General features: G+C 38.5%; 1 protein-coding gene across 1 annotated transcript; it reads right to left on the bottom strand.

Annotated features, from left to right (window-relative positions):
* Positions 1 to 40131: 40131 nt before the first annotated feature.
* On the bottom strand, positions 40132 to 43747 carry GPR12 (G protein-coupled receptor 12). The gene is made up of 2 exons (XM_079136136.1): positions 43439 to 43747; positions 40132 to 42715 (listed from the first exon to the last, which is right to left on the bottom strand). The coding sequence occupies exon 2, from the start codon at positions 42698 to 42700 to the stop codon at positions 41696 to 41698; it is 1005 nt and encodes a 334-aa protein (XP_078992262.1). The 5' UTR covers positions 42701 to 42715; positions 43439 to 43747; the 3' UTR covers positions 40132 to 41695.
* Positions 43748 to 72089: the final 28342 nt, after the last annotated feature.

The raw sequence follows: 72089 nt of genomic DNA, 5'->3' as shown, positions 1-72089 counted from the left end.
CAATTGTTAAGAGACATAGCATAGGCTCAACATTTCAATATATTTCACAGGAATTAGTTTTCTTAATAATATTCCTAAAGCTCAAAAAATAAAACCAGGAATCAGTAAGCAGTGTGGCATTAAATTAAAAAGCTTTTGCACAGCAAAATAAGTAAGATCATGAAGAGATAGCCTATAGGATGGGAGAAAATCTTTGCCAGCCTCTCTTTCAAAGGGGGATTAACATTTGGAAAATATAAAGAACTCAAAAAAAAAAAAAAAAAAGAAAAAGAAAAACATACAACTCAATCAATAAATGGGCAATTGATCTTAACAGACATTTCTCAAAAGAAAAAAATTTAAGTAACTAACAAATATATAAAAACCTCTTCAACATTTTTAACAATCGGAAAATTGCATATCAAAACTACAGTGAGATTGTATCTCATTCCAGTAGGAATGCCAATCCTCAGGCATGCAAATAACAGTCATTGCCAATGAAGATATGAGGAAAAAAAGAATCTCTGTACATTGCTAGTGGGACTGCAAATTAGTATAATTGCTTTGGAAAGCAGTACGTAGATTCTTTGAAAGACTAGAAATGAAAACACCTTGTGACCTAATTATCCCACTTATTGGTATTTTTTCCACAAGAACTAAAATCATCATACTATAGTGATATATGCATACCCAGGTTTATAGCAGCATAATTCATAACAACCAAATTATAGAAACAACCATGATGTCCATCAACAGATAAATGATGAAGAAAAGATATGCACCATGGTATATATACACAATAGAGTTTTATTCAACCATAAAGAATGAAATTTTGACATTTGCTGGAATGGATGAAAATGAAGAATAAGATATTAAGTGGCATAAGCCATACTCAGAAATTCAAAGGCTGAGTGTGTCTGTTCAATGTGGAAGTTAAAGGGGGGAAAAGTAATAAGAAAGGATCATGTGAATACAGAAGGGAGAATATAAAGTAGTGGATGGAGATCAAGAGGGAAGGAGAAAGGGAAAGCACAGGGAAACACTGGGGAACAAAACCTACCAAATTATGCTTTGTCCACATAAAAATATACCACACTGAATGCTGCTTTTATATGTAATTATAATGCATTAATTAAAAAAAATAGAGGGGAGGTCAGTGAAGAAGAACAAGTGAATCAGGGAGAGGAAGAAATGAAGGGAAATGAAAAGTATTGAGGGATGAGATTAATCAAATAATGTTATGTGGATGTATGAATATGGAATATGATGTATAATTAAAATTCATTAGTAGAAAATGATGAACAGCTGCTTTGGCAAAGCATTCCTGTTAAAACTTTTTTTAATTAAAATAGATTATCAAAGTGCTTTTTATATAACATTCATCTTTCTTATATATAAGACAAACCTCATCTTTCTCTAAATTCTGTCCACACTTTAAAATGCTTATCATGATTAGTAGTGCCAAATTTAAAGGAGTAAATTCTGAAGTCAGAACCAACAGGTGAAAATCTAGACTCTGCTCTTACTAATTCTATGACAATGGACGTGTTACAATATCTCTTATGGTCCAGTCTTCCCATTGTAACAGTGGTTGCCTCAAAGATTTCCTCAAAATATAACTGTTATTTTGTACAAAGTGGTTACATGGTTATACACATATGCAATGCTCACAGTTGTCTTTATGTCTGCTGTTACTTCTGATGTTATTAGATATCTGAGGTTAAAAAAAGCAAAATAATATACATCTAAGATAGTTTCATTCTAATGAATAACTGTGATATGCTTTCCGTTTTTAATTTGGAAAATCTTTATGAGCCTTTGCAAAAAGATGCTGACGATAAAAACAACAGATTGCAGGCTGGGGATGTAGCTCAGTTGGTAGAGTGCTTGCCTTGCAAACCCAGGGCCCTGGTTTTAATCCCCAGCACCACACGAAAAACAGAAAATAAAAACAGATTGCCAATGATTCCTACAAATACATTTCATCATGTTTTGCTTCTAATCATACTGCAATTTGATTGTTTATTTTAAAATATAACACACTATAATGATAATATGGGGCCAGCAATAGAACAATCACACATATGAACTATACACTTAAGAGTAGCACGCTATGCTATCCGATTGTTTTACAATTGCTATATTTTTTATGTCCACCAGAGGGTGCTAAAAGAGTGAAAATGATTTAAAACAAGTGCAGCGTTAGGAATGATTCTCTTAACATCCATTAATGTTATGTAAATATTCAAGATTGGATTTTGATTGAAAATCCACATTTTTGTACATTTCTCCTCCTCCAAAATTGGGGATTATTAAAAAGCAATTTCTACTTATATCAAAGATCATATTTTCTGGAAAGCATGTGTCTCTAGCTAAAGGAAGGATTAGCAAGTGAGTGGTATTTTGAATGGATTCATTTCTTCAGATAGAAGAGCTATGCTTCAAAATCATCTTGCTGGCAAATAAATGTTAAATCTGTAAAATTTCTAAAAATAAATGGTACCTAAATTCCAGTAGGTTGGAGCTACAGATAACAATGAGGAATCACTAGTTAGAAATGCCTCTCTGATTATTATTGACCAGATTCATAATGTTTTAAAGAGTGTTTTACTGTTGTTAAGTGACCTCAAACTAAACACTGTGTAGAGATGAATAAATTTAAAATCTTTCTTAATTCAAATGAATGTCTTATAAGGACAATTTTTTTTTTTTTATTTCCTAGGAAATTCTGATGTATTATGTCCAAAATTTAGATATTTTCTCTTCCAGGCTATTACTGTCATTTCCCTTCTTTTCCTCCAAAAATGCAAAAGCTATTCATTAAAATGAGATTGACTTAATGGTTGTTTGGTTATTAAGTACATGCTAGTTTTTTATGAGAATTTTATTAGTATTATATTTTTATATTATTTGTTATTACAATGACATATCCTATTTCGGTATATGGAAATGTGAAAATTACAGCAAATACTGTAAATTACATGAGATATACACATTTTGCAGATTTTCTAAAAGAAAAAAAAAAACCTCAATTGTTCTAAGAGACATGGGAGATTAATAAAGGTGAGATAGGAAATGTAGGAAAAATCATCTATTTTTCCTAAAAGAACCCAAAAGTTATGTCATCTCAGTTAAAATGTATAATATTAGAAACCCAGATATATATAATTATGCTCTCACTCTAAGGAATCTGAAAAACATAAGGACTATAAAGTGTTTGGGGACTCTTTTCCAAGACAACATGAATGATAACCCCAAGTTCAACATTTGAAGATCAAACTCAAAGCATACTACGATCCTATGAATAGTATTTATATACATACATCAAATCATATATTTCATGTAAACTTGAGTAAATATTTTTAAAAGCTCATTCCTTTTCATTTTATTATTTTATTTCATTTTATTTTGGTAATGGGGATTGAACACAGAGGCACTCGGCCACGGAAGTGACAACTCCAGCCTTTTCTATTTTTGATTTTTTTTAATGTAAAGACCATTTTGAAAAGGGTCTCGAAATAAAATAAGTGACACTTTTTACATACTTACATAAATGTTTTAAAATACATATTCAACAGAAACCTTTGAAATTTCTGATTGAGATTTCTGCTAAATTGCCCAGGCTGGCTTCCAACCTGTCATTCTCCCACTGGATTACAGGCATTAACCACCAGCAGCCTTTTCATTTTCTAAAAGTTACTTTTGTATACAAGTGACAATATGGGAATACGAAATGATAAACATCTGAGTTGAATTTAAGGTATGGAATAACTAGCAATTTTTATTTTACTTATTTTTGATTCTTATATTATCTGAATTTATCTTTTAAATCTTATTTATTGGACAGTATTCTTACTCTTTTGAGCAGTAGGCATTTTAATTTCCTCTCTTGTTTGCCTTTTACTTTTTTTTTTTTTTTCTTCTTTTTTTGGCGGTGCTGGGGATTGAACTCAGGGCCTTGTGCTTGTGAGGCAAGCACTCTACCGACTGAGCTATCTCCCCAGCTATTTTTGATTCTTTAAATTTTGAAACAACACACAATTTTTAAAGATCTATAAAATTTAAACATTTAGTGTGAAATGAGCAATGGGAAATATGTCTTTCTTTATTGTTGTGTATGAAATTTATTTTCAATATTTTATTTTGGTGGCATTATCATAAATTTAAGTAATCCCCTGAATGTACAAAATAGACAGAGACACAATAATAGCTATTTCTCAAAAATTTCTGTTAATATGCATTTTTAGACAATTATTTAATTATGTAGAAAGTGTCATCAATTTAAAATTATTTGTTTTTAAATTTTTGCTTCAAAGAATAAAACCTTCAGTGAATATTTAAAATGAACTTATATCATCCCCAAAGGGTTTCCAATATTATCCTATTAGTGTCAGAGCATTTAATATGCCCCAGTCTAGACCACAGACAGTCCAGAGTTCTATCTCTGTAAGCCTTTCAGATTCTGGAATTAAAGTACATCTGGCATGTCTTCACTTTACCTTTTAAATAAGACTCTGAAAAGAGTGCAGAGATGCCCAGGGGTTGAACTGGTCCTATGCGCAATGAATCAATCTCTTTCCATGTTTTGTTTTTTTTTGTTGTTTTCAGTGTTCAGTCTTGGTCTTTTCACTTTATTTGCCCCATATACATACATCATCAGTCTGACAAATTTCGTAAAATATTCTTCCATCTGGGTTTTGTGACCATTGGCTAATAAGATGATTTCTGCCTCATCCATGAGACCAGGAAAGGGAAGGAAGGCAGCCTAGTTGCAAGCATGGACATAAAACGCACCATGCTGATTTCAGGCTACTCCTCTATGTTGCCTGAGATGGGTTTATTTCTTCCGACAGCTTGGTATTCTCAGTGTCAATATAAACCTTCCTGTTTGCTCCTTAGAGGAATATACTCCAAAAAGAGAGATACTGCCAAAGGTCACAGTAAACATAACCTACATGCTGTAATTTAAAACTTTTGATTAGTTTATAACATCTGGGGGGAGATTATAAGTTAGGAGGGAAGATTAACAAAATGTGATTATTTTTAGTGCTCACAGTTTCTTTTTTATTTTGATTTTTAGTAATTCTCTTTATTCTCTTGTTCTTTGTTCTCTTTACTCACCCCTTTGTCTCTATTCCATCTTAAAACACACAATGCTATTAAAACAACCAGGAACTCAAAGAGCAGAGAATACAATATAGAGAAAGTGGCATTATTACAAATGACCATAAACCATTATATTTTAAACAAATATTCTATGCTAAGACTATGAAAACTATACAGATCTGAGTACATACTAACAGGTAATAATTAAATATTTATCCAATTTGGTATCTTATTTTGAGGATTTAAGCAAATTTAAACTCCCTTTTATTAAATAACATTTTCTGAAATGACCTGATTTATATAAATGACCTCTGGAAACTATAGTCAAGAGTGATTCCAAACATAATGTTTAAACAAAATGACAGCATACAGTATATTCATTTTGGATGTGAAATGTTTACTCACTTGGAATGTATGTAAGGAGGAATGATTTCGTACAACTAAGGATTTTGCAAAATCAGGAATCTGATTGTGGAAAGTTTCATTAGGATGATTCGGAAACTTAAGAAAAGAATGAAGTGCTTGAACATTTACTAATAAAAGCCCGGATTAATTGTGCAATCATTTTCCATTGCTATTTTGTTGGTGTAATTTAAATATTTACCTCAAAGTCACCTCATATTCTTCATAGAAAACATAAGCATTAAGATATTGTAATTATAAGAATGATGAAGAGAAAGAGCATTTGTAAAAATAAAAAACAACCATGATCTCTGTGCAAAAAAGTGTTGATGATTAAAACTAAGTTGGCCTAATAGTAAAATAATAGCAGACCTTAATATTAGAAATTGCTATCTTACAACATGTATCCTACATTTTCCCCAAATTATTTTTTTCTGAGAATTTGCAAGATGTTTTCAGACTAAGGTTGAGGTCTAAGAAAAGACCGGGATACAGTTAAATAGTACAGGGATCCAGCACAAATTGGGGTCAGAAATTTCTGTATAACCTTTTTTCTACTTCACCCCTTTTAAGACAAATGAAGCAACCCCCAAAGCTCCCTGTGATCCAGTCACTGATTTTTAATCAGTCAGCTAAATATCCTGCTTGAGTATTATAAAAGGATAGTCAGAGTTTGTCCCCATGAAGAAAGGAACTTAAATTTCCCATCTTCTACACAAATATTCTTGCCATGTTTATATCTGCAGGCAATTAACAAGCAGGTAAGTTTTGCATAAACTATTAAAGCTTTAAATATAATTTTTTTCACTTGAAGAAACAGAAATTATTTAGAGTGGGAGAAGTGATTATCTTGGTATTCTTCAAATGCTCAAGTTCATGGATCATTTTATCCAATCATGAAAAGTTGGGATAACATTATGAGGATGTAAACATAAATTAGAGCAACAATTAATTTACAGTTAATAGAACTTTCTACAATTTCGATTTTCTCTCCTCTCTGGGTTCCTGGAATTTTTTATTAGTGAATTATAACTAACAGAACAATAGGGTTCGTCGTGCCAGATTCATACATGTACATAATACAATTTGCTCAGTTTCACTCCCTAATACTCCCCTTCGTCTCTCCCCCTCCCTCCACCTGATCCCTTCCTCTCTCTACTCTTTTGGACTTCCTTCCATTAAGTTGTGTCTGTTTTTTTTTCCATTGGTGAAATAAAATCATACATTAAAGTGGGAGTCATTGTGATATATTAATACATGCATATAGCATAATTGGTTCCATCTTCTTCCCCAATTTTTCCCTCTTCCACCCTCTACTCCTTCCCCCTTGATCCCTGCCTCTACTGTACTGATCTCCCATTCTATTTTTCTGAGTTTTCCTTTTTTTAATTTCTTTTTTTTTCCCCTCTAGCTTTTGCATATGAGAGAAAACATTTGACCCCCAACCTTCTGAGTCTGGCTTATTTCACTTAGCTTTCTGTACTCCTGTTTCATCCATTAACAGTTAACATTAACAGTTATTCTTCTTTAGAGCTGAGTAGAACTCCATTGTGTATATATACACCACATATTCTTTATCCATTCATCCGCTTATGGACAGCTAGGCTTGTTCCATAACTTGGCTATTGTGAATTACACTATTACATTGGAAGGGATATATTGTTATAGTTTTCTGATTTCAGTTCCTTTGGATAAATAATGAGAAATGAAATAGTTGGATGATTCCATTCCTAACCTTTTGTGGAATTTTCATAAAACTTTCCACAGTCATTGTACTAATTTGCAGTCCTACCAACAATGTGTGTTAATTTCTCCCCACATCCTCACCCACATCTATTCATATTTTATTCTTGATGGTTGCCATTCTAACAGGGGTGAGGTGAAACCTCACTGTAGTTTGATTTGGTATAATGGTTTTTGTTTCTATTTATTGTCACTAATGCTGTTGTGATGGATGTTTTTCATTCATTCATAACAATGCTAAGCATTAATGTGGGATTTTAAACATTTCACAGAAACTTTGTAGCACTCTGAAATTTTGATTTTTCTCTATCTCTTCACAAATATTTCATTTAAGTATTATATCTTAAATGTTGTTTTTCTTTTTCAGTTCTTCAAATACTTCTATTTGTTTATGCTGATTGGCAAAGATAACTTTCATGCAATTTGAAACATCGTATCTAATTTGTGTGAATTAGGTGAGAAAAATCTGATATCATCTAAAGCAACATATTGAATATTATGTACGATTTAACCAATTTCACCACGAACAATAATATTCACAATTAGGAAGTGGCAACAACACAAAAATAACTCATCTGTATACAAGTTATTCATTTGCTACCAGATAGCACTTCTCTATTTTGTAAATTTTTTCCTGTTTCATGGAATTCTCTACATCTCCACATACTCTGATGATTTGATGGTCACTCCATATCTTTCTTGATTGGCACCTCTTCTAAAACACAGTGATTTTGTCTACAAGTAAAAGGAATGCTAACTAACAGTTGCTTGAATATTTCACTAATTTTGGAGCCAGGTAGCTGCTGTCTTGGTGTGTAGTCTGACAAGGTGTCTTATAATTTCCCTCAGGCTTTCTACCTCACTTTCACAAAATGGCTGTGCTTGTGGCAGCCATCTGCCAGTGCTCCACAGAAAAGTGCTTTCCCTAGTAAAGATTTTCCTCCTGATCTGTGAGGAGAAACTGGATGAAATCCACCTGCATGTGACTGGCCAAGCAATGTCATTGCTGCCTCTTTGAATATTTAGATTTTCAAAACAAAAGCCAAGAACAAGTTGGCTGGGAACTGATGTTGACTGACTGTACCGCCAGTCTATGCTGGGCCTTCACACTCTCTATAACTACCCAAGGACATACCTGAAGCATTTTGGCTTCCCAACCCTAAAGTCACCCCAGATCTCATTCTCCCTTTTCTTGATCTCAACTTATAATTATGGGGGAAAAGTTCAGTTAATTATAATTATTTGATGGTTTTATAGTAGATTTATTCTTGCTCACTTCAATTATCTCTGTGGATTCAGATTCATAAATCTGTCCTGTATCCATCTGTTGATGGACACCAAGGGTGGTTCTATAACTCGGCTATTGTGATTTCACCGCTATAAACATTGATATGCATGTATCACTGTAGAATGCTAATTTGAGTTCTTTGGGATAAATACCAATAACCCAATCAGTTAGTGAAAAATGATCTGGTTATTTTCTTAATCTCATCTAATATACATAGCTTCAAAATTATTGAATCATAAGAGTAACAAATGGACCAACTTAAGTACACTATTAATTTACAGTTTGCTCTGCTGTAGATCTTGATGTCACCCAAAGGCCCATGTGTTGAAGCCTTGGTCTTTAGCTTGGCGTGGATGAAAGGTTGTAGAAAACATTATGAAATGGGTCTCAGTAGGAAATTTTAAGTCATGGTTGGCAAAATACAAAGAGTTTCAAGGGATGCCAATCTCTTTGTTCCTCTCTCTCTCTCTTTAGTTTCCTGCTGAGATGAGGTGAAACCTTGCTCTTCCCGACATGATGCTCTGCCTCATCATAGGCCCAAAATCAGAGTAGCCATGCTACATGGACCGAAACTTCTGAAACCATGAGCCAGAATGAGCCTCCCCTCCTTATAATTTGACTTTCTCAGGAATTTCATTACAGTAATAGAAAGCTCAAAAACACAGTTCTGCTTGGCATTTGCCTAGAATATGGTTAAAAAGTTGTATTCCACAGTTACCTAACCTGATCTCTCCTCTTTACTTCTGTGTGGTGTGGTTATGCTATTTATTTAAAATAGGGTAATTTGTTTCTCTCTGTATTTCACTCTCCATTTTCTTTTCACTTTCTTTATTTTGTGATTTTTTTTTTCATATGTGAAATGTCTGTAAAAGATCTGTAGAAAAATATGTATTCAGAATACTATCCCTTATTCCTTTTGTTTTATTTATTACTGAAATATAAATCACATACAATAAATATGTCCTTTTAAAACTTTAAAATTCACTGGTTTTTAGTATATTTTCCATATTCCATTTTCCAACCACTCCATCCAGTCTTTAATTATATATATAAACCTCAGTTATGCATGAGGATACTGAAACTGAGAGAGATTGCAATATTTTTTCAACATCATACATTGTGCTTGTAAATTGTGTTGAGAAGCCAGGTACGTTGAGACTATATCCCTTTTATGGTTTGTATCCTTTTTACAGAGGAAGTCCCAGACTGCTACTATATTACTGTAGTCCTGCTCAGCCTGGTACAACACCTCACCTGAATTTTACCAAAAGTGCCCAACTGGTAACCTGGCTGAAGCTTTTCCTCACCTATGGTCTTTTCATCACAGTGCAACCAAAATGAGCCCCTGAAAACCTAAGATGTAACACGTCCTTCTCTTTTTGAATTCTTACAGTATTTTCCCTTATTAATGGGTGTACAATCCAAAGTACTTAAAATGGCTACAGCTTGTACATGATTTTCTCACCCCCGGTTTTTGGTTTCATCTTCCAACCCTTTACATAGGTTTCTGATGTATTAGCCAAACTGGTGCCCTTGCGGGACCCTAATCAAGGTCTCCACTCTAAAGTTATTATCATCATTATCATTATTTTAATGTCCACTCTTTTCAAACATGATTATGAAATTTATTAATATTAGCATATATGCTAGATAAATATGAAATATCATAAAGCACAGGGTCAAAAACAGACTAGGCACTCAGTAAGTATCTTGTAAAAGAATTTTAAAGTGTCAAATTAAGCAATAATTCCTAATATTTTGCTCTATCTTATGCAGTTATCATTTATGATAGTGGTGAAATTATCTGAAATGAAATCTAATCTGTTTGAATCATAGTGTAAAATTCATAGCATGTAATAATTTGGATAAAGACATAAAAAATAGATATGTGAAAACTAAACTACCTTCCTATGAAATTTCATTGTGTTGATTTAATCTTTAATATAGGAATTTCTAGTTTCAGAAGCTAGAAGTTATGGATATGATATGTTACAATACCTAGTTTATTTACATGGGAAAACATCTGCATGGACAAAATGTAATGATTCTATTATTCAGGAAATTTTTTTAGAAGATTGCTTTATGATGTTTAATATTTCACATCATGTTAACAGTTTTTAAGAAGTCTAATATTAATAATGGTCAACATTTGACATAGAAATAAACACAAGGTTAGATATTCTGATTTTGTGTGTGTGTGTGTGTGTGTGTGTGTGTGTGTGGTGTTGGGAATTGAACCCAGGGCATTGTGCATGCAAGGCAAACACCCTACCAACTGAGCTATACCCCCAGCCCCTTGATTTTTATTTTTGGACATGTCGATACATAGTATGTCAGTTAACAAGTATATACGGCTAATCAAAATAAGTAATGAGATAGGTGTGAAGATGAAGAAAGCTGTATGCAGGTATGTGAATTGAGAAGCCATAGAAAGTGTTCTTTATTAGTGATCAACATGACACAAAGAAATGTTAAAATGACCCAGGGTTTATGTTGTAGTAGAAGATACTACAAAACCAAATTATGCTATGTACATGTATGCATATACCACAGGTGGAAATAATACATGCAGGAAATCAATTATACTTCCTTCTCTATGAGATGTCTCATATCCTTCTAGTCTGAAAAAGCCAAAAATGTACATACACACACACATATTTGTTTCTTTTTTTCTAATGTTTGCCATTTTTAAAAAATATAGTTATTTTTCCTTGCTTTGTCTTTTGAAGGTTAGGGTTTTGATTGGCATACTGTGGTTTTGTTTTGTATGGTTTTCATTTGTCTGTTTGTTTCTCTTTCTCACTTTCCTTCTCCTACTAACAGCCAAATTCCATTGTTCTCTTTCACTCACCCTTTACTATGTTATTTATATTTTTCCCCTCCTTACTTATAAAGATCACATGGTACATCTCTTCTGGATTCTTTCTGTTCACTTTTTGAAATTGTGAAATTTTTCATCTCTCCTATCACATTTTTCTCTTAAAATTTTTTCCTCTTATCCCTGCCATCTTTTAGCACTTACAGGGTTATATAACTCCTGCCCTCTCCATCGATGCCATTGCAGTTATTATTGCTGTGTATGACATCATTGACACGCATTGTTTGTTTTAAAGCCAGATATAGTTTATGATTACTTATTTTTTCTGCTTTTGGCAATTGCTGACCCTACCATTTCTGTTTTGTGGCAATTAAAATTGTAGATGTCACAGTAGGAATTTCGTCTAATGCTATATATTGTTCACATTAGTTGTTGCTATTATTTGTTTCCCCCTACTCTGTGAGCTGCTGGGAACATACAGGAACACTACAAGTTCACAGGGTAGAAACTTTGCTGCTGAACGAAACTCAACCAAAAGACAGTGTACCTTGTTCCACACGCAAATTAATGATACTCAATCTTCAGTTATATTTTAATACAAATAATAGAAGAGACAAAAGCCCAAACTAACAATTAGACCCCAAGGAGAAATATCTAGAGATGGGGCCCCAGGTCTCACCTATGGACACCCATTGCTATAGCAAACCAGGGAAAAATATCACAAAGTCTGTCAAACCACACCTATGATGCAGTCTAAATCTAGGTCACTCCAGGACATTTTGGCAAGTGAAGACTGTGCCCTAAGAAAGCCCATGCATAAGAGTAGAAATCTCTTCCAACATGTGCATTTAACCTAACACAGGAATATAAGAAATATGGAAAAACAAAGTAACAAAACACCCCCTAAAGTTCATAATTCACCAGCAAATGGCCACAAAATTATGAAAGTGGATGAAATACCAGATAAGGAAATTAAAAAATTATTATAAGAAAGATCAATGAATTCCAAGAGAACTCATTTAAAAAACTGAATAAGGAAGTCAGTAAAGAATATGAATGAGAATTTGAATAAGGAGGTAGAAATTTTGAAAAAGAAGAAAACAGAAATCTTAGTAATAAAAGACGCAGTAAATTAAATTTAAAAATTCACTTGAAAGTCTCTAACAGAGTAGACCAGGCTGAAGGTAAAATGTCAGAACTGAAAGACAAAGTGGCCAACTTTGAACATTCAGATAGTTAAGGGAAAAAAAGTAAGTAATCATGGTCAGAATAAACAAGACCTCTCAGACAACATGAAGAGACCAAATTTAAGAACTTTGGAATTGAGAAGGGCTGTGAGTGAGGGATAATGGAATGGATAAATTCTTCAAGGAAATAATAACAAAAAATTTTCCCAACCTTCAGAATGAGATGGACATCTAGATACAAGAGGCATTCAGAACCCCAAATAGATAAGATCAAAAGATAATCTCTCCACAGCACATTATAATTAAAATGCCTAACACAGAGAACAAGGACAGAAATTTAAAAGCCTCAAGAGAAAAAATGTCAGGTCACAGTTAGAGGCAAGACAACCAGAATATTAACTTCTAATTTCAGCACAAACTCTACAAGCCAGGAGGGCTAGGAATGGTGTATTACCTAAAAGAGACTCTAGTCAAATTGAAGTCTCAGATAGACCCCAATACAATAATACTGGGTTATTTTAAAACATCTCTCTCATCATTAAATAAGTCATCCAGACATAGACTCAATAAAGACTCTTTGAACCTGAAAAACATTATAAATCAAATGTATCTAACAGACATCTATAGAATATTTCATCCAACAACAGCTACCCATGGAAACTTCTCCAAAATAGAACATATTTTAGGACACAAAGCAGCCCTTAGCAAATAAAAAAAAAAAAAAGACATAATTCCTTTCATCTTATCAGATCATATTGGAATGTAACTGGAAATCAATACAAAAAAAATCCTACAGAAACTATAGAAACACATGAAAATTGAACAACACTCTTTTGAATGATGAGCAGGTGATAGATGAAATCAAGGGTGAAATTTAAAAATTCTTGGATTCAAAAAAGAATAATGATACAACATAGTAGAACCTCTGGGACACTATGAAGAAGCCAGTTCTAAAAGAAAAGTTTATAGCTACCAGTGCCTACATAAGAAAATCAGAAAGATCTCCAATAAACAACTAATGATGCATCTCAAGGCCCTTTAAAAAGAGAAACAAACCAATTCCAAAACCAGGAGAAGAAAGGAATTAAAATCAAAGCCAAAATCAATGAACTTGAGAGTAAAAGAACAATACAAAGGATCAATGAAACAAAGAGTTGGTTCTTTGAAAAGATAATCAAGATTGATAAGCCCTTAGCCAAACTAACTAAAAGAAAAAGAAAAAGAAAATCCAAATTAATAATATGAAAGAAGAAAAAGGAGAAATCACTATAGACATTTCAGAAATCCAGTCAATCACTGGGGTCTGTTTTGAAAACATGTACTCCAATAGATTGGAAAACCTAGTAAATATAGATACATTTGTAAACAAATATGATCTGCCAAAACTGAATCAAGAGGACAGCAACTTGTAATAAAATATAAACAGTAATAAAAAGCCTTCTAATAAAGAAAAGCCCAGGACAAGATGGAATCACAAGTGAATTCTACCAAACCTTTAAAGATGAACTAATGCCAATACTCAAATTATTCCATGAAATAGAAAGGAATGGAACACTTCCAAATTCATTCTATGAAGATACTATCACAGTCTCACAAACCAGATAAGGATACATTAAGGAATGAAAATTACAGACCAATATCCCTGATGGAAAAATACTTAATAAAATATTACCAAATTGAGTTCAACATCCTATTAAGAAGATTGTACACCATAACCAAGTTGTTTTTATTCCAGAGATGCAAAGGATGGTTTAATATACAAATTAATAAATGCAATTCATCACATAAGCAGAATTAAGGATGAAAATCACTCAGTAATTTCCCAGATGCAGAGAGAGCCTTCAACAAAATTCAGCACCCATTCATGATAAAAACACTGAAGAAACTAGGAATAAAAGAAACATACCTCAACATCATAAATGACATATATGAAAAACCCAAGCCAATCTCATAATGAATGGGGAAGAACTGAAAGCATTTCCTTAAAATGTGGGACAAGACAAAAATGTCCAGTCTTATTACTCCTATTTACAATAGTGCTAAAAATTCTAGCTAGGGCAATTAAGCAAGGGAAGGAAATACAAGGGATAAAAATGGGAAAGGAAGAAGTCAAATCATGACTGTTTACAGATAATATGACCCTATTCCTAAAATATCCAAAAAGCTTCACCAAAAGACTGCAGGGACTAATAAACAAATTTGGCAAAGTAGCAGGTTACAAAAATCAATGTACAAAAATCAATAGCTTTCCTATATATCAACAATGAATCTGCTGAGAAAAAATATCAAGAAAACAATTCCATTCACAATAGCCTCAATAAATAAATAAATGAACCTAGGAATAAATCTAAAGGAGGTGAAAGAACTTGTGACAGTTCATTTGAATTGTCAACTTGACTGAATCAAGAGATGCTGATGATTAAGAGGCTTCTGGGTGTGTCAATGAGGGCTTGTCTAGGAATGATTGGAATGTGGGATAGTGATGGAATAAAAGTTGGAAGAACAAGGGAGCAGATGCAGATGCAAGCTTCTTGAATGGGTTCTTGACTGCTGCTTCGACCATCTGAGGATTTCAGACTCTCACTTCTTCACTCTTCCAAAGTGGACTCTGCCAATGATTCTCCAGGGAGTTTCCAGAAGCCTTGGTCTCTGACTAGGGTAGCACTGTTGATCCTTCTTGTTCTGGGGCTTCTGTCTCTTGGACTGCCCAGCTGCTGGTTCTTCCAGCTCTCCAGCTACAGATGGCCATTGTAGACTATCCAGCTTCTGGTTGTGTAAGCCAATCTAATGAATCCCCTTTTTATAATCATACTTCCTGTTGCTTCTGTTCCTCTAGAGAACCCTGACTAATATAGATCTCTACAATGAAAACTATAGAACATCGAAGAAAGAAATTGAAGGAGACCTCAGAAGACGGAAAGTCCTCCCATATTCATAGACAGGCAGAATTAATATTGTTAAAATGACCATACTACCAGAAGCAATATGCAGATTCGAAGCAATACCAATCAAAATACCAATGACATTCTTCACATGACTATATATATATATATAAAAAAGTCTTAAAATTTATTTTGGAACAGTAAAAAAAAAAAAAACAGAATAAAAAGCAATTCTAAGCCAAAAAAGCACTGCTGGAGACTTCCAATACTTCAAATCTTACTACAGAGCTCTAGTAATAACTACTGCATGGTTCTGGCATAAAAACAAATGCATAGACCAATAGTGAAGAATAGAAGGCAAAGAGAAAGCCCCATACAGACGCAGTCATCTGATCATAGACAAAGGTGCCAAACGTGTACATTTTTAACAAATGATGCATGGAAAACTGGTTATCCATCTGCAGAAAAATGAAACTAGACTCTCTCTCACCATGCACAAAAATCAACTCAAAATGATCTAGGAATTAGGCCAGAAACTGTGCAACTGCTAGAAGAAAACACAGGATCAACACTCCAGTTTTTAGGCACAGGCAACGACTTTCTCAATAGGACCCCTAAACCTCAGGAAATAATGCCAAAGGTTACAAAATAGGATGGCATCATATGAAAAAGCTTCTGCACAGCAATAAAACAATTAGGAACGTGAAGAGGAAACCTGCAGAATGAGAGAAAATCTTTGCTAACTACTGACAGAGGATTAATATCTAGAATATATAAAGAAATCAAAAAACTTCCCACCAAAGCAGTGTGGAGATGCCTTATAAAACTTGGAATGGAAACACCATTTGACCCAGCTATTCCACTCCTAGGCCTATACCCAAAGGACTTAAAATCAGCATACTACAGTGATGCAGCCACACCAATGTTCATAGCTGCTCAATTCACAATAGCCAGATTGTGGAACCAACCAACCCAACCTAGATGCCCTTCAATTGATGAATGGTTAAAGAAACTGTGATATATGTGTGTGTGTGTGTGTGTGTGTGTATATATATATATATATATATATATATGTATATGTATATGTATATATGAACAATGGAATATTACTCAGCCATAAAGAATAATAAAATAATGGCATTTGCAGGCAAATGGATGAAATTGGAGAATAGCATGCTAAGTGAGATAAGCCAATCTCAAAAAAACAAAGGGCAAGTGATCTCGCTGATAAGCTGATGATGATACATAATGGAGGATGGGAGGAAAGCAAGAATGGAGGAAGGAAGAACTGTATAGAAGGAAAAGAGGGGTGGGAGGGGTGGGAGGGGTGGGAGGGGTGGGGGGAAGGAAAAAATTACAAACACCATTACCCTATGTAAATATATGATTACACAAATGCTATGCCTCTACTTCATGTACAACCAGAGAAACAAGTTGTACCCCACTTGTCTGCAATAAAAAAAAAAGAAAAATATACTTCAGAGTTTTATATGATTAAAGAGAATTAACACCAAAAAAATAAACTTCCCACCAAAAAATCAAATAACCCAATTAATAAATGGGCAAATTAATTAAACAAACACTTCTCAAAAGAGGAAATACAAATGGCCAACAAATATATGAAAAAATATTCAACATCATTAGCAACTGGAGAAACAACTCAAAACTATACTGAGATTACATCTCACACAAGTTAGAATGGCAGTCATCAAGAATACAAATAATAAATGATGGAGAGGATGTGGAGAAAAAGGAACACTTTCACTCTGTTAGTAGGACTGTAAAATAGCACAACCACTGTGGGAATCAGTATAGAGTTTCCTCAAAAGACTAACCATGGAACCACCATATGACTCAGCTGTACTACACCTCAGTATTTATCTGAAGAGTTAAAGTCACCAAACCACAAACACAGATATGCATACTCATTTTTATAACAGCACAATTCACAATAGCCAAACTATGGAACCAACCTAGGTGTCGATCAATGGATGAATGGATAAAGAAAATATGGTACATATACACAATGGGAGTTTTATTCAGTCACAAAGAAAAATAAAATTGTGGCATTTTCAGGAATATGGTTGGAACCAGAGACCATCCCGTTAAGCGAAATAAGTCAAACTTCGAAGGTCAGATGTCATACACTTTCTCTCATATGCGGAAGCTAGAGAGGAAGAGAAAGGTGGGGCTGGATCTCATGAAAATCAAAAGGACCAAGGGTTGGGGGGTGGGGAGGAAGGGGGAAGTGCTGGGGAATATTAACCAAATTATATTGCTATATCGCATGCATGTATGAATATGTAACAACAAATTCCATCATTATGTTCAAGCATAATGCACCAATAAAATGTGGAAAAAAACTACTAAACATTGAAAAGAAAAGGTTAATTCATAAATATGAAGAGTCATGTAGTGGTAAAAATAAAACTTAAGTGAGAAGAGACAGAGAGTAGGTAAAGATAAAGATGACACAGAAAGAGAGAATAGAAATTTTTTTTGAGAGAGAGAATAGAAATTAAGAATTTATGTGAAAATTGTGCTCTAAATCATCATGTTCTACTTTTAGTATGTAGAAAATAATTTAAAAGATTTTTTTCCCAAAATCTGTTTAAGAAGTGAATGCATGACCCAAAATTTAAAATAATATCGTAATATCTAAAACATTTGCAAAACTCACCATTATTTTTCTGAAAATGAGCCTTGTCATTCACCTTGAGAAAGTGGAATGTAACTGTGTACAGAGCACAGCCGTGGTCTTCACAGGGTTCGCTATCACGATAGCTGAAGCTTTCTGAACACATATGGACTGGGGTGAAAAGAAGGATGTTCTGACTGGCTTTAGATTCACTTCTGCATCATCTTGTGGCATACCTGTGGGCAAAGTCTATCTTACTGTCTTGGTGTCTAAAATGCGAAGTAGAAACATATAATCTATTTCAGCTATAAACAACTGTGATTATTTTCATTAACTAATATTATCACAAACCTGAGTGATGGTTGAACCGTTGTCTGGCTGGTGTGACGAGTTGGATTAGAAATATAAGAAATAAGGGCAATAAAGACAAACAAGCAGAAATAGATGGAGCAGCGGGACTCAGTGGGTAAATCGGCCCTGATCCATCTCAATGAGTGAGGCTCTGCATGTTTTGTTTATAGGTCTTAAATATCAAAGGGTTTCACTGTGAAAAGGCTTCTTCCTTCCAGGTAAACAGGACCAAGTTTGTGAGCAGAACAGCTTAGCTGGGGCTTATCAGGTTAGGCCCATCTCTTCTACCTCAAGGTAGCTGGGATTTGAATTCAAGGATTTTGAACTAGTAAATTTCATGACAAGCACGGAATTTTCCCTTTCAACAGGAGTCACCTGCAAATGCCATCTCCCAGAAGCTGTGTCTCATTGTCCAGGTTTACATAGTTCAAAGCAATGATTTATTCACTGCTCCCCACAAATGTATTTTCTTCTTCTGTACTTTAAAAAATAACCCATTAGTATTGAAAACACCTAGAAACCATTTCAGACCTGAAAACTCATGCAAGAGATTTTATTAAGCAAACAGGCAGAGTGTCTCCCTGCAGGGAGAGAGAGAGAGAGCATGTGCAGGAAAGAGAGTGAAAGCGAGGAGGAGGAGAAAGAGAAAATGGCGGGGGAGCTATTCTTAAGTAGTTGGCAGGCTAATAACAGACCAATGACTGATGAGAATGTTCACTGGCTGACAATCTGGACCAATGACTACTGAGAATGTTCACAGGCTGAGGAGCGGACCAATAGCAGGCTGGGATGTTCACAGACTGACAATCTGGGTTGTAAAATGATGTGGGGGAGGGAGAATAATAGCAGATATGATGCCAACAAGTATAAGTGAGAGAATGTGACAAAACTACAGTTAAAATGTAGTTATTTCCAACTGTTTTTCCAAGTCATTAATGTACTTATAGTTGTTTTCCTTTGCACAAGTGTAGTATTGATTGGTTTTTCTAGTGTTTAAAACTGCTTTGAAGCTGAGTTCTTTCAATTACAGATACCCATCCTCTTTAGCTTTTTAGGTTTACTTTATTAATATGCCTATTATGACAATCGTCTCTTAAATTTACTTAGATTTTTAAAAAATTTTTTGGTAGTTGTAGATGGACAGAATGCCTTTATTTTATTTGTTTATTTTTATGCAGTGCTAAGGATCAAACCCAGTGCCTCACATGTGCTAGGCAAGCACTCTGTCACTGAGCTACAGTCACAGCCCACCTCTTAAATTTATGAAAGGCAGGTACCACACTCAGAAAACTTTTAAGGAATTATCTTGATGATAGTGAATATCACAACATTGTTTAATGCAGAAATGTTCTCAAAACAAAGATACCATGTTCCTCAATAAAGTTGACTTTTTCCCAGCTAATGAAAACTTCAGGAATGGAATTGTGATTGACTTAAAAATATTTTCTTTAAAGGAAATGAGGACAAAATTTGAACCCCGTATGCTTAAATTAATCTTTTACCATTTTAGTAATTTGTGTACATAAATAGGTTTTTAATTTTTTTTCTTTAGAAATACCCAGTCTGATGAGTCACGTTGTATGTGAATACAGCATCACAATATGTTATAGATTATTTAAAAACTCTCAGCATAATAGGAAAAATTGCCAGGTAAATGCAATATTTTCCTTGCTGATAAAACTAAATCTTTCTTGATTAAACACTTGATTACTAAAAATATTTCATAAAAGTTGACATTAAAGCGGTCACAGTATAATGATAGCAAATGTTCAGTGGAGGAGAGCCTCCCTAGTCCAGGTGCTCAGCCTCTACCTTTAGTTCATTAATAAGACACAAGTGAAGAGCAGCATCCTTTTGCATGCTAACATTTGGTTAGCTCCTTTAAAAAACAGAGATATTTTAACTAAATTTAACTTTAGAACAGTTTCTACTACCCATTAACGAGTATATATTTCTTTGAGTGCTTTAAGTAAGCAAGAATTTCCAGTTAACTGTGAAGCTAATTTTTCCTATTTACTGTGCTTATAATAATACATGGTTGAAAACAAGAGCAAGAGAGTGAGAAGGAAGAAAAACATTTGAAAAAATATGAAGTTACTTTCTTTCCAAGACATATAAGCTTTTAAACAATTGTTCATATGACTAAGTGCATTTATTTAAAAGAAATTGTTCAAAATGAAGTGATTAATTCATTAGGCATTTGAGATTTTATTTTATTGCTTTTTAATAATGAGCTATTAGCACATAAAGATAAATAGACAATGGAACACTTACAGATTAACAGATAAAATAATATGAAGATAAATTTAAATATAATTTGGATTGCTTTGTTCAATGGTGTTTAAATTGTTGATGAGTAAAATCGGTGAAGAAAATCTTGATGTGATTAATCTGCAGTTAATCCCAAGGAAGTGTTGTGTTGGCAAATAAACTTACACAAACTTGTCTTTAATGAGAATAGCCACAGCACTGTAGCTTAAAAATATTTCTAAGGTAAAGTTGATTACATTAATACTGGTTCATATTTATATTCAACATTAATTAACATTGTGGATGAAATATGAGCAGCATTCTGTGTTATTTTGAGTGAGATACAACAAATAAAAACCTTTTTTTCTCTTTCAAGTTCATCTAATAGTTCTATTGATGTATACTTATATTTGATTATTGCAAATAACCTTTTATAATCAAGTTTTACTGTGATCATATGCTTTCATTTCTCTTGAGTAGATATCAAGAAGTGGAATATAGTAAGTGTATTTTTAATATTTGTGAAACTGCTAGAATATTTTCAGAAGTGTCTTTTATCATATTTTATTCCTTTCTGCGGTATAGCAGAGGTTCAATAGCTGCATATCCTTGCCAACACTTGATATAGTCAATCTTTTTAATTATTGTGTTGTGCATATAGTGATTTTTAAATATACCTAGGGTTTTGGTGGGTATCATTTGTTTTGGGGGTTTATTTATTTTCCACTATGCTGAGATCAATAGAACAAGAGGTGATTGCTACAAAAAAAGAAGTTTGTTACTCATACTTTCCTAGATGATGGATTACTACATGCTATTCTGGGCCACACAGAGAATTCCCGATTTGGTCAGGAAATAGGTGTGAGACAAAAACTTTAGTTCTGGTTTTTGTTTTGTTGGAGTGTGTGTGTGTGTGTGTGTGTGTGTGTGTGTGTGTGTGTGTGTGTGTGTATAGAAAAGGATGCATGGGATAGGTACAGGAAGATGAACAGGATTAGGATCGGATGTTTTGAGTAATTTGGGGGAGGTATATTTTCGTTAGCTTTTTTGTCACTGTGGCCAAAATACCTGACCAGGAAAAGTTAGAGGAGGAACATTTATTTCGGGTTCACGGTTTCAAAGGCCTCAGTCCATAGGCTGCTGACTCCATTGCTCTGGGAGCATGGTGAGTCAGCACCTCAGGGAGGAAGGGCCCAGGGAGGGAAAGCTGCTAAGGTCATGGCGTGGTCAGAAAGCAGGGAAAGGGGCAGAGAGGAAGAGCCGCAGGGAAGAGGCACCCTCCCAAGGCATGCTACTGTTACCGCCCAGTCACTTCATCCAAATAAGAACCATTAGGTTACAATCTCACAATCCAATGATTCACCTCTGAATATCCCTGCATTAACAAGAGCATTTGGGGGACACCTTATATTCAAACTATAATATTCTGGTTCTGGCCCCCAAAAACTCATCTTAATCACACAATACACAATGCATTGAGTTCATCTCCAAAAGTCCCATACTCTTCCAAGTCCCATGCTGCCCAAATGTCCAAGTTCAAAGTCTCTTCTGAGACTTAAGACAAACTCTTGGCAGTGAACCCCTATAAAATTCAAAAGCAAGTTACATGTATTCTACATTCAATGGCATAGAGTAAATATTCTCATTCAGGCAAATTCGGGACAAACTGATTTCTTACCTCTCAGTACAGAGCATGGGGATGCCATTGAAACCCAGTCATTCTTTCTCAAATAGTCACCAAGAAGAGGTGAGAAAGAATGACTGGGTTTCAATGGCACCCCCATGCTCTGTACTGAGAGGTAAGAAATCAGTTTGTCCTGAATTTTCCAGGCTAAGTTCTACGTACCTATAATACTGTAGGCACATAATAGTCGCTCAAATGGTATTTGAAGAAAATATCCTAGGATGCAGGTACCTTTATCATTCCTGGTTTACAGAAGTAGGTTGCTGGAGAGATGCCCATCAATTAAATCCTGAGGGGCTCACTCAAGTCAAGTGAGTTTGGGAGGCATCAACTAACTCCTGGTGACCTGCAGCCACAGCCTGCATAACAGGGTGGTGAGTAACTGGGTGGATGGAGCTAGTGGTCAACAAATCAAATGCAGCAGGGAGTTAGGCAATGCATGGACTCAAAAACACCCATTGCATTTAGCAAAAGAAAAATCATCAGAGACCTTGGCAGGAGCTGTCTAGGTTGCACAGTGATCCACCCATTTAGATGCACCAAATCACTTAATCTTAGATGCAAAATTCTTGTTTAAGGTCCCCACCCTGCCCTAAGCTGAGCAGTTCCAAAATTTCCTTTCATCTTTGAAGAACATTCAGGCAGATTAAATTTATGAACCCATATCTAGACTCTGGAAAAAAACCACATTCACATTCTCAGTCGTTTGGGGCCCATTTGTTCTCCCCCGACCCCATCTCTAACTCCTGGTTCCCCAACTACTGTGTCTCGCCATGTCCTTCTTCCCCTACCTCTGTCCTCACCAGTTCTCTACTTCTATTCCCTGGAGTATGCTCCTCAGGCTGGAGTGAGGGGAGGAGGGGGACTTGGGTGAGCAGAAAGAATTGTTTTGGGGAGGACTAGATGTAAGTCAGGGAGTGTCACAAACCTTGTCTCTTGCATGACACAAAGTTTCATTCCTAGTATATTAGTGAACACATTAATTATTCCTCTGTGGGGACAGAGTTTGAGAGAGAGGGGGCATCACCAAGATGAGTCCCACACATTTCCCAAATTCAGCCCAGCTTCTCCTTCTTCCTGGGATCCGATGGCATGAGCGTCCCCTGTTGCTTTTCCTGTGACAGCTTCATCCTGCTCAATGGTCTAGCTTTCACTAATGTGTGAATCCTGCCCTACCTGCTGTTTCAGATAACTTATGTTTCAGTGTGATGTGCCACCTATGTGTCTGAGCAGGTGTCACTGGACATACAAGGCTAAAACCTGAATTATTCAAGCCTGGGTAAGACAGAGCCAAGGTTATCTTCAGGGTGAGTGCCATCCTTTTTTGCCTCTTGAGTGACACTGAAATGAGAGGAATTACAACCTCAGCACAGGTGACTGGGCTCAGGAACAATTCCTTGCTGGGAACATCACCCAGGTGCTGAACTGAGGTTCTATTATTCTTTGACTTTAAGGCACATTCTCATGTGCTATTCTCTACATAGAAAATACTGCTCCATACCAACCATTTCAAGCAACCTTGGTTTTGTCAAAAGAATAAAACATAGTAAAAGTATGAATGTATACATATATATATATATATATATGCACACACACACATATATCAATATATCATTAAATAAGATGATTCAGAGTAAAAATGTTTTCTCAATGAATGCTATTGGCATTCTCTCCAGATGAGACATGGTTTTCAAAGGTGACTATTTCCATAAACTGCTCAGATTTCAGGTTGAGAGGTCAGCCTCCAAGACCTGTCAATCAACCACAACCCACGACAGAAACAGGTTAAAGCACTGAGATGAGCAAAGAAAAGAAATACTATAGCTTGGGTCTGGAATGTCCCCCAAAAGCTTATGTTCTGAAAATTTGGTCCCCAGTACAGCAATGTCCAGAGGTCTGACTTTGGGAAGTTATTGGGTCATGAAGGCTTTAACCTCATCAGTGGATTAATTCATTTGCTGGATTAATAATTTGAATGGACTGGGAGAAGGTAGAAACTGTAGACAGGTGGGACATGGTTGGAGAAAGTAGGTCACTGGGGTTGTGACTTTGGGAACTCTGTCTTGTCCATGGCCCCTCCTTTCTCTCTTTCTTTCTCTGTTTCCCAGCTGCTGTGAGCTGAGCAGCCTTCCTCTGCCATGCCCTCTGCTATGATGTTCTGCCTTATTTCAGGACCAGATCAATGGACCTGGCTGACCATGGACTGAAACCTCTGAAACTATGAACCAAAATAAATCATTCCTTCTTTAAGTTGCTTTTCTCAGATATTTGTTACAGCAATGAAAAGCTGACTAACACGGAAGATTACTTCTGGAAAAGGCATGAGGGTTGACTTTCACCTAGGGAGAAAGGGCACAGAACTTCCCTTTACTGGGACAAGGTGGACAGAGGTGGGGTTCAGAGAAGAGGCATGCCCATGGGGGATTGGGGAGTAAAGGGACACTTGTACCAAGGACTCTTCCCCCGATTGGACAACAGTGCCCCCTAATCCACAAGGCATATGTTTCCAGGACTCTTGGTGGATGCCTGAAACCCCAGATAGTATTGAATGCTATATATACTATATTTTTCCTATACATAAATGTCCATTATAAAGCTTAATTTATAAATTAAGTTCAGCAAGGAATTGATAACTAATAATAAATTAGAGCAATAATGATAATATAGTATAATAAGGTGTTTGAAATTTATGAATTATTTACTTCTAGAATTTTCCACTTAGTATTTCAGATTGCAGTTGATGGTAGGTAACTGAAATGACAGAAAGCGAAACTGCAGATAAGGGGGGACTGCTATATAAATGTTGGGTAGACCACAGTGAGCCTCAACATACTTGAAAGGAAATCTGATGATAGAACCAAGATTAATGACCTATTTGCAAGGGAATAGCTGATGTATGTGTTAACTTGATGCTTTAAAATACCTCAAGCACTGATTATCCATTGAGAACAGGGTACTCCAGCAGTTAGTGAATGGGCTTTGGCATCTAGACCAGGGTCTAGTCCTGGTTCTACGATCTTTAGTTTACATTCAATCAATGTTTACTGAGCACAAACCATTTGCAGACATAGTTGCCAGCGAGGCATTTGTGTGTACAAAAGTGATTAGAATACTAGCAGTGGACACTTCGGCAAGTTAAGTAATTTCTTTAACTGTCCTCTTTGTAAACTGCAGATAATATATCAAAACGCTGCAGTCCATATTAGGTAAGATAATACATCTAAAGCATTATCATTGTATTTGACTGGAAAAGTCCTGATTTTTTAAATTGGTGCATAATAATGGGACTGATTGTGACATATTCACACATGCACAACTCTCACTTTGGTCTGTTTTATGCCCTTGGGGCCCCATTTAGTATGATCTATTCTTCTTAACAATAGTCTATTACTATTGGGGAAAATACCCTCTTTAAAGTTCTTTTTAACTTTAAGATAATAATTGGGTCACTAACTGGCCTCCTTTTCTTTAGGATAAACAAACCTGATTCCTTTCATCTGATTCCTTTAATCATTCTTAATGCTTTAATCACCTTTTTAATTTGGTTAATTCCCATTTGTGACCATTTTCCAATATTGTCTTAGTGTTTTTCCTGTTGCTATAACTGAATACCACAGACTAATTTATAAAGAATAAAGGTTTATTTGGTTCACGGTTATTAAGACTATGAAGTTCAAAATCAAATCACTTCTGGTGAGATCTTCCTTATCAGTGGGGACTTTCTGCGGAATTCGGAGGTGGCACATCACAGGACAATAGAGAACATCTTAACTCAGGCCTTTCTTCCATTTCTTATAAAGTCACAGCTTCATTGGATTAGGATCCCATCTTTACAGTCTCATTTAACCTTAAGTATCACTGTAAGATCCGACTTCCAAATACCGTAGTCTGATGAAGTTTCCACCTTCTTAGTACCTCATTATAGGAATTAAATAACAAGTTTTGGTGGAGACATTCAAATCACAGCATATGAGGTGTCTCTAAATGAATACAAGGGATTAGTAGAAATTTGACCAGTACAGAAGTTCATAGTTCTCAGTCCTCCTTCCAAGTTTGCTTAGAGCCTTCCTATCTCACTAATCTCTCTTCTGCCTATGTCTCTGGGGTGAGACTGAGCCACCAGTAGCTACCAGTGGGTATGACCAGCAACTAAAGACACTTAACAGAGGAATCACAATCAATCTGCCTTCCCTTGTCTATGAAAATCTATCCAGAATGGAATCCAAAGTCCATTGGTTATTTCCATTCAACATAATTATAAGTCATTAAAAATTTTGTAATCAAAGACTGTGCCATGCTTACAGAAATATGTTCATTGTACATTAAGTTTTAAAAATACATGTTTTAAAAATCATGTTTCAAAGCTGAATACTGTTAAAGCCCTTAGCACTTTTTCTGACTGTAATTGTGAGCAGTCACCATTTTTGAAAGCATGATCTCAGGTTTTAGAGGTGCATTTATAAATAATAGAAGGAAAGAGTATTGTACAACTGTAAGTGGTTACCTAGAAGAACCATGGATTTATAGGTTCTTTTTTGTATGCTTTTGTGAATTATCTTAATTATCTGTAACAAACAAGAACTTTTTAGTGTTTCAAAAGAATTTGCTAATCTCTGCTAATATATCACATGTCTATTACTTTGGAATGATCTCAGACAAAGCCCTGAGGCTTTGAAGCAGGAGACACACAACCCCAGTCCATGTTCCTGCACCGTGATTTTAGATATTTCCTTTAGTGTCTCTAGGCTTTGTTTATCCTTTGGGGAACAATTTCTGAGTTTTTGAAGTTTCTGGAAACTTGCTTATGCCGACATTTAGGCAATTTTTCATTCACAGCAATTTAAACAGCTCCATTTTTTGAGTCTCCATGAGTTGCTGCTATATCTTTCTGATCTAAGCTGCAGTATCTCACAGATAAGGAGATTCAGGCTAAGAGAAATGAAATGACTTGCCCAAAGTAACACAAGAAGAAAGTGAGGGCTCAGGTTTAGGCAGGTATATCCACCTTCAGGTACCAACTGACTACCTCAGCCTAGGACAACTGGTTGAAGAGATTTGCAATCAGCTCAAGGATGCTATTTCTTTTAATAATGGAATAAAAAGAAAAGTAATTCCAGGCCTAGGTAGATTGGTTTAAGGTTCATTTCAAGAAGAGGACTTGAGAAGTTGAAGCACCAAGCAAATATGATGACCTTGTCTGACCCAGACTTCAGTGTCCCCATGCACAAAAAAGGATAGCCCTGTGGGGAATTTCCACATTATGGGGAAAGGTCTGCATTATCAATTTGTGATGAAGAGACATCATTGTGTGAAGTAACTTGATTGTGTGGGGTGGGTTGTTGTGAGGATGAGCTGGTTGTCCAGAAATGGCATGGTATATATGTACACACTCTTTCCATGGGCTCCATGAGTTGCCACCAACCCCAGGGGACTTATGTTAGAGGATCCTCCTTACTAAAACTGATCCATGTCCTGCAAACCAATTGTTCTGGGAGGATGTCCAGTTCACTATTCTCTAAATCCAACCAAAACCTGAACAACAACCACCAACAACAACAATGCACGAGGGAATCCATTGCACCAGATGTGGACAGTATACTCTTAGGAACAAGGTCTGTTTTGGAGAACGGCCTTACTTATCTACTTATCTGTTCCTGGGAGACAGAGCGTTAAGGAGTCCCATTCTGTGCTTGGCTGTGGAAGCATTCATTTTATACACACTTATACAACAATGCTAGTTAGTCTAACCAAAGCCTGTTTGAAATGTTTCAAAACAAATGCCAACAGAATCCTTTACTTTTTTTTTTTTTTTTTTTTTTTTGTCCTCTACCCCTTTGGCAGGAGACAGTTCATGCCTTCTCTGAAGTGAGGTGGGCAGGCCCTTAGCAGCTCTTCAACAGATCTAGCAGGTATCCATCCTTTGGAGTCCCCCATTTCTGTGGCTTCACCTTCTGTGAATTCAGCCCCCTCCCCTGGCTCTGGTCCATGTTACAACCCAGGTCTCCTTTGCTTCCTGTGACTCCTGGCCCTGGAGAAGGTGACCATACCACAGCGAGAGCTCAGGTGCAGAATCATCAAGCAAGATCATGGATGGGCAGCAAATTCCTACCTGAGGAAGAGGTGCGCTTCCTGGCTTTGCACTTTCTGCACACCTAACACTGTGCCATGGTCAAATTGAAATCAAATCTGCCTCCTGCAGATTGCTGTGGTGACTTCTGACCAGAGCCCCAGGCTGACTTACAGGAGTCACTGGCTATCCCCAGCCCAGAAGGGAAGAGTGTAATATAAACCTGCTATAGAAATGTTCTTAAAACCAGATAAATTGCCAAAGGAAAAGCACAATTCATTTTGGGGGTAAACAGAAATATTTATTTGCTACTTCATTTAGGGCTTGACCCATATAATTGTACTTCTATACATTCTAGAATTGGTGTCTGCAAATATCAGTCTAATCAGGACTTTGGAATAATGTAACAAAATTAAATTTTGTTACCCTTCCAGGGTATGGCTTTTCTGAAACCTAAACTTCCAGAGTCAAGCTCTGTATTATTTCTAATCAGTGTATTTGGATAATTGAAAGCAATCAACAGCAGTGTTTTTGAGCATTATGAAATTCACAATATTTTTACACAGCAAAATTTGTCACAAATTCCATACATATTAAATGACATGAACCTCACAGAAAAATGCTGTTTTTAACTAAATTATTGCAACATGAACTAGAAAATCTTCTATTCAGCAACAGTCACAGCACAGTACAAATATGATATTTGACAATGAATTACTTATGCCATTTTAAAAATAAACGTTTTTCAACCCAGAGTTGACACCTTAAGGACATTGAGGAAAGAATTAAATTTGTTTTTATATTCAACATTTTAAAAATTAGGTTTCAAAGTGTCACAATGATTTTTAAAGGCCGTCAAAAATTAATTACAGAATCTTCACGTAATCAGTCAGTAGTTAACACTGCCATGAACAAATGGCCTCTTGGAGCTCAGGCACAGTCACGACATGAAATGAATGCTGTTTGCTTTCATTTGAGGTGTCAGGGATCACACCGTGTGTGTGTATCATACTGAAGTCACCTACTGAGAGTAAAGCAAATTAAATACCCTGGGGAAAGCCATTTCTGAAATATTATCCAGAAGGAAGACTACTATCATTTAGCATGCATTTTCCTCCTATTACTCAAAATTCAACAGTATAGATGGTGAATTTAGGACATGCTCCATTTCAAGGAGAAAAGTGTTTTATTAGAGTCAAGAGAAGGTATTCCTCATTGCAGGTGTTCTGGAGAGTGAATGAAGTTGGGTGTGTTTGTGACGGCTGTCACTCTTCCCCCACCTTGAGTGTCCCATGCCCATAGATAGGTAGGAATCTGACTGTTCCCACTTTTATTTAGGTCCTTCCTATCTCATACCAGCTCAGTCACCAGTCCTGGAACACAGATGCTCTATGACTAAAGGCACTGTTTTCCATTTTGTAGCCTCCCAAATATCCTCTTATCCTACCCCACATGTGGTTACCTGTCACCTGATCTGAGTCAGCAGTGGCTGAGGTCACTGCTCTTTCCTGGAAGGAGGAGGAGGAGAAGCAAGGCTGCCGTCCACACCTGGTCCAGGTGACAGAAGTTTTAATCCATAGAAGAATTTGGACAGAGCCCATAATGTGGTCTATTTGTGGTAAACATTGCCAGAAGTCTGCTGAAAATTCGGAAAGGTTGAAAAAAGGCTCAGGTGAACACTGTCCTTGAGAAATTGAATGGTATGGGGAAGACCCTCTGGAGCGTCTGGAGAGCCAGTGTGTGCCCTGTGCCACTCCCCCTTGAGCACTCTGAGGAGTGTCCGCACCACTCACGGGGCGGTTACCAATAGAGGCAGACGTGGCCTCCCATGGACTGATCTGAAAGTAGGCCCAGGTGGGCTCTGGAGCTCAGCACAGGACTGGTTTTGTCCCACAACTCTCTTTGTGACTCCATGAATTATTACATTTCACTTCACCTTCTATTTTAAAAGAAGGTGTGAACAAAGCCTATTATTTTAAGAGGGCTATGGTAAAACTTGAAGTAATGATTCTTGTCCAAAATGATAATCACTCCTCAATTTTTAGTTTCCTTGGGTAGAAATCACTATGCCTTAGATAGTCTTAAAACATGGCACAGTGTCTAATTTCAAGCTGCTAAAATAGTGCAGAGGACTGAGAGGCCAAAACCTCTGAAAATAACATCTGCAGTTATAGTAAAAATCATCATCTCTCTTACAGTTTTCTCCATAAGAATTTTAGTTTACATCTAGCCCTGTGCTGCCCAATATGATAGCTACTAGACACATGTGGGCTTAAGAATCCAAGTTGATTAAAATGAAATTAAATTAAAAATTAATTTTCTCAGTTGCAAGAGTCAGTTCCAATGCTCAATAGCCACACAAGCAAGGAATTGCTGTTCAGAAAAATTCATTTCCAGAAAGTTCCATCAGACAGTCCTTCTCTGGCCTTTTATTCAGGTGATCACAATAAATAGAAATAAAATTGATAGAGTTTTTCAAATACATTATCATTTTTCTCTACTAAATATTTGCTAACTACATAATTATAGATTACATTAATAATTGACTAAATTACATGATCTAAAACATGTACAGTGACATTGACATTAAAAATAACTTGCCAATTATTACATTGCCTACTTTTAAAGATAAAACACATAATATAAATTTAGAAAAACAATGTGTGTTGTATAACTCTATATTTTGGCACTCTATTATTTTATTTACTATCTCTTGCAGGAAAAAAAGCAACCTTGATTTTATATGTCCTCAGTGGTTTTCCATTGCCAAAACCTAAATGAAAGTGCATAAATTATGTCTGCACTAACATTGTATACACACACACACACACACACACACACACACACACACACACACACATTGCTGAATCACACTTTCAACTAGTTGTTGCTTACACTAAGGGTTATTATTCTTGGGTCTCAGGTCTCTGAGTAGCTGAAATGGTGTCCAAATTCATTTTTATCCTCAATAACATGTCTTTTTGTCAAACACAGACCACCTTCTAAAATGTTTGCTATCTTGGCATACGGGAAAATGGCTAATCCATGATTTTTCTCGCTCAAAGAACTAAGAAAGCAACAGCACTGCTTTAAAAGAGAATCCCTTTTTTGTTGATTTATTTCTTTTGAGGTTTCTTCAGATTGCCTGAAATTCTATAATTTCAAATGTCTTCCATGCTTCCTTTGAAAAAAAGTGCTGCTTGAGACTCTTGAAACAATATTGGATCCAGAGGACCAGGGCCCCACCAGCTCAGCAGAAGGACAGAGAGTGCAATGGTGGCAGAGAGCGCAGTGGAACCATCCCCTGTGCAAACACTCAGTGCAGTTCACCCAGGTCGCACACAGGTGCTCAGGCAGAAGCAAGGAACCAGCTCAATGCATGGGGCAAGAAAATCTTCTATTTAGAGGTGTTACAAAGAAACCTTGAGCAACTTACACTGCTACCATGTATCTGAGCCTGATTAATCCTGAGACAGATGGCCAGCAAGAGTGCCCAGGATCACAAGTGGTGGGTTTGGTGTTGGACAGACCTGTCACCTATGAACAGAAGATCTCGGGCACATAACTTAGTCTCTCAATCCTTAATTTCTCACCTATAAAGGTGGAGATAATAAAAATGTCTAATGATCACTGGGTTATTGTAAAGATTGAAAGTGGTCACTTATGTAAAGAACTAGGTATCATGTCTGGAACAGCAGCCACCAAAAGCATTTTAATACTTGCTGTGACTTTTAAGAATAGTAAGTTATCATTTCCACAAGCACGCCACCCTGCCTTGCAAGGCATTTGCCTGTCCCTTCTCAAAAGGGTTGGCAAAACACACTTCTGAAGTCTGGCTCCAGCTTCTCACCTTCTGGCAGATGGAAGTGTGTTCTGGACCTCTGCGTGGTTCTTTTTAAAGCTTACCAGCCTGATGTGATGAAGACTCACAACAGCCAACACGTCCAGTATTGAGCATGCAAACATCATACAACCTGTATTGAATATGCAGTGATTCCTGAAATGCAAAGCCACAGATTGTTGGAGGATTTTTGACCTAGACACTAGGTGTGGCAAGCTCCTGGGTGTGCAGAGACAGGATTAGGAAACAGGGAGATGGGCCATGGAATTGCTGTGTCTGCATGCCTGCATGTCTTCAATACTAGAATTAGTACTTTCAAACGCCACCTTCATGAATGTGAAGCATGAATAAGTCAATACTTGCAAAGCTCTGAGAATGGCTCCCAAGTGCAGAAAATGATAGTCTTGATAGCACTAATGATTATTCAACTGTAACCATCATGTCAAGAGCCAGTAGTCACAAGAAATCATTCAAATCCAGAGGCACACACTAGACAAGTCTTTTCACATTTCCAGCTCTTCTTTGTCAATGAAAATCTGCCCCAAATAAAGTTCTGGATGGCTTACTATTCCAGGTACATGTCTGGGCCTCCTGCTTATGACGTTGGGAGGCCACAGCTTTCCCTGGCCAGTGCTTCCTTGTCAGTGAAGTGAGCCATTTGCAAAGTACTGTCCAACTTGAGAATGTAGACTCTATGACTCAAAGACATCTAATGGATCTATTTAAATGGAAAAATTCTGTACCATGCTTTATGTTTGGAAAACCTGCACGTAAAATAGTGGATTTTTTTTACAATAAAGAAATATTTTTATTCATGCAAATACACAAATGCAAACTGTTGGTCATTGAACTTTTTTTTCCCCCTAAACACACACTTCAAGAAACATGAATAAAGTTTTTTAAATCTTACATTATTAAAGTTTACAAAGCACCCAAATGTGAGGATTTTATGATTACATTGGAATTTATTGAAATGCAGTTGAAAACTAAAATTTTTGTATGTGAGAATTGGTCCAAGTTTAAAAAAACAAAAAAAAAGTTCTATCAATAGTTGGCCCCATTCTGAATAATCTCAAGTCATTTCCATTTCCATGTCACTCCTCTGAATCCCACCATGGTTAGCCCTTCTGGGAAACTCTTTGGCCTTCTTTGACCTCATCTAAGTCCACCCTGCTCCTCCAGACCCATGAACACCCCATTGTCTCCATAGAGTCTGCCTGCCCTCCAGAGCCATTCATCATGTCTGAGTGATTGCAATGTGTCTGGACCATTCCTTTGGTCCTGAGCCTGGCTGTCTTTGGAGAGTCTTGCTACCCTTTTATGAACAGGCCACTCTTGACTGACTTCACTGGGCATTTCCTAGTCAGCACTACTTGTTTCTAATGTTCACAGTAACATATACGAAGGCTGGGTAGTTTTAGGAAAGTGACCAACCTCTCTGTGCATACATTTTCTTATTTATGATGAGGGAGATTATCAATGCATACCTCAGAGCATTGCTGATAGGAGTATACCAGATAATGTATGTGAGACTTTTATCTTAATACCTAACTCACTAAGTAGTAGAAGCAATATTATTCATTGCCAGGTCTTAGGCAAATATAAGCAGCAATAATAGTCATGATAATATTAAGGGAAAGTGACACCAAGTAGGTGAGTGTGAATACAGATGCTCCTTGACTTACGATGGGGTTACATCCTGATCCGCCATAAATGGAAAACACTGTAAAGCTGAAAATGCATCTCAATTGCCTAACCTACAAATGCCCAGCTTAGTTGCACGGTACACCATAGAGTGTCAGTTTTTCCTCCTTGCAATTCCAGGACTGACTAGGAGCTGTGGTTACTGCCACCACCCAGAATCTCAAGAAAAGATCAGACCAAATACCGGTAGCCTGAGAAAAGACCCAAATGCAAAATTGTTAATGTGGTCTCCACCAAATGAGATTCACTTTTGCATCATTGTAAAGTCAAAACATCCTAAATTGGGGTCTGTCTGTACTATTAAACCTTCCCTATGTCTTAACTTACCCAACACTGTGAGATACTTTCCTGGAGCATGCTCACTTTGCCCAATCAGAACATGAAGGATGCGAGAGGTTCAGGGGCTTGCTCCAAGGCCAGTCAGGTAGGAAGCAAGAGACAGGGATGCAAGTCCAGGAAGTCTATGCCCCGGGCTCATCTCTATAACAAGAAGACATCCCAAAGTCTCAGGTGAAAATGCATCACATCTTCACGTTGGGCTTGGAGCACAGCTGCTTCTGTCCCAAAGCCTGTGTGCAATGGGGGTGGGCACTCCACCTCTGCATGGTTGTACCTCTGCTCCTTAAACTGCATCAGGAACTTACAGAGTGTCTTTAATCACAACCATTTTTGAGTACTTGAAATATGCCATCCCAGCTTCAAATGATTCTAAAGGAACAAATCAGCATAGCAATTTGCAATGAAGAGGGGCACTCATGAGAAGGGTGTCCTTCTAGGCTAAGTATCTAAATGTGCAAGTTAGCCAGTTCCTAGAATTAAGAAAAGTTGCTTCAAACCTGTTCATTGCTCCTATTTTCTGATTTCTCTGGACTATAAACCACAGGGCCACAAGGTTAGTGTAAGGATGGGGTAAGATGCCAACTACCCTGAGGACAGGTCTCAGGATAAAATCAAAGAAGTGTTGTTCCAACTGAAGCTTGCCAAGGCTGTGCCAACCAGATGCCACAGCACTACCCTGAAGGTCAGACCTTCGGTCAACACCCTCGCTGTCTGCACATTCTCACTGAAGATCCTTGGTCTGGGATTGGAGAATGAAGATGGATGTATGTAGGATGAGAGAAGTATGTGAGTGTGCCTAGGCGTATGTGCATACCTCTGTGTGTGCAAGCATGTGACCAGAGAAGGTACATGTGCATGGACACATAAAGCATGGCTGGATGGCTAAAGTCTGACTGTGGACTATTCTGGCCAATTCATAGATAGGTCATGAGCAGGACAAGGAAAAGAATAGTCTCAGTGGACCTTTTTCCTTCTCTCTGAATTCTTTCTGACAGAGGCACATGATACATGGATGCTGACAGAGGTACAGTCCCAATTGAAGGGGCAGAGGTTATTTGAGCTTGATGAATTAGAAAACCATCTTGAAAACAAGAACTTCTGCAGAAATCAGTGCAAAGCAGCCCATCTTATAAAATGAAATCACCTGAGGATCTGATGCGAGGACTATCTGGCATAGACATAGCAGAAAAGTTCCTAGGTCCCACTCATGTGGAGGAGTTAATGTCAGTAACACAAGCATCATGTTAGGGTTCAAAGCTATGTGGCATGCTCCTCAAATCCAGTGTACATCAGGATCATCTGAAGGACTTGCTAAAAATCACATCTCTGGGCCCCACAGCCTGAGTTTTGAGCAGGAAGTCTAGGAGAGGCCTGAGAATCTGCATTTTAACATGTTCCTAAGAAATGCTTCTACTGCTGGTTGGGGTCCACACTCAAAGAGCCATGGTAAGCAGAGTGGAGAAAAATCCAGCATTCTTCTTTAGGTCTCACTCCATTTAGTGAATTTACTGAGTTTTTTGTTTGTTTGTTTTTCTTGCAGTGCTGGGAATTGAACCCAGGGCCTTGTGCTTGTGAGGCAAGCACTCTAACAACTGAGCTATATCCTCAGCCCATATTTATTGTTTTTTGATTAGTAGAGTTGAAGAGGTATTTAAAGGCATAGTACAGGACATGAGAAAAAAAATCAAGCAAATGATCAAAAGGGTATTAAATAAAATAGAAAATAAATGATTTAAATAATTGGTATAATTTCATTTGAGGAAAAGGTGAACAATACTGTTTAATGGATATTTTCAATATGTAAGTATGGTAAGTGTTGATTATGACTAAGGGGGTTCTCTGGATTTCCAGGGGTTGGGCCAAGATAAAAATAGAATTAGAGATTAGGAATATTAAAATATTGCTAAACATTGAGGGAAAGTGTAGACCTTCAGTTTCCAAAGATATCTTGGTTTAGATGATTAAGATATGATATAGAAAATTCTGCTTCAAAATTTTTCTTCTAATTCTTAAATTCTGTAGAGCCCAAGAATAAATTTGCTCACAATTCAAAAGGATTCTAGAAAGAGTAAAGGTAAGGTTAGAGTGGAATCAATTTTCCCTTAGGTTACACCCCAGTAAAGGTCACTGTCCCTCCCTCCTTATTTGAACTATATTATATTTTCAGCAACCCAAACAAGAATCCCATGGATTCAAAGTATTTTGTTTGATGATAAATGAAGATCCCAAGTTTTACAGAGAATTCCATAGATGCTGTTTCATTTTTTAGGTGGTGGTGGAGGGGTGGTTCATAAAAATCAAAGGGAGATCAGTAAAGAAAAAGGACCAGGTGGATAGAGGCATGGAGGGAAAGAGGAAATACTGGGGAATATTATTGGTCAAATTCTATTGTTAAGTTGTGTGCATATATGAATACATAATAACAAATTCTAGCATTCTGTACAACTATAATGCACCAATAAAAATATGGAAAAAACTAAAAAGATGATGCAGCTCTACACTTACAGATGTGGAACGATTATCCATGCCATATTATGGAAAGATTATGAAACACCAGGTAACATCATCCCCATTAAATAAATCATTGCTTCTTAGGAAAAAATAAATGCTCGCTCACTTTTTAAAATATTCTACTTTAAATTGTTCATTCAAATAGCCAAATACCAAGGGAATCTGTGCATCACTAAATGTTTTCATTTTTGCTCCACACTTATTTTTAATTGAGTTTTCTACTGATGCTTAAAATTAGTGTCTGAATTTTTATGATTAAAAAATGTCTAGCTGGGTGTGGTGGCGCATACCTGTAATCCCAGTGGCTCAGGAGGCTCAGGCAGGAGGATCACAAGCTCAAAATCAGCCTTGGCAACTCAGTGAGACCCTGTCTCAAAAATATATTTTTTAAAAAATGGCTAGGGATGTGGCTCAATAACTGGTACCAAAAAAAAAAAAAAAAAAAAAAAAAAAAAAAAAAAAAACTAGGTCTCTTCTGTAGAAATTTTATACAATGGAGATATTTAAGTTATATGTTAACATCCACCTCCACTATGTATTTAATGTATTTCAATTGGAAAAAATAAAATGTTCATGCCTCTTTGGATAGGAAGGAAACACAAAGGATAGAATAGATAAGGTAAGTTAAATGTTAACATTAACCAGTATTTTTGTAGCTAAAAAATGAAGATGAGATACTTTTAAATTTCTCTGATTACCTGTCTAGGAGAAAAGTTACTTTGGGATGAGTGTAGTTGAATTTTAAAACCAAGAACAAAGGTTTCTACCTCACCCTTCTCAAGATGAATTCATGCAGGCACACACAGTTCCCCAGACAAATCTGTAGAGTAATAAAGAAAACTGTCCTTGAAAAATGGAGGTGAAAACCTGGGTTGCTAGGTATGTTCTCTTACATATATAAACATACTGCATGTTTATGAAGTTCCCAAGAGAACTTTCTTTCTTTAAGATAATGACAAGATTTTAAAATGAGAATATTAACGTAGAAAAACTATGTCTACAGTTCTCTCTTAGATCATAATAAGAAGTTCTAGTAAAAGTTTAAAGTTCATATCCATTGAACACAGGTTGATTATTAACCTCAGACAAGAACAAACCTCTCTCTATGTATATTTATGTATATAATATTTGCTATATTTATATTTTAAGAATACTGAAAATGTGACACTTATCCTTGAAACTCCAGGTGTAGTTTACAGATCTTCAGACCAGCATCACCCTGGAGCTTGTCAGTAGTTCAGCCATGTCCCATACCCACTGACACAGAATATGCATTTTAACAACACTCTTTAAATATTGAACATTGGAAGCCGTAGGCAATATGACCATTATTTTTTTCTGCATTTTTTTTCTAGGAAATAAATTTGTCTGCTAATTAAAACCATGATGTACAAAACTATTAGTTTAATAATGCTTCAATTTTGAAACATATTTAAAGATTCTAACCAGATACCAAAACTATTCAATAGTCATTAAAATTTTCAAAGGGGTCAAAAAAGCAATCTGTTCCTTTATTATAGTGGGCATACAATCAAGGTGAAAACGTAAACATTGGTCAAAATAACACCATAAATGCCACTTGTTTAATATATATTTATAATCTGAAATGGTACGCCATCCTCAATTCACATGATATATACAAGACCATGAAATAAAGATAATTATTATTTTCGTAATGGTTTAAGCACTTCTTTAAAAAATGTAAGAAATCTCCAAGATACTTTTATTGGCACTAAATATCTCTGTTCTTCATCTGCTCTTTTAAATTTCTTATTCCAATCCTGCTTTAAATCCTGGGGGAATCTAAGACTATTCATGCATGACAAGTTAATTGAGGAATTCTCCCCTCCCATACTGATCTTCGATTCAGGCTTCCAGGGAGGAAGGGGCTCTGCCTCTCCTCGTTACGTCTGCCCAGGAACCAGGAAAAAACAAACTTTACCATAAAGAAACAAACTTGAGCTGGGTGTAACTCAGTAGTACAGCACTTGCTTATTACGTATAAGATCCTGGATTCATTTCCCAGCACCACAAAAAAGGAAAAAGGAACTTGATTGATAAAAAGGAATAAAGAGTTAAGGTGTAAAAAGAAACATAACTTTGGCTAACCACACCTGGGTAATTAGCCTCAACTAAGGATTCTGATAAGGTTAAGTAACTCGTTCTGGCTTCAAAGACAACTGTACTGAAAATAATATAAGTTCCTTGTAAACTAGAAATAGTAACTACATGAAATAAAAGATTACCTGCTACCTCAGAGCTGTTGGAAATTTGACATTTTTCCATATGTATTTGGTCTTGTTGCAAGAAAATGTTATTGAACATATGAATGCATACACACACATAAAACATGTACATATACATTGACATACGTGCACATTTCTTAATGATTAACCTCATAAAAACAAAGAAACCTTGTAGAAAACCACCTACACATCCCCAAATCTTCATAATTTAAACAGTACGGACACATTAGAGTTGAACTGAAAAATCCCTTAACTGAAATCTGTTATTTTAAAAACGGGTCAAAAGCAGTCATGGGGCTAGTATTTGTAAGACCATTACACTGAGCACGGTACAAACAGACCTCCTTTACTTACAGCCACATTGACTATCATTTCACATGTCATTTTAAACAGGAAACTTTATTTCCTAATTGTAGAACCAAATTTTTGTAACAATAACATGTTAAAAAGTAGTTTTTCCTTTGCCCTGACAACCAGCATTGTGCAAAGAGCAAGACTTAGGCTTTAGTGACTTCCAATTCTGGATGTACCCTGTGGCTTTGTGGACTTAGCACATTTCGTACCCTCTCCTTCCAGTCCTAGTTTTCTGATCTGCCAGAGTGTGTTTATGTGACTAAAGCTAAAGAGCAGATAAAATTTGAAGCAGGGGGCTTAGAAAGCAATATGTTGTCAATAGTAGTTCATATCGTTATCCTTATAATTCTTACTATTGAAATATGCAAATGGGAGCCACAATTCCTACAGAGGCATCATTTATTGCTTTAAACCTCTTTATCAATATTCCCCAATTCATATCAAAACACTTACCTTTGTCACTTCCTCAAAGAGAGAAGCTCTTAAATTTTAAGTGATTAAACATGAACAGACTCATCATACTCAATCTACCAAGTCTATCCAGTGTTCAAATATATTTTGAAGGCATCAACTTGATTAGGTTGATCATACAGTGAGATGTATTGAAAATCCTTTCTCAATTCTTAAATATTTCAGTCCCTCTCCCACTTCCCTAAGTAACCTCAGGGAGGAGACACAGATTCAAGTAGAGGATTCAGTCACACTTGTGCTACATTAGAAGAGGCTTTGGAGAGATGAGACCACTGTGGGAGTAATATTTGGAACAAACCAATGCAGTTAAATTATCACAAACAACCCCTCCCCCCAAGGGCCCTGAAATACTGATCTTGCTGCCATGGGAATGTTGATGAGATGTCCAGAAATTTATCTGACTGTATAACTTCATTACAAATAGAGCAATGGTAACTGTGTCTTCATCTTTCTGCATTAACAGAAACATCATGCAGACTCATGACTTTAAAGTATGTTTAAAGTCAAATTTTTCTGTGCAATTTCCCAAGGCAATCTTTGCTTTCTGAAACCAGACAATACAATTTTTATTGCATTTAGGTATGTGTGTGTATCTATGTGTGAATAGAAGGAAAGTTCGAATTTAACTTTTCATGAACAACCATGCAATTTTTCTACTTGTGAACTCACAGGATGTAGGAGATACATGCCACAGTCATGTATGTATGTTGCGCATTCACAAACTTAATCATTAAAATAGGAGACCACCTGTTTCAAATGTATTCTTTGCTACAGACAATATAAATAAGAAAAACTTGGTCTGTACTATTCAATTCTATTTATCTCAATCAAGAGTAACCACTAATATGTTCTTAGAGATAGGAAAGGTGATATTTGCGTAACTCATGAGAGTTTCACATTAACTTATTTTTCAGAACATATTAAATTAAATTTAATCTACTTTCAACAGTTATCATTAATATTTTTGTTTTGTTTCCTGAAAACAATCAGACCTTATGAAACTACAATAGTGGGTCTAATCAATTCTATTTCATATACAATTTATTTTAGAAAGGATGTATTGAAAAACTGTACTTAAAAATGACTCAATTCTATATTCACATGGCAACATTTGAAACTAATGGTCTAACTAACACAGGACACCATGCAGAAGGAGTTGCAGCATTTGTAGAAATTGCAAAGTAATTCTTACTAACAGTAATTGCTCAAAGTAAAGAAAGAATGAATCAGAATGAGTTCCTGGTTTCAGTGTTGGTAACTCATTACTGAGTTTATGTTAAGAGAAACAGATCCCTTCCAAGCATAATTATGTAAATAATTTTTGTTGGCTTTGAAAATATCATATTCTGTAAGATACATGCAACATTGAAAGTCTACTTTCATTTTTTAAAAAAGAAAGTTCAGAAAAAGTAATTGCTTCTCCATTTTCCTTAGTAACTCAGATTTATTTTAAAGTCCAGGTAAAAACTCTGGAACTTGTTTACTTAAATTAACATCATGGCCACGTCATATCCCTTCCTTTCCCACATACCACCATATAAAACAAAAACCACACCCCCAAATAGAATACAAAACAAAATCCTTACTCCCAAACACAAAAGTAATGCTGAGCAGAGTAGTCAACAATTTTTTTGAAAAGGTGACAACACTGGTAACATCATTTTCAATCAGTCACTTAACTCATTTAAACGATGCCATTGCTTCACCAATGCTAAGTGCCCCAGTGGCTTGACAGAGAATCCAATGCAGAGAATTGAAGGGAGCACATCAACCATTGGGTGGGCAGTGGAAGTGCTTGGTATAGGCAGTGTCCTTCTAGGTGGAAGGCTGCTTGCTACACATCACTAGGCGACCGTGCCCTCTGGGACAGGCTGGGCGGGATGCAGCCGCAGCAGATGAGGCAGAGGGCTTTCTGGATCTCTTGGTTTCTGAAAGCATATATAACAGGGTTGATGATGGAATTGTAGGTGGCCGGCAGGAGAGTGGCGTAGGTGTAGATGGAGGGATAGGTGTAATCAGCTATCAAGGAATAGAGGGTGAAAGGCATCCAGCAAGCAGCAAAGGTCCCAAGGATGATAGCCAGGGTGGAGACCCCTTTCCGGGTGGTCACATAGTGCGATGTGGCCAGGAAGTGGTGTTGTAGGGCTATCTGATGGGCGTGCCTCATCACAATCTTACAGATCTGAATGTAGAGTTGAAGCATCAGTGCAAACATAAAAAGGAAAGAGACGGAAAGAATGGCAGCGTTGTTCTTGGTGAGAGGTCTGACCACGCTGCAAGTGGACTCGTCCCTCAGGCAGTTCCAGCCCATGACAGGCAGTAGCCCCAGGCAGATGGAGGTCCCCCAGAGCATGACCAGCATGACATAGGTAAACGTGACCGTCCTCTCTGAATGGTACGTCAGAGCGTAATATAGCGAGAGGTAGCGGTCAACAGTAATAGCCAGCAAGCTGCAGACAGAGGCGGAGAAGGAGGCGACAATGAGTCCGATGGTGACCAGCTTGGTGGCTTCTGACTGAAGCAGGTAGGCAAAAACAAAATTGATGATGAGTCCAATGCCAGCCAGCAGGTCTGCAAGAGCCAGGCTGCCTATCAGCAGGAACATAGGTGCTCGCAGGCTAGGGTTGTGGAAGATGATAAGGACCACAATGGCATTTTCACAGGAGATGAGGGTTCCTGAGGTACACAAGACAATGTCCCAGGGGTTGACTACCAGCTCAGGCTCTGACTCTACAACAGGAACCTGGGAGGAGACAGCGGCTGAGATGTTCTCGGTGGCACCGGCATCTAAGTAATCCCGAGGCAGCCCGCTTAAATTGACCTTCGGGTCTTCATTCATTTTAACCCCTGTCCTCTTCAACGAAAAGACAGGCTTTTTAATGTTTAGGTATAGCACGGTGACAGTCCAAGATCATGCAAAACACACACACAAACAGAAAGCCAGCCCCAACTCAGATACCAGTGTCAAATGCCACAAGCTTTGGGAACTGTACACTGGTGAAATAAAACAAAAGCCAAAGTCTCCGTGGATTAAACCCCACAACAAAAATGCCGTTTGGCATTGGGGAAAACACGGGGCAGGACTCCAAAACACGGGCGTGAGCGATGTGGGCACACAGGGACTCGCAGCGGTCTGTTCGCCAAAGCGTTGGGATTGCACATTTGAGAATCACATCTTGCATGCTGAAAACGAACAACTGTTTCACATCTGGGCAGCTGCTGAAAACACCACGCGGCAGCCGCAAGTCGCGAGTCGGGGACCGCCATCCTCGATGGAATATTTAAATGGCCTCGAACTCCCACCTTCCAAAATCATCCCTCGCGCGCGTGCACACCCTCAAACACACACCCCACCAGAACAAAGAGGGGGTCCCAGACTTCCCGCCCTGTGCACGGGGCAGTCAGAGAAGACCACAAAAGGCAGGTGTATGCAATGGAGGTGCAGAGACAGACAGACGGATGCCCATGCATTGCTGCCGCTCCCCTGGCGGCGGGGACGCGCGGCAGACGCGAGGGTGACAGACAGGGCACGGGTACGGACGGCCCGCGGGGGCGGGGGTCATCGAGGGGGGGTCACCTTGGCACGCGCGGATCAAGAGGTCTCCTCTGGTGCTTCCAAAGAGCGCGGGCTACTCGTGCGGCATGTCGGCGCTGGTGCCCGCGGCGGCGAGGGGCGGTGGCCCCGCTCCAGAGTGGGCCAGCAGGGCGCGGGGCTCGCACTCCGCAGCAGGTGAGTTGCACGGTGGCAGGTGAGCTGCGGGCTTGGCTCTCGAGCCCAGCTCTACCCACAACGCCCGCCCTGTCGCACGCTCTCCGCGCGCGCGCGCCCCCGCCCCCGCCTCGCGCGCGCCCGCCCGCGGGAGCCCCGAGAGGCAGCGCGCGCCCCCATAGGTCTGGGCTGCCGCGGGGGCGCGGGCAGTGGAGGGCTGCCCGGGGCGGAGGGCGAAGGGAGACCACAGCCTGAGAAATGCTCGGTCACTCTGTCCCGCCTGCTGCGCCCCGCACCCCACCCCAGCTGGCAGCTCAGGACCAGCACCCTGGCGGGACAGGGGAGCGCTTCTTGAGAACCCGTGACCTATTTCGTTCCTGTGATTTCTCTCGAGAGTCCTACTCTCCAGAGGCCAGACTTTTCAGCTCCTCTTCTTAAACTGGTACATTTATGACCGAAAGAATTGCTTAGGGTGATATTGTATTCGGGATCAGCAAAAGGTGCAGAGTGGCCAGGTTAGGGAGGCCGATCCTTAAAAGAGCAAGATTCTCAGGGAGCTGTTTTAGAATTGTCCACCTGCAAAGGGGCCCTTTTCCTTAGATGTATTCTCAACCTCGTTCGTTATTATTGTTCCCAAGGAACATATGCTTAACTGGATATATGCTGCGGCTATGTGGATCATCATTATTATATCCGAATTGCACTTATTAAGTGCTCCTTGAGCTGTGCTTTCTAAAGGAAATCATTTACAAAAACTCATTTTTTTGCAGAAGCTTCCTGTGGATGCTGGCCAAAACTCGGTTCATTTAGGTGCTGCAGTAGCACTGTTAATTTATTGTTTTCACTTTACCACATCAATCAATTCTAAGATTAAGGACCTCATAGTAGCGGTCTGCTTTCAAGAGTCCACATCCCCTCTGGATTTAAAAAAAAAAAAAAAAAAAAATCTCACAGCTCTTAAATTTAAACATTGTCTCCCAGCTTAAAAATGGGAGAAAGAAAAGGCACACTATTCTGTGTGAACAGAGATGGTGTGCAGGTCCCGGGATCCTAGAAGTCCTTCCTACAGGGGCATCATCCCAGGAGTCATCTGCCTTCCCCTCCTGCTCACTGTCGTTTCTACTGCAGTCCAGCAGACTCAGAATCTCCTTAACTCTCTTCTCCCTTCTCTTTCCTTCTCCCATCAATCAGTTTCTGACTCCAACGTTGTCCCAGCTTGCATGGCAGTCTATCTGCTTCACCTCCCCAGTTGCAGTTTTCCTCATTTCTCACTTCCTGTACCCAGTCAATTCTCTTTCCCACCCCCAGCAACACACTTCTCCAGGTGTGTGGTTCCTCAATTTGACACACCTGTTCCAGCCATCTAAGACCACTCACTTTCTTCAAAATAGTTTGAACTTTCCATCTAGACAAATCTGCTTTGGATTATTCGGACTTTGTTTTGTTTTGTTTCATGGTTTGTCTTGTCACCTCTCTCCTCTTTCTGGGTCTTCTGTTCCCTAAGACAGCACTTCTCAAACTTTCTTTTGCATACAAAGCACCTGGTTTACAAACCAGTAATTCAGAGGTGGAACGAGATTCTGCATTTGCAACACTCTTTCCCAGGGATACTAATGCTGTTGGTCCTTGGATCACATCCAGAAGCTAAGTTCTATGGAGTGTTGAGTCACTTGTACATGGTAGCTAGACATCAGCCGTCTCTTCATCCAAAGAGCTGTGCTAAAAGCTGGGTGTACAAATGCAGGTTAGAAATGGTCTCTGTGCTCACAGGCATGAATGGTCTGGTACATGCACACACACACACACACACACACACACGTACACACAATCTACAATAATGCAAGGCAGCATATGGTATAATGAAGGGATATATAACTTCCTCTCAATTTCCTTGTGATAAATAAATCATTTTAGAGTAAATCAACAAAAAATGAACAACTATTTAACATATGCATGGTAGTTTCAGCAGAATGTGGCTCCACTTACTTGCTAAAATTTTAGAAGCCTCACTCACATTGGTTGTAGAGTTCAGGGAAAGCGAATACCTAGGGCCTGGTAGACCCTCATAGTCAAAAACACTGAGGTGGGTCCTGACTTCACAGAGATTTCAGGAGTGGAATTTACTCTTTAATGTGTTTGGGAAATAAGATAACAAAAGTGAGAACTGGGCAAGAAAAAAAGGTTTTGAGGTAGATGGCAGAGGTGTGTGGAATTTTGCAGTAAAACCTGGGGAGAGTTAAAGGAAGGAACTGTGAAACATATACCTGTGTCACATGGCAGAGCCCAGGAACTGGCAGCAAAGAGCAGCGAGGATGCCCAGCTCCTCCAGGCGGCCAGCATCAGCCGTATCGACTGTTCTGTGGCCTTAGCCCTTCCCCTCAAATGATTACTTGTAACTTTACTGTATCCTGATTCCATGTTTATTGGCATGTTTGTCAAATATTTTGTGGCCAAGGAGCAGAAATCCAATTCCAACTACTTAAGAACAAAAGGCATTTTGTTGTCTGGCATAGCTGAGAAAGATCTAGAGCGTCTCATGAGGAGGAAGGAGAGACTACAAGAAGCAGGTGCCCCGCACCTGGCCGTCAGTTCCTCCCTGCTGTATTTCAGCTTGTTTTTGTGTCTCTATGTCTGCAGGCCTCATGCTTTCCTATTTCAGATAGGTTTCCTTCATGAATCCATGAAAAGTGGCTCTAGGCAGCCCAAGGCTTGCATCTGGGACCATCTTCCTTACTTGCAGAGTGGGATCCAAGGGAGAGAACCCTGGCATGAGCTAGGCTATGTGCCCAGCTACCAGCCGACCACTGTAGCTAAAGGGATGAATAGACCAGTTGGCCAGGCCTGGGTAGCGTACAGAGGCCTATGATGCAGGTCTGTTACAGTTTGACTCTTGAATATTCCTCAAATGTCCAGGTATTAAAGGTTTGTTTCCTAGGGTGGTGCTCTTGGGAGGTGGTGGAAACTTTAGAAGGTGGGTCCTAGTGGGATGTCCTTAGATCCTTGTGGGACGGTGTGCTCTTGAAGGGAGTTGTGGGACTCCAGACCCTTCCCTGTCCCCTTTGCTCCCTGGATCATGATGTAAGCAGTTGTGCTACACCACATGCTTCTGCCAAGATGTGCTCCTTTGTCTCAGGCCCAAAGCAGTGGGACCAAAACATCCTGGACTGGAACCTCCAAAACTCTGAGCCAAAATAAATCTTTTCTCTTTTGAGTTAATTATCTCGGATATTTGGTTATAGTGATGAAAAGCTGACTGTCACAATACCCCATCTGAACTTCATCAAATGAGCATTTTTTTTCCAGAGGAAAAGTGAGTTGAGATACCAGGTAGGCAAAATCCAGGGTGTCCTCTACAGCCTGGAATCAGCTGGGCAGATCCGGAAGTTTTGCACAGCCTTCAGTAATGAGAGCCATAAAGGAGGTGTCTGTGTAGCTGTCTTCTCAATTTAGTCACTGCCCATTGCAGGACACTGTAACAGATGCCCTCAGTATGTGATGCTTGTTGCCTTTTCATCAATTTTGTTCACTTATTTGGTAATTTCAGCAAGAGGTTGTAAACCTTCCCATATGGTGTGGCACTTTCACGACCAATACTAACAGTTCTTGTTTTGTGTGATAAAGGTTCTGTCTGTCTTAATCATGAATAGCATCTTTGCCATCCTAAAACTGGAGACCATATCCTAAAACTGCAGGTCTTCCTCATCACTGAATTTGTAAATTGTGAAGGCATCCCAGATTGTTGGTGGGAGCAAGAAATAAACAGAACCAGTGTGGTACAATATATGCTATCTATGCTGAAATTTTGCTAGTCAGCTTCTTTCTTACTTGTATTAATGATTACTAGTCATTTTTCATAGGTTTGATTAATTGCTGCACTCTTTGAACAAGGTTTGCTCATGCTTTAGTCTGTATCCAAGGGTATAGATCACACCTGACAATAAAACATGATCTCCAATTGAAGTTTAATTTTATTTGCTTCTTTATCATATAGTAATTTTATAAATGACTTATAGAAAAGTGCATATTTTGCAAATGTAGAGTAGGATGAATATATACTAGATGAATATATACATGTAACCACTTCTTGAGAAATAGATTGTTCCTAGAATCACAGCTTCTGGGACAGAAGTTCCCTGTGTTCCTTCTTTGCAAGCAAAGCAATAAACCATCTTTTTCCTTTTTCTCAAAACCATGTCCTCATTATTGGATTGGCATCATGGACAAGCACTGAGCTTTCAGCAACGAATTTGGCACTCCAGATGAGACCCAAGAGCAACCCGCACTCCAGCTTTCTTGGGCAGGCTTGGCTGTCCAAGGAACCCCACTTCCATGCTAAGAATGTAAGATCCTGGCAAACTTGCTAAGAGCCAACTTCAGGAGAGTTAGGAGACAGTGAGTTTGCCTTGGGTTGAACCAGAGTAAGACCTGTGAGTAAAAGAGGGACTGAAGGACTGTCCCAGCAGCAGCTGAACCTCCTTTTGCTTCAGGGAACTCCTGCCTGAACAGTACAGGAAGCTCCATCATCGTCCACTCTGAGAAACAGGAGACCGAACTCAATAAAGTCATGACACCCTTGACCATTTGGTAAGTCCCCACAATGTGCATGCTGAGACACTTGATTCCACACATCTTGTTCCTCTTGGGAACATCTGGCCCCTCTTTGTGGGGATATTTGTGGCACAGTGGTGTAGGAGTCATGGTTAAGCCAGACTTGGGAGCCTAGCCATATTTACTTCTTTCTGATCTGTTCTAGGTTCTCATCTGTTAGTTGGCCTTGGGTTTGGGAATTCCCGCTGGTTATCTGACTGTGTTTGTTGGTTTTTTGTTGTTGTTGTTTTGTTTTGTTTTTGTATCTGTTACTGCCCCTTTTAATACATGACCAATACTGCATTGATCCTATAGGTAATCTCTTGGGAAAGATCTTGGCTGGTCAATTTAAAGGTTCCTGTCTTTCAGCCCTGGTTATGGTGATCCTCTTTCGTATGTGTGTGTGTGTGTGTGTGTGTGTGTGTGTGTGTTTTGGTATGTTACCGGTCATTGAAGACAGGACCAGGCTGCCTTGATCTTACCGATAGTCTCTTGAGCAGAAAGATCTTGGCTGAATGGGCCATGTATAAGTGTAAGCCTGTCTAAGAGAAAGATGGTTTGCTCTAACACAATCTTGCCTTTGGATGGTTTTTCTGTATTATTACACAATCTCGACATTGAAGTTGGTCTGTCATGGGTAAAGAGATTCTGTGTGTACAGGCATTTATGCAGTTGAATGATAAGGGGCCTGAACCATCAGGAACTAACTTGAAGGTGACAAAAGGCACTTCCTCTGTGTAAAATGATAGCAGGACCCCAGAAGAAAGGGGTAAAAAAGATTTTAATCTTTTAAACCCAGTACTGGCACTCCGAGCACGATTTCTCAGCCTGGCCCCAGGCAGCCGCAGATCATGTCACCGGAGACACTAACTCTCAACTTGAAAAAAAGAAAGAAAAAAAAAAAAAAAAAAAAAACCAGAAAAGTTGCCTGAGCTGTAGAAAAATGATCAAAGAGAACCTGGCCTCTGCCCTGCCTTCCAGCCCCTTTTGCCCATGGAAGGTGGAGGCTGCTGGCCACAAAGGATATGGCAGCAGGTTCCAGTACTGTCAGTTATGACCTGGGGACAAGAATAGTCTCCCCTTTAAAGATCTGACAGGACACTCCATTTGGCCAGGAGATATCCATCACTGGGGGAAAAGAAGTTCTTGCTATAATAGTATCCCATCAAACTAGATGCATGGGGAGACTGGCAAAATAAACAACGGCTCCCAGAAAAGAAAAAGACAAAAACTAAGGCCAACCTGCGTTTTGTAGGCAGTCTCTGCAAAGGGATCTTCCAGGAAGCCCAAAGAAAAGAATGGAAAGGGCCTCAATATGCCTAGTCTTATAAAAGGCCCCAAAGGAGCCTCTGAGTACAGTTGACAGTAGGAAACTCACTTAAAGTTGATCACATCATGATAATGATAAGGTAGACAGGGAAGGCTCAAAGGTATCCTGTGTTCCAACCCCTTGAATGTCACCTGTGAGAGAAAAGATTAAGATACAGTTTTTGTGGATGCCAAATTGTCTGCTCTCTGTCCTATGATGAAATTTGTTGTTTAAATTACATGCACAAATAACATTTATAAGGATTGTTTCAGAATATGAATTTAAGAAAGGCTCTGAAAGTACAAAACACAAAAGAAAGAAGTATGAAAATATTTTAGGATAGAAAATTAGAAGGTTAGAAAAATGTTTCTGGATAAGAATGTATTTTGTCTAATAAAGTAATACTCTTGTGCTAAAGTCCAAGATGAAAGAGGACAAAACTAAGGATGTAAAGACATTATGAATGTTTATGTAAGTTACAGAATTTTTGCAAAGATATATCTCAAAAAGTTTGTGTTTGTGATTAAATTGGCTATAATTAACACAGTTAAAGTTATTTGACCTTTAATGTACTAATATGAAACAAGGTCTAAAACATTGATCTGCTCTTATATATCAAAATAATTTCAATAATACAAACAACAATAAATGTTGGTGAGGATGTGGGGGAAAAAGTACACTCATACATTGCTGGTGGGAATGCAAATAGGTGCAACCATTATGGAAAGCAGTATGGAGATTCCTCAGAAAACTTGGAATGGAACCACCAATTGATCCAGATATACCACTTCTCAGTTTATACCCAAAGAACTTAAAATCAGCATATTACAGAGATGCAGCCACATCAATGTTTATAGCAGCTCAATTCAAAATAGCTAAACTATGGAACCAACCTAGGTACCCATCAACAGATGAATGGATAAAAATATGTGGTATATATATGATGGAATTTTACTCAGCCTTACAAAAGAATCAAATTATAGCACTTGCTGGTAAATGAATAGAGCTGGAGAGTGTCATGCAAAGTGAAATAAGCCAATCCCCAAAAAACAAAAGCTGAATGTTTTCTCTGATATTCGGATGCTAATTCACAATGGGTTGGGGGGCAAAGGAAGAATAGAGTTACTTTAGATTAGGCAGAGGGGATTGAAGTAAGGGGAAGGGATAAAGGGATGGAAAGGATAGAAGAATGAATCAGACATTATTACCCTGTGTACATATATAATTTTATGACCAGTGGGATTCTACATCATGTATAATCGGAAGAATGGCAAATTATACTCCATTATATATAATGTGTCAAAGTGCATTCTACTGTCATGTGTAACTAATTATAAGACAAATTAAAGAATTTGTAAAAAAAAAAAAAGATAATTTTCTTGTATCTGTTAGGTTTTATTACTTGGGGAAACTAAGACTTAAAGGAATTAGGGTTTCTACTTGTTTTAAAGTCTTAAATGATCACCTTGTAACTGATAAGTAAACAACTGTTATTTAGGTTATAACAATATAGTTGACATGCTAAATATATCTGACTAGGTTATGTGTATGCATCTGAGAACCGTATCTGTCTAAGCCTTGTCTAAGTGTTATGAAAAGTTTATAAAATGAAAGTTTATGTAAGTTTATCAGCAAGATAACAAATAAGTGCTCCTTTTATACATTGTATCTGACATCGAAGAGCCACACTATTATTTGTAGATCTGTCTTACATCTGTGGCATTGACTCAGTCAATTTCTGATCATTAACACTGTTTCCTAAAGTATAAGAGATTTAAGGCTATCCTTTGATTTTTACTAATCTGTGCAGAACTGTGATTGCTGTTTATCATATACTGTGGATTCTAAATTGTACTTTTAAAGTTAAAATAAATTCTGATATTGTGGAAGGACAAAAAAAAGTTAAACTTAGCTAAGTGTAAAACTTAGAGGAGCACTTTGCCAAGTTGGTGATCTCCAAACTAAAATTATCTATAGCAGTAGTCTTGGATTTCTATAGAAATAACAAATTTCATTCATATTTATTCAAGTCATATGATGTTTTATAGCTATATAAAGTAACCCATTGTCAATAAACTATATAAACAATTTTGTGTTACTCTTCCTGCTGAAATTGGAATTTAAATGTATTTTTGGAAGGTAATAAGGACAGCCTGATCTGTTTTAAGGTGACATTGTAAAACATGGAAACCACTTTTTCCACAAAAAGAAAGTTAAAAGCTCTTCTAGCCTTTGTTTGATTCATGTTTTATACATGATATTGTATCATGCTACCTGTTAAGAGCCCCACCTTACCTGAGTTAAGACCCTTCCTCCCACCTTACTCCAGGTTAGAATGACTCCAAAATAAGCTAGACCTGAACTCATTTAGAGTTGTGTTCAAATGATCAAATTTTGTTGTTAAGATTACTGTCATCTCAAAATAAAAAGGGGATATGATATATAACAGTAAAGATTTAAGATTATAAAAATAATTTTTCTCTGTTCACAACTATTACACAGGTTGAATTTTTTTTGTTCTGTTAATTTCATTTTGTATTCTTCCTTGTAAACTTTATAACTGTTCCCTGTTAGTGTTTTGCAGAGGTATTGCTTCTAATAAAACAATTTCAGTTAATTTGAGATAATAAGCCATCATCTATACAACAGATAGTATGTTATGTTCACTTCCAGTACTAATAATGACCCCAATTAAAGGAAAGGGGTAACTATTGAATTATAGATATTGAAGTTATTTATAGCCTGTTACTCCCACTTTAAAATTGGTGAAACTGACCTGTTGGGTGTTTAAAACCAAAAACTTGGAAACCAAAGTTAAGGAAATAAAAGGGTCAAGGAAAGAGCAGCCAACATTTTGGCCTTTGTCTCCTAAAGTCAGCCTGGACCCAAAGAATGATGGGATCCCTCTTGGGCCCTGCAACTCCAGTGAGTCACCCAATCTATCAATCAGGGAGATCGAGAGGACCCTAGAGAACAGGAAACCAACTAGTGCACATTTTGCAAAGGAGCAGGTCATTGGAAAGGGAAATGTCTCTGTTTCTTCCAAGAGAAGCCATGGATGGTCAACCATATCCTGAGCCATCCTGGAAGATGGCACTGCTGGTAGAGGAAAGCTAAAGGAGTCAAGAAGCTTCACACATGTCCCTAAGAGTAATCTCTGAGGTATCTCAGTTGACTCTTAAGAGTAGATAGGAACAAGGTCAGTTTTGATCAATTTGGTCCTAAACATCTGACAGGAGAGTATAGCCTAAGCACAGTCCTACATAGACATTTAAAAGGAAAAACAATGTGTGTGTTTTTTTAAATGTAACTTAAGATGTACACTTATGTCAGTTCTACTTAAAATAAGTAAAGCTAGAGGTTATAGAGGAAGGTTTCTTGTGAGGCAGTGCCTAATATGATGATCATAAAGGACTCTAGAGTCAAAAGTTTGTCCTGAGTTAATTTGAGCCAGATCTCTTAGACCTACAAATAAATTTCCTAACCTCCTACATTGATAAACTTGACCTGTTTCCCACTAATATGATTATGAGTTACTGTCTTCATGGTTTTCAGAGACTGGCTGAAATAGTAATAGCTTTTGTACTATTTGTTTTCACAAAAGTAATGCTTTGCTATCTTGTTTATTGTTGTCTTGGAGAGATCTCTGCCCTATGTATGCATTGTCCAGTCACCTGTCATCTGCCACTGTGGACCTCTGAATTGCTCTGATGCTGAGTACCCTTAACTGTTCCCTCCCCACCTGATAGAGAACAAGGTTTACTCCCTAGAACTTTGCCCTCTTTCAGCAGGAAACAGCTTGGAGATATCACCACCCATTTTTCCATAGAAATGGAATGTAAAAATTGACAGTGGAGAAATGTAACAGTGGTCCACTTTATGCTTTGAGTATAGTCCTTGCTTTTATGCTACTGTGATTTATTTTTTAAATGGACATATTTCTTTCTCTTCCTCTTTCCCTTTCCCTCCCTAATCTCTCCCCCTTCCCAATCTCAGGGGAAACAGGTTTATCTTTCTTTCCCATCCTAGGCAGATTTATCTGTCCTTGAGCACAAACCCACCATAGGAATGAAGTAATCCAGACTTTGGGAATGGTACCAGAAGATCTCAGAAATGGTTCTCCCAAATTAACAAGTGAATTACAACTACAATGGAGAACATGGAGAACATGCAGAATGTAGCATTTCAGTCACCTCTTTAAAATCCCCATGTTCCTGATAAGGGGCATGATCACAGCCTCTGGGACAAGCAATAAACCTTTTTCCTTTTTCTCACAAAACAATGAATCAAAAACAAAAAACATTCCTAGCAGCCCAAAGCCTTCCTCTTGTCCCCTCTAGTTATTATCCCTGGAAAGGCAGTCACTATTCTGAATAGTGATAGATTAGTTTTGCCTGTTTAGGGACTTTATATAAATGGAATTGGGCAGTTTTCATACTTTTGTGTCTGACTTCTTTCACTCCGCATTATGTCTGGGAGATGTATTCATCTGTTGCATGAAGCAGTAGCTTATTCCTTTTCTTATTTCTGTTTCTGCATAGAATTCTATTATATGAAGTGTGTCTTTGTGCTGCTATAATAAAATACCTTGGACTAGGTAATTTGTAAGCATCATAAATGTATTGCTCACAGTTCTGGATGTTGGGAAGTCCAAGATCAAGACACCAGAAGATTCAGTGTCTGACAAGGGCCCATTGCTCATCAATTGTGCCTTCTTCTGTACGGTGCTAATCCTATTCATGGAGATAGAGCACTCATGACCTAATCACCTCCCACAGCCCCACTTCTAATACTAACTTAGTAAGGATTAAGTTTCAACCTGTGAATTTTCAGAGACATAAACATTCACCATAGTAAATATTCTACAGAGTTTGTTTGTTTTTGGTTTTGTTTTGTTTTGTTGTAATCCATCTCTTGTTGATTGACAGTTGTAATCTGGTTTTGGCTATTATGGATAAAAACCATGATGAAAATTCTGATATATGTCATGGGATGCACATATATAAGTATTTCTATTAAATATATTTCTAAATTGCAGAATAGATGGATCAAAAGGATAATTTAATAGTGAATTCTCTGTTTAAACAAAACCTAGTTTCTATTTAAGGAAAGCGAGGGTCTGTGGAAATCACAACATATCTCTACTCTTCCCTCTAAACTTTCCATTTTAATAGAAAAATAATGTATTTCATGGAATATGAAAGAGAGAGACAAGGGACATAAACATCACATAAAGATGATATTCAGCCTGACTCTGAGACAGGAGAGATCCATTGTCAGCACTGACTTTGCTTCATTTCTATCTATATTTTTCCATTTTAAAATTATAATACTTAGAAAATAAACATCTTTTTCTGACTATAAAGTAATACATATTTATCACAGAGAAACTGGAGCCTACAACAAAATTAAAAAGTAAAATTTCTTATATGCTCAAAGAGAAAGGAAATTCTGCTACTCTATATAAGTGTGTGCATGTGTGCATGTGTGCATGCTCATGTGTGTGTGTTTGGTGCTGGGGATGGAATTCAAGCCTCACATGTGCTAAGCATGTGCTCTCCAGCTGAGACATACCCCAAGCCCTGATAATTTTTAATGAATTTATTTGAGAATTTGATGGGGTGGCAGTATCTTCAGATGCTATTTTTGGAAATGTTTTATTCACATGATTGCATGGAGCAGTAGTTTCTGATTTATTTGGGCCTTGAGCTGCTCACTACTCCAACATGTATGCTTCAAGATACAGTGAGAAGGGACAGTTCTGATCTCCCTTAGGTGAATATGCACCTGACTCTCCTCCCTGCACCTCCCACTCTGCCTTTTCCTCCAGTTCCTCCAACTGTCCTTGACCCTTGTGGTCAGCTGGTCAATGGCCTCCAAATATATCTATACCCAAAATCCAGTACCTTGACTGTTATCTTATATGGCAAATGAACTATGCAGAAGTGATAAAATCTCTTGCGATGGGAGAGCATTCTGGAGTACCCAGGCAGGTCCTAAATATAATCAAAAAGGCCCCTAAAAGAGGGAGACAGGAGGATTCAAGCCAGTGGGAGGATACAGAGGACCCAAAACAGAAGGAGAAAGACAAGATTTGAAGATGTTCTGCTGTTGACTTTGAAGACAGAGGAAGGGTCACAACAGTCAAAGGACATAGGTACCCTTTGGAAACGGGTAAGAGCAAGGTGATGAATTCTTTCCTGGAGATTTCCACAAGGAATGTGGGTTTGTCAGCCAAGTTAGGCTTCTAAATTCCAGAATTAGTTTGTGATTTTTAAAAAAACAATACACTATTATTGACTGAAGTTCAGTTTCCATTACCATTCTGTTTTGATGTACATTCCATGAGTTTTGACAAGTATTTAATGACTGGTTATCCATCCACATGGTGTCATACAGGATAGTTTCGCTGCCCTAAAAATCCCCTCTTCAATCTCTGGAAAATACTAATTTTTTTTTTTTTTTTTACAGACACCATAATTTTATCTTTTCCAGAATGTCATATAGTTGGAATCATATTATGTATATCCTTTCCAGACTGACTTCTTTCACTTGGAAATATGCATCTAAAGTTCTTCCATATCTTTTCATGGATTGGTGCCTCATTTATTTTTATTCCTGAATAATGTTCCATTGCCTTGATGTACCACAGTTCATTTTTCCACTTACCAAATCTCAGTGTTCAAGTTTTTGTGTGGATATAAGTTTTCAACTCATTTTAATAAACACAAAAGAACATGATTATAATCATGTTAACCAAAACCAATAATTTGTACTATTTTAAGCCATAAGTTTGTGATAATTTGTTAAAGCAGCAGTAGGAAACTAATCCCATCTTCCATCATGAGTCAACGAGACCTGACTGTCCAAGAACCCTTGCAACTTTAACTACCTCACTCATGACAGACAGGGCCAGGTCTCTGATTGCTAACAGTGGAATCCAATATTTATTGAACAAAATCACTGTGTGCCAGATACTGTCCTATGTACTTTAGAAGTACTTTCTAACTTAATGCTCACCACAGGCCTATGAGGGGCGTCCTATTCACAGGTGAAGGAGGTGACATAGTGAGGTTATATACCTGCCCCCAAAGCCACACAGCCATATGCCAGGACCTGCTTCCTGAGCCACTGCTCCAAGTCACCTTCAGAGAAAGTGTCACCTATATTAACTTTTAAAACAAACTTACAGAAGCATGTCAATGTGATATCATCCTTCTTAGATAAGAGGTGAAAGGCCCAGGTTTATATTTCAAAGACAGAAGCATGTATCATACAACTAGTACTCCATGATAATTTCACAATTTTGAAATCTGGTTACATTCTAAGAGGGACCAGAACAAAACTTTTGTTGTGTTCTGAATGTTTTGTGTCCCCTCAACCCCAAATTCCTGTTTTAAAATCCTAACCCTCACTGTGATAGTATTAGGAGAGGGGTCCTGTGGGAGGTGATTAGGACATGAGGGTTGTGCCTTTGTGAATGGGATTAGTGGCCTTAGAAGAGATTGAAGAGACCAGAGTTCTACCCTCTTCCACCATTTGAGATTAAAGTGAAAAGTCAGCAGTCTATGAAATAGGAAGCAAGAGTTTACCAAACACTGAACTTGCTAGTGCCTTGATCTTGAACTTTACAGTCTCCAGAACTCTGAGAAATAATTTCCTGTTGTTTATATGATACCCAGTCTCTGAAATTTGATCACAGAAATCCAAATAGACTAAGGTACCTTGAAAATCCACTTTTTCAAGTTCTTTCCTGATAATGTCATTGCGATATTATCAAAAGCCCTCCTCCAGATGTGCTGGGGCCCAGAGTTTCCATGCAAAGTTCATAAAGGATGATAGGCACTGGTGGGTTCCCTGCACTGGCTTTGGTGGATGCCTTTCATGGTGGACTTGTTGAGGTGATAGGCAGAGAATGACAGCCTAACACCACTGAACCATTCAGGGATGCTGGCCTGAATCTGGCATTTAACACAGCATGTGGAGAAGCTGCTGTCTGTGCCTCTTGGTGGAATCCTGAGATCTCCCAGCCTGAATATTAGAAGCCTCAGAACAACAGGCGATAGGTCCCAGTGTCCTGATAGGCAGGACCAGCAGGCACGTGTCACCAGAATTTCCCCCTGAGGATGATGGAGAGAAGGAAGAAAGACACAGTGCAGTAACATGGAAGTTGACCTCACAGACCATTCTGGGCATCTGAGGTACCACTTTGGGAACTTCCTGAAATCACTGGAGAATTATTTTTTGGGGGGTTTTTTTGTTTTGTTTTCTTTTTTTAATTTAAACAAGTGGGATACATGTTGTTTCTCTATTTGTACATGGAGTCAAGGCATACCATTTGTGTAATCATAAATTTACATAGGGTAATGTTGTTTGTATCATTCTGTTATTTTTTCCCTTCCCCCCCACCTCTCCCACCCCTCTCTTCCCTCTATACAGTCCTTCCTTCCTCCATTCTTACCACCCTCCTTATCCCTATCCCTAAACCTAACCCTAACCCTAACGATAACCCCTCTTACCCCCCATTATATGTCCTCATCTGCTTATCAGTGAGATCATTCAACCTTTAGTTTTTTGAGATTGCCTTATCTCACTTAGCATGATATTCTCCAATTTCATCCATTTGCCTGCAAATGCCATAATTTTATCATTCTTCATGTCGAAGTAATATTCCATTGTGTATACATGCCACAGTTTCTTTATCCATTCATCAACTGAAGGGCTTCTAGGTTGGTTCCACAATCTGGCTATGGTGAATTGAGCAGCTATGAACATTGATGTGGCTGTATCTCTGTAGTATGCTGATTTTAAATCCTTTGGGTATAGGCCAAGGAGTGGGATAGCTGGGTCAAATGGTGGTTCCATTCCAAGCTTTCTGAGGAATCTCCATACTGCTTTCCAGAGTGGCTGCACTAATTTGCAACCCCACCAACAATGTAGGAGTGTACCTTTTTCCCCACATCCTCGCCAACACCTATTGTTGCTTGTATTCTTGATAATCGCCATTCTAATTGGGGTGAGATGAAATCTTAGGGTAGTTTTGATTTGCATTTCTCTTATTACTAGAGATGTTGAGCATTTTTTCATATATCTGTTGATTGCTTGTACATCTTCTTCTGTGAAGTGTCTGTTCATTTCCTTAGCCCATTTGTTGATTGGACTATTTGTATTCTTGGTGTAGAGTTTTTTGAGTTCTTTATAGATTCTGGAAATTAGCGCTCTATCTGAAGTATGAGTGGCAAAGATATTCTCCCATTCTGTAGGCTCTCTCTTCACATTACTGATAGTTTCCTTTGCTAAGAGAAAGCTTTTTAGTTTGAATCTATCCCAGTTGTTGATTCTTGCTTTTATTTCTTGGGCTATGGGAGTCCTGTTAAGGAAGTCTGACCCTAAGCCAACAAGTTGAAGATTTGGACCTACTTTTTCTTCTATAAGATGCAGGGTCTCTGGTCTGATTCTGAGGTCCTTGATCCACTTTGAGTTGAGTTTTGTGCAGGGTGAGAAATAGGGGTTTAATTTCATTCTGTCGCATATGGTTTTCCAGTTTTCCCAGCACCATTTGTTGAAGAGGCTATCTTTTCTCCATTGCATATTTTTGGCACCTTTGTCTAGTATGAGAAAATTGTATTTATTTGGGTTTATGTCTGTGTCCTCTATTCTGTACCATTGATCTATGTCCGGAGCCGGCAGGTCACGCGCCCTGCCTTGCCTCAAGTTCACATGCCTTGCCTCATGGTCACGCCCCCTGCTTCGCCTCATGCTGAACTAAGATGGCGCACGCCAGATGCTGGCGGGGCATGCCTCTACCTGTTTACACACCTGTCAGACTATACCAGGTGCATCAGACTAGATTGCATGGTGCTTCATGATTGGCCAACCACACTTCCTTATTTGAGTTCTGGCGCGAGACTAGTCTTGCCTTTGTGCACTTTCCTCTGATTGGTTTTTGTACTTTATATTAACTGTGTTTATTCCCCTAATAAACGAGACTTGATCAGACTTTTGTCTTGTCTCCATTTCCTGTGTCTCTTGTCTCACTCAATCCCCGCACCCCCCTCCAGGTACCCGTTGATGTCCTGCAGGCCGGGACAGATCTACCTGTCTATTTTGGTACCAATACCATGCTGTTTTTGTTACTATTGCTTTGTAGTAGAGTTGAAGATCTGGAATTGTGATACCCTCTGCTTTGCTCATTCTACTGAGGATCGCTTTAGCTATTCTGGGTTTCTTATTCATCCAGATGAATTTCATAATTGCTCTATTTCTGTAAGGTACATCATTGGGATTTTAATTGGAATTGCATTGAATCTGTATAGCACTTTAGGTAGTATGGCCATTTTGACAGTATTAATTCTGCCTATCCAAGAACATAGGAGATCTTTCCATCTTCTAAGGTTTTCTTTAATTTCTTTCTTTAGTGTTCTGTAGTTCTCACTGTCGAGGTCTTTCACCTGTTTTGTTAGATTGATTCCCAAGTATTTTATTTTTTTCGAGGCTATTGTGAATGGGGTAGTTTTCCTAATTTCTCTTTCTGAAGATTCATCACTTATGTATAAAAATGCATTAGATTTATGAGCATTGATCTTGTAACCTGCTACTTTACTGAATTCACTTATGAGTTCTAAGAGTTTTCTGGTGAAATTTCCAGGTTCCTCTAAATATATAATCATGTCATCAGCAAACAGGGATAGTTTGAGTTCTTCTTTTCCAATTCATAACCCTTTAATTTGTTTGGCTTGTCTAATTGCTCTGGCTAGAGTCTCAAGAACAATGTTGAATAGAAGTGGTGAAAGAGGGCATCCCTGCCTTGTTCCAGTTTATAGGGGGAATGCTTTCAGTTTCTCTCCATTTAGAATGATATTGGCCATGGGCTTAGCATAGATGGCCTTTACAATGTTAAGGAATGTTCCCACTACCCTATTTTTTCTAGTGTTTTGAGCATGAAGGGATGCTGTATTTTATTGAATGCTTTTTCTGCATCTATTGAAATAATCATGTGATTCTTAACTTTTAGTTGTTGATATGGTGAATGACATTTACTGATTTCCGATGTTGAACCAACCTTGCATCCCTGGGATAAAACCCACTTGATCGTGGTGCACTATCTTTTTAATATATTTTTGTATGCGATTTGCTAAAATTTTGTTGAGAATTTTTGTGTTGATGTTCATTAAGGATATTGGTCTGAAATTTTCTTTCCTTGATGTGTCTCTGTCTGGTTTAGGTATCAGGGTGATATTAGCTTCATAGAATGAGTTTGGGAGGGTTCCCTCCTCTTCTATTTCATGGAATACTTTGAGGAGTATTGGAATGAGCTCTTCTTTAAAGGTTTTATAGAACTCGGCTGAGAACCCATCTGGTCCTGGACTTTTCTTTGTTGGTAGGCTTTTGATGCCTTCTTCTATTTCATTGCTTGAAATTGATTTATTTAAGTTGTGTATGTCCTCCTCGTTCATTTTAGGTAATTCATATGTCTCTAGAAACTTGTTGATGTCTTCGAGGTTTTCTGTTTTGGTGGAATATAGATTTTCAAAATAGCTTCTAATTATGTTTTGTATTTCACTCATGTCTGTTGTGATATTTCCTTGTTCATTCTGAATTTTAGTAATTTGAGTTTTCTCCCTCTTTCTCTTTGTTAGTGTGGCTAAGGGTTTATCAATTTTGTTTATTTTTTCAAAGAACCAACTATTTATTTTGTTAATTTTTCCGATTGTTTCTTTTGTTTCAATTTCATTGATTTCAGCTCTGATTTTAACTATTTCCGGTCTTCTACTACTTTTGGTGTTGGCCTGCTCTTCTTTTTCTAGGGCTTTGAGCTGTAGTGTTAAGTCGTTTATTTGTTGATTTCTACTTCTTTTGTTGAATGCGCCCCATGAAATAAATCTTCCTCTAAGTACTGCTTTCACAGTGTCCCAGAGATTTTGATATGATGTGTCTTTGTTCTCGTTCACTTCTAAAATTTTTTAATTTCCCTCCTGATGTCTTCTGTTATTCACTCATCATATAATAGTGTGTTATTTAATCTCCAGGTATTGGATAAGTTTCTGTTTTTTATTCTATCATTTATTTCTAATTTCAATCCATTATGATCTGATAGAGTACAAGGTAATATCTCTGTCTTCTTGTATTTGCTAACAGTAGCTTTGTGGCATAAATCATGGTCTATTTTAGAGAAGGATCCATGTGCTGCTGCAAAGAAAGTGTATTCATTCTTCGTTGGATGGTATATTCTATATAAGTCGGTTAAGTCTAAATTGTTGATTGTATTATTAAGATCTATGATTTCTTTATTCAATTTTTGTTTGGAAGATCTATCCAGTGGTGAGAGAGGTGTGTTAAAATAGCCTAGTATTCTTGTGTTGTGGTCTATTTGATATCTGGAATTGAGAAGAATTTGTTTGACGTACATGGATGAGCCAATGTTCGGGGAATAGATATTTATGATTGTTATGTCTTGCTGATTTATGCTTCCCTTAAGCAGTATGTAATGTCCTTCTTTATCCCTTCTGACTAGTTTTGGCTTGAAGTCAACATTATCTGAAACGAGGATGGATACTCAAGCTTTTTTGCTGTGTCCGTGTGCATGGTATGTTTTTTCCCATCCTTTCATCTTTAGTCTATGGGTATCTCTTTCTATGAGATGAGTCTCTTGCAGGCAGCATATTGTTGGATTTTTCTTTTTAATCCAATCTGCCAGTGTATGTCTTTTGATTGATGAGTTCAGGCCATTAACATTCAGGGTTATTATTGTGATATGATTTGTATTCCCAGTCATTTGACTCATTTTTGTTTTTTGACATGATTTGGTTTCCCCTTTATGTGGCTATTCCTTTAGGCTAGTTCCTCCCGTTGCTGATTTGCATCATTGTTTTTCATCTCTTCCTCATGGAATATTTTGCTGAGAATGTTCTGCAATGCTGGCTTTCTTTTTGTAAATTCCTTTAGCTTTTGTTTATCATGGAAAGATCTTATTTCATCGTCAAATCTGAACGTAAGTTTTGCTGGGTATAAGATTCTTGGTTGGCATCCGTTTTCTTTCAGGGCTTGGTAAATGTTGTTCCAGGCCCTTCTAGCTTTTAGGGTATGGATTGAAAAATCTACTGAAATTCTTATTGGTTTCCCCCTTAATGTAATTTGATTCTTTTCTCTCGCAGCCTTTAAAATTCTGTCTTTATTTTGTATGTTAGGTATTTTCATAATAATGTGCCTTGGTGTGGGTCTGTTGCAATTTTGTATATTTGGAGTCCTATAAGCCTCTTGTACTTGGTTTTCCATTTCATTCTTCAGATTTGGGAAATTTTCTGATATTATTTCATTGAATAGATTGTTCATTCCTTTGGTTTGTTTCTCTAAGCCTTCCTCAATCCCAACAGTTCTTAAATTTGTCCTTTTCATGATATTCCATAATTCTTGTAGATTCTGTTCATGATTTCTTACCATCTTCTCTGTTTGGTCAACTTTGTTTTCAAGATTAAATATTTTGTCTTCAATATCTGAGGTTCTGTCTTCCAGGTTTTCTATCCTATTGGTTATGCTTTCTATGGAGTTTTTAACTTGGTTTATTGTTTCCTTCATTTCAAGGATTTCTGTTTGGTTTTTTTTCAGTATCCCTAACTCTTTATTGAAATGATCTCTTTCTTCCCGTATTTGCTCTTTTAACTGTTGATTGGTGCGATTATTCAATGCCTGCATTTCCTCTTTCATCTCCTTGTTTGCTTCCCTGATCATTTTAATTATGTACATTCTGAACTCCCTTTCTGACATTTCTTCTGCTGTGCTGTAATTGGGTTTTATTGATATAGTATCTAGGTTTGTTTGGGACATTTTCTTCCCTTGTTTTCTCATATTGGTCAGATGTCAGTTGGACTCTGTGATATTGCAGATTTCCTCTATTGGCTTATAGTGTCCCTGTAGTTTTCCAGTGTATCACCTCCCAGCCTTCAGTAGCCTGAAGTCTTGGAGTAACTTGATAATGCAGTACTTCCGAAGAAAGCTGCCCCTAGCCTGCTACTGGTTCCAGGGCTTGGAGCTGGCTCTGTGTGGAAAGGCTCTCCCTGGGGGGCCTGCTCCAAGAAGCTGGCCGTGCGGGAGGAGCCCACCGCCGGAGTGTTCATGGCTGCCTGGGGAAGACTCTAGCTGCCTTGCCCTACTCTAATACACCGCCCGAATCCGGGCCCGCCACCCGGGCCGAGCTTCACCGAGTGGGGGAGACTCACCCCGTGGTTCTATTTTATTCCAAGTCTCTCAATGCCTCCCTTTCTTGAATCCTGGGTTCTGGAGCAACTGGAGATGCGGTCACCCTCTAGTCCGCCATCTTGGATTGCCCCCCACTGAAGAAATCTTTAAAGGAATCTAATTTTTAGTAATCAAGTCCATGGAGGCCTTGGCCACTACTGTTTGGGAGTAAAAAGGAAGCATTTGCCTGGAGTTTCATTAAGCTGTAAATAGAGAAGAATATCCTGCTCTTGCCTTGAGACAGAGACTATGAACCCTGACTTGGGTAGCATGACTTGAAATAGGATTGTACTACCACCTTCGGATTGCGGCACATCATTGGTCAGAGACCCTGAAAAGTTTTCTTTTGGGCCTTGACACGTGTTAAGTTTGGGGTAGAAACTCACAGACAGAAGAATGTAATCGGGCATGGTATTGATTTTTTGACTCACTAATGATTTAGGAGCACTCATTTGTGCAAGTGGAATGCCTTGTATTTCAGATGAGGAGTTGAGTGTCTTTGCAAGCCAGCAGCTTGACAACTTTCTTTGCAAAGGAGCCTTCCTTGGGGATCTGTCATTAATGCATTGTGAATCATGTGTCTGCAGTCTCTCTTTCCTTGTGACTTACCCTTAATTGCACCTGATGAACTCCCTGCATAGTTGAGAGGAAATGGATACCATGAGTCAAAAGATAGCCTTTCCTTTGGATGAAGTTTGTAAATTCCAGTGCCCTCCTGCTGGGTGTGTCTTTATATTTTTCTTTAGAAAGAGAAAACAAAAACTACCATGCAAGGGTGGCCAGAAGTAGGAAAACACAATCTCTTTCTGATAAGCTATTTTGCTTTCAAATTTTCTTTTGCTGTATTAGGTGGTTTAGGAAACCATTTGTGATCAATATGTTTTAACAAAAACAAGATAGGTCAGCATGTGTCCCATCCTGTGACTTTTTGAATACTGCCCTGAAGTGCTAGTGGATGAGAGGGAAGAAAAGAGGGGAGGATAGGAAGGGATAACAAGGTCCCAATGTGCTGGCTCAAGGCTTCACCTCTGGGTTAATACATCTTCCCTTTTTTTCGATTCCTGAGGCAGCACAAAGAGGTTGGGATGCAAAATTTATACTCCAAATTTACATGAAGTCTGACAATGTGTGGCTAGAACTCTTCTGTGAAGGAGAATTGTGAGTTCTGTTTTTGTCTCTGGATGCTGCCTACCCAGCCTGGGGAACTGTGGCCGGGTTATTAATACACACTTTGCTTGGTAATAAAGACAACCTGACTGACTGGATCACTCTTCATCTGCTTCTGCATTCTACATTAGAGGCTTACACAAAGTGAGTTTAAATCCATTATGTAAGACGTGGCACCCAGAGATTTGGGTTTTGTGCACTGGTAAATTTCATCATCAGCAGTGGCAATAGTAATAAAGGAAGATTGGACATAGGGTTGCCAAACTTTAATTTTGCTAAGTAAGTTCTTTTAAATAAGCCAAGTCTAATTATTTTCATGATCACTTCATAGGAAAGAAAACATTTTTAGTGTACACACATATGCACACACACATAAACATGGGTATCAGACAAAAGGCAAGTGGATTGATTCAAATGTGTGATTTAATGAAAACTCACTGCATTGCTCTGATTTTTCTCACTTCCTTTCAGACAAGTAGAAACTACCATGTCTCAGATTAGTCAGGGGAATGGTTCCTGAGAACTGTTGATGGATGTGATGACATGCCTTTGCATCCTCCCAGAGGGATCATAGAAGATATTCCATATTTCTGGTCAAATCCATAGGGAAAATTTACAGATAACTTTTCAGATTATAAGCAGCATTCTCGTAGGAACTCATGAGAGGTTGTTGCCTCTCCAGACTGATGGCCAGTGTTGATGGATTACCCAGTGTGCACCAGGCTCTGTGCTGTAGTCTAACACTTTATGGAAATTAGAAAACACACATGCCATTGAAGGCATGTTGGGATGTCATCACAGAGAAATGACCAGCCACATCCCTCCCAAAAAGCACCACAAAGTGACATTAGTTTCTCTGCATATGTATATTGGTGTGGGGCCTTACCTTCAGCCATCTATCCCCAAAATACTTCATTTATGTCTGCATATTATGAGTGGCTCATGTCTGAGGGGAAAATCCACACTAACTCAATTTTTAGGAGCAGATATGAGCAGACCTGTATGGCGCCTGGCACAAAGCTAAGGATCAGTTAAAAACTGTGATAACGAGTCGAGTGCTGTCACCATCTGGAACGCACTGTCCACCTCCCTGTACAAGTGGGGATCCACATGAATTCCATTCTTTCAGCTGCACTGGTCGAGTGCCTGGGGATTCTCCTTGGAGACTTCGCTCACAAAACATCCATCTTGTCAGGAAACCCTGTCAACTCCACCTTCAAAATACATCCAGAATCCAAAGTCACAAAAACTTGGAATCAATCAGTATGCCCTTCAGTAAGCAAATGGGTAAATAAACTGTGCCACTTCCAGGCAGTGGAGGATTATTTAGTGCTAGGAAGCCATGAATGGACATGGAGGAAACTTAAATGCATATTACTGTGTGAAAGATGCCAGTCTGAATTCCAACTGTGTCTATTCTGGAAAAGGCAAAACTATGGCAGTAGACATGGTAAAAAGATGGGTTGTTGCCTGAGGTGATAGGGAAGAAGAGATGATTAAGTGGAGAACAGAGGCAGTGAAATTTTGCTCAATTGTCTAATGATGTACACATGTCAACTGGACTAGATTCAAACCCACACAATATACAACACTAAGAATGAATCTTAATGTCAACTAAGACTTTTGGTGATATAATGTGTCAATGTAAGGTCACCTTTTAGAACAAAGGCACTGCTCTGATGGGAGGTGTTGGAGGATGTGTGTGTGGTGGGTGTATGGAGACCTTGGTGCCTTCTGTTCAGTCTTGCTGTGGACCTGAAACTTCTCTAAAAATAGCCCATTCTTAAAAAGAAAAAATACAAGAATTTTGTTGGAAATAAATTCAGTCAACTATTAAATGGCCAAATATTTGGTTAACTATTGACAAATCAACTAAAAATATTAAAAAGGGAAAAAATACCTCCAGAATTCCCTCCACTTGTTCTCCCTGCTCCTTGATCTAAGCGACCTCCCTTGCTCACTTGGATTATCTCAGGGTTTCCCTGTTGAGCTCCTGAACCTGCTCTTGTGCCCCTTCAGCCTATTAGTGAACTAAGTCAGATCATGTATTCTTCTTGGCCAAAACCCTTCAGTGGATTTCCATCACCCTCACCCCGAAGTAAAGTCCAAGTATCTTGCTATCTTTAGCAATCTTGATCTCCTGCCACCTCCATCTCTACTCCTCCTGTGTGTCTCTCTCCCACTGCCCAGACCTTACCCTGGCTGTTCATTCCAAATGCGCTTTGCCCAGATGTTCTGTGACTGGCCCCTGCCTCCCCTGGGTCTTTCCTCAAAAGCCCCATTTTCAGGGAGTCTTCCCTCAGCAGCCTGTACATCTCCAACACACACAAGTTCTCTTGTTGTGTAACCTTTCTCCTTAGCATTCACCACCACTGATATCTGAACTATTTTACGTCTTCTTTGTTTGTTATTTGTCTTCTCCTCTCTTACCCACAAAGGCACGGTATTTTTATCTGTTCAGTGTGTGACTGTAACCCCAGGGACCTAGTACACTGCCTGATACAGAGAAGGGCCTTGTTTTGATGAATGGATCAACAGAATTGGAGAAGGGAGTTAAGGGACATGCATGTGAAAGTTTGGGTTGAGCTAGCTGCAGCAGGCATCTCACCCAAGGCAGGTCTTTCTGGGGTCCTGGGACCCTAACTGGCTGGTGACCAAGAAATCCTGTCCCTGGTCCTGCAGGGCCTCACAGCCCTGGAGGGCTCACTGTCAGAGCTAGACAGGAGAGTTAGAGGACCTGATCTGGGGCAAGTCCTGCCAGCTTCAGGGCCCCTTTGTCCTCTTTAGGTGGCTTGTCTTGATGCCGGTGGAGGGGCAGATAATGCTATCTGCTGAAGTGTGTCCTCAAGTGCATTTATAATTCATCCACACGCATCAGGCTAGATGCCAATGACACAAAACCCAGAAGGATATGATCTCTGCCCTGCCAGAGCTCACAAAAAGGTGAAGGAGACAAAGGAAGAGAACCGGTCTCAGCAGAGTAGCCTGTGCTATGACCAGCATTGTGTGCGTGCTCTGCTTCTGGCTTCTGAGACGTTACAACAGAAAAGAGAAGGGGCTGATCCCTCCGGTGCTCCAGAGATACTTAGGCTGTGCTCACTAGGCAGAGGGCAGCGTTTCATTCTCCTGTTCCCAGATTTATTAGAATTTCAGTCAACTACTTCTATGGCCACTAAAAATGTTTCCTTCATTTCCCCTGAGACGAATTAGATTAAATGATGTTGAAATAATGACTTCAGTTCAATGTTGAATCACACATGTTCACATCCCAACTATTTAAAAGTGTTATTTATGGACCAATATTCTTCCTATTAAAATTAAATGGCATGAAATTTGAATTAGCTCAATTGAATTCATATCCTTCCCTAATGTATTTATCCATTTCTCAGAGGAGTCCGGAGCAAGGCTGTCTTGGTTTTGTTTGATAAGACACATTCTGTTCCACATGCCCTACTGTGATCTTGAAGAGTAATCATGGGCCTTGAGGAAGTTCACACTCCCTACCTCTCATCCTTCTCTACTCAGCTGAGAAGCAGGGATATATAGGGCACCAGGGTCATGAGATTTGTTTTTGGAGGTCGAATAAATGAATGCTTGTGTAGTCTGGCACTTAATAGGTTCCCAGGAAGTACTTGATAGTAAGATAGGATGCACAGCCTTCCTGAGAATCCCCTTCCATTCAGACAGGAGGAATAAATACTAGGAAATTGAACTGGAAACCAAGAGATCCAGAATTAATTCCACCTTTGTTCCTACCTTGAGGGTGATCTGTGTCCTTCTCTCTGGGTTTCATTTTTTTTTTTTTTCTTTTTTGGTACTGTGAATTGAATCCAAGGGTACTTTGCCATTGAGCTCCAGCCCCAGCCCTTTTTTATTGTTTATTTTGAGGCAGAGTCTTACTAAGTTGCTTAGGACTTCACTAAGTTGCTGAGGCTGCCTTGAACTTGCTATCCTCCTACCTCAGACTCCAGAGTAGCTGGGATTTCGGGGATGACACCTGGCTCTGGGTCTCAGCTTTCTGACCTACAAGGGCAGCCATCTCTTTTCGGGTTGGGAGAAGCTCCTTGTTCGGCTGATGGGTGAATTGCTGTGGTTGCACTACCTACTGTGGTATGAGCCAGGTTGAGGCCCTAGGGTTTCAACCCCAGTGCTTGATATAGTTTAGGTCCTCAGGAAACAAGGAAAACAGGGCAGCATATTTTTATGCCATTGCCTGCAGGTCACAAGACAAGTTCTCCACGTTGTCCTTCTATGATTCAGCCCCAGTCCCTGAGGCAAACTACCTCTGCAGTCATCGCCCAGGTGGTCTCACTGCCAAACAAAACACTGGCACCATGTCCACTGACGTCCACTGGCCCCAGACCAAGTGAGGTCCCACACCGTTTAACAATGCTGGGTTTCAGGGATGTGCAACCCATCATGGACATTGACTTCTAGAAATCCACAACTGGAAGGAAACTTGGAGATCACCACCTCATCTCCTTCAAGTCATGAACAAGGTGACACAGAGGGAAGAAAGAACCCATTTTCCAACTCTCCACTGTGTTCTCTGCCCACCTTTGGCTTTGCTCACCTACACCTGAGGCCTGACTTCTCACTGCCCTTGATGTAAGTCCTGGGACACCTCAGGGATTGGGAGTTCTGAATTAATTTCAATCAACAAGAATAGAATTCTCCTTCAGTCAGAACAGGTTCTTTTTTTAATTATTAGAGATTTTATAAGAATAGGACAAAGGACACAGATAATGTGACATTTAATTTAAATAACAAGTAAGTCCCAGTATAGGCTAAACGTTCATTTTTACTCAGTTGACTCGTTGTTGAAATCATAAGTCTGGACAGTGAGTGGTGCTCAGAAGTGACCTAGTAAGTGATTTTTCAAGCTGCTATTGGGACCCATTAGTGGATTGTGAAATCAGTGAGCAAATTTCTTAGATAATGACATAAAATTAAAAGTGAAGAAATGTATCACATGAGAGTACTTTTCAGAAAACTTTTGCTTCAATTCTGCATATACATATATGTGTGTATGTCTTAAAGCACTGAGTAGCAATGGACCCTAACGTACGGTGTGGTCTAAAGGACATGACAACCACTGATGTAGTCCGTCCCATTATTCCCAGATGAAAGCACGCTTGGCCCACATGGATCGACCTCCTTGTTCCATCTTGTTTGCTGAGTGTTAGGAGGAGGCAGGGCCAATCCTGAGCTTACTGACAGGAAGGGACCTCCTCTTGTGCCTGACTTTCTCTACCTCTCCAGCACAGCCTTGTGACAGTTGCTGCTGCTCTGCTCCTGTGAGAGTCTACCATCACTGCAATATTAGCTTTCACTTAGTAAATGGTATTCATGTTGCAAAAAAAAGTTGACTAACCCATGTGCTGAGGTTTGAATATTTCTCCCAAAAACGCATGTGTTGGAAACATCTCTAATGTCATAGTATTGAGGGAGGACTTTTAAGAGGAAATTAGACCATGAAGTCTCCATCCTCATGAGTGAATGAGGGAGTGGCTCACTTCTCTGGGGAGTGGGTTCCTTCTGAAAGGAAGAGTCCAGCCCCCTTCTTTTTCTCTCTTTCCCTCTCTTGCCCTTCTGCCTTCCACCAGCGGATGATGCGATAAGAAAGTCCTTGCCAGATGGGGCCCCTTGATGTAAGATTCCCCAGCCTGTAGAACTGTAAGAAATACAATTTCATCCTTTATAATTTGTGCATTCTGTGGTATTCTTTTATACCAACAAAAATAAGAGAACTAAAATGTGATTTTAGAAAGATTTGCCGTGAGAATTGAAATCAAAGGGGTTTTCCAGTGAACCTTTCAACCAGAAAAATTCACTGAATGGTTCCACCTCCTTATCTAAGGGTCTAGCTGAGGATATATTTTCATAGTCTCCTGCCCCCTGGCCCACCCTACAGCATCACTATTCTCTAGCATCATGTTGGACACACATGTCAGCTTGAAGCTGTGCTAGAATAGCCTGGATGGAGGGAAAATATTATTTCCCTGCTGTTCTGGAAGGTGTATCAGTGAAGAAGGGGCTATCATGGAACCCCTGGAATTTTAATCCAGTTTTGGGAATGTGTTCTTAAGCTCTGATGCATCTTGGCTTAGTCCAGGTATTACTGAGCTCCTCACGAAGCAGCTCAGTTTCCTCTGGAGTCCAGCAGAGGTGGGTTCATATCCTAGCTCCTCAGTAAGCCAATCCGTAACCTAGGGAATGCGCCACAGCTCATCAAGTCCCAAGGTTTCACCATTCATTCAGCAAATATTTCTTGAGCACCTACTGTGTGCTGTGCACTGTGCTAGGGGCTGGAGTAGAGCAAGTATCTGATCTTATGGAACTCAAAATACAGCAAGGAATAGATGTATCACACAAATAGTCATTTAATTATAACTGTAGTGAATATTATGGGGTTAATAAAAAATAAACACATAAATATATAAAATCATAGGATTATTCAACAAAGGAATATTGTAGGGTTAATTAATAAAGGTATTAGGGTATTACAAAAGCAAGGGACCCTTACCTGGTTAACCTTGGGAGGATGAAAAAAGGTCAGGCCTTCTCCAGGTAGAAAATAGCACATGTAAAGGGCCTGAGGTCACAGGTATTTGATACATGCAAACAGGGAAAGGTCAGTGCAGACCATGGACTAGGGCCAGAGGAAGAGGCTGGTGAGAAATAAGGAGGGCAAAGGACCTCAGGAATGGAATATAAAATCATAATACATACCCTGAAGGCTTATTGTTAAAATTAATTGATTTGAGTATCTACTGCACCCAAAGTGTGTTTTAAAACACACAAAAAAACTAATTGCTAATTGTTATGAAGAAGGTATGTCATGAGTTACATGCTGTAGCTAAAAGTCCTTATTTTGGAACAGACCACAATTTCTGTGGCCTGTGTTTCTCCACAGAATTCACAAAATAGCCTCATCATCAGTCACTCTGTTTCCAGGGCCCTACCTGGGAGATACATTTGGTCTTCTTTTTCTCACAGCTCACATTTAATCCACCTACGGGCCCTGCATGTTTCTGCCTCCAGTATACCTCTTGAACATCTCTAGCTGCTCCCATCCTCACTAACCCACCCTCGAGTATGGCAGAGTCTTGTAATGAGTTCCCAGGGTGGTGGGGTTGGGGGGCAGGAAATATATGGGGTCAACACTTGGGAAGACCAAGAGAGGTAAGGTAGGACCAGCTGGAGGGAGGAGATGACAGG

Source organism: Sciurus vulgaris (assembly GCF_902686455.1).
Source record: "Sciurus vulgaris genome assembly, chromosome: 4".
Lineage (NCBI taxonomy): Eukaryota > Metazoa > Chordata > Mammalia > Rodentia > Sciuridae > Sciurus > Sciurus vulgaris.
The sequence above is the reverse complement of the archived record's forward strand: the minus strand, read 5'-3'. Positions and strand labels throughout refer to the sequence as shown.

Excerpts from the sequence above, each read along its gene's own strand:
- GPR12 (XM_079136136.1), bottom strand. The coding sequence starts at position 42,700 with ATGAATGAAGACCCGAAGGTCAATTTAAGCGGGCTGCCTCGGGATTAC.